This window comes from Lissotriton helveticus, chromosome 4_2, assembly GCF_964261635.1.
Source record: "Lissotriton helveticus chromosome 4_2, aLisHel1.1, whole genome shotgun sequence".
In the NCBI taxonomy this organism is placed as follows: domain Eukaryota; kingdom Metazoa; phylum Chordata; class Amphibia; order Caudata; family Salamandridae; genus Lissotriton; species Lissotriton helveticus.
Window position 1 is genome coordinate 119135077 of NC_136064.1, and position 72089 is coordinate 119207165.

At 46.5% G+C, this 72089-nt stretch overlaps 1 protein-coding gene across 1 annotated transcript; it reads left to right on the forward strand.

The window, feature by feature from the left end:
- The first annotated feature begins 4501 nt into the window (after positions 1-4501).
- On the forward strand, positions 4502-52838 carry LOC144752077 (indolethylamine N-methyltransferase-like). Its single transcript, XM_078640028.1, has 3 exons — positions 4502-4654; positions 32197-32404; positions 52074-52838. Exons 1-3 carry the CDS (start codon positions 4507-4509, stop codon positions 52303-52305), a joined length of 588 nt encoding a protein of 195 aa, XP_078496154.1. The 5' UTR covers positions 4502-4506; the 3' UTR covers positions 52306-52838.
- The last annotated feature ends 19251 nt before the right edge of the window (positions 52839-72089 follow it).

Genomic DNA, 72089 nt, shown 5'->3' on the forward strand with positions numbered 1-72089 from the left:
GTCTAGGTCATGTGATTGGATGATGTTGGTGAGTGGTGTCATGTAGATGTTAAAAAAGGTCGGCCTGAGGGTTAATCCTTGGGGTACGCCACAGGTGATCTTGGTGGCTTCGGATCAGAATGGAGGGAGGTGGACTCTTTGGGTTCTGTTGGTGAGGAAGGAGTTCATCCAGTACAGGGTTTTGTTGCAGATTCCTGTGTTGTGGAGATGTGAGCGTAGGGTGTGGTGGGAAAATATTTTGAAGGCGGCCGAGAGGTCTAGGAGGATGAGGGCCGTGGTTTTGCCATTATCCAACAGGTCCTGATGTCGTCGTTGGCAGCGATGAGGGCGATTTAGTTCCTGTGGTTGCTGAGGTTGATCTCTTCGAGGAAACAGGTAAGTTGTCTATTGGTGATCTTCTCGATGACTTTCCCCGGGAACGGGAGCAGGGAGATGGACCGGAAATTCTTGAGGTCCTTTGGGTCTGCCTTGGGTTTCTTGAGTAGGGCATTGATCTTGGCGTGTTTCCAGCTTTCTGGGAAGGTGGCGGTCTCGAAGGAGCTGTTGAATATCTTCAAGAGTTAGGGTACGATGATGGAGCATGCTTTGTTGAAGATGTAGTGAGTGCAGGGGTCTGAGGGTGAGCGGGAGTGGATGGTGTTCATGGTTTTGATGGTGTCTTTGTCATTGATGTGGTTCCACGAGAGAAGGAGGCCGGTGTGGTGGGGGTAGTGGGTCTGAGGTGCCAGCAGCTGTTGGGGGGTTCTGTGTTGAAGCTCTCATGGATGTCTATAATCTTGCGGTGGAAGAAAGTGGCTATAGAGCCTCACAGGTCTTGTGACGTGCAGGATGTTGTTAGAGATGGAGCTGGGGTTGATGAGTTCCTTCATGATGTTGAAGAACTCTTTGCTGTTGTGTGCATTGTTGTCGATGCGTTCCTTGAAGGAGGTACTTTTGGCGGTTCGAATGAGTCGGTGGTACCTGCGGCTGACGTACTTGAGGGCTGCATGGTTGTCAGGTGTCTGTTTGTGATGCCACTTCTTTTTGAGTCTTCTGCAGGTCTGCTTATATACCTGGAGGTTGGTGGTATACCAGATGGCCCTTTTGTCTGTGCATCTGTTTGAGGGTTTCTTGCAGAGTGTGTGGGTGTCGTGACAAGCTACTTATATACGAGGTTGGCGAGCAGGGTGGTGGAGCTGCTGTTGTTGGCGTTCTCGAGGTGGAAGGTCAGGTCTCCATGGAGGAGGTAGTCTGTGGACGCCAAGGCGTGCAAGGTGACGATGTCGGTGATGGAGTCGCTGAACTGTGGCTGGCATCCGGGGGGCTGTAGTTGAGGCTTCCTCTGAGGGTGGTGTTGGGATTGATATGGATATGGAATTGCCGGTGTTTGTTGGAGCTGAGCGTGTCTTCGGTGCTGGTCGATATTCTGAGGGGGTTCTTGCAGACGATGGCGATTCTTCCTTCCAGTCCGTTGGTGTGGTCCCTGCGGGTGATGTTGTAGCCATCCGAGATGGTAAAGCAACGTCGGGTGTCGATGAGGTGTTCATCTAGGTCTCCGTCAGGAAGGCGACGTCCGGGGAGGATGAGTCGAGCAGGTCCCAGATTTCAATGGCATGCCTCTGGATGAAGCGGGTGTTGAGTAGTATGTATCTGAGATGCGTGTGGCCTGCCCTGTTGGGAGGGGCGGGTTGAGCTGGTGTACGCTGGCTAGTAAAGCTGCAGTTTTGGCAGGTAAAGGGTCTGTGGGTGCACTTCAGGGTGGTCTGGAAGCAATTAGTTGAAAGGCTGGTGTTGAGTGAGTGGAGGAGGTTGGCGTTGTAGTGGTAGCGTTTGTTGTGGCGCTGAAGGGGGCCAGGGGGGCTGGCGCTGGGCGCGGTCCTGGTATGGACGGGAACAGATGTGCTTGACTTAGCAGCCACCATTAAGAAGGGGACGCCTGGGGAGTGACTGCCTGAGCACATGGTCAAGGGTCGCTCTCCTCACCACACAGCAACTACCATTAAGAAGGGGAGGTGGGATGGAGGAGCAGCTGGGAGGTGGGTGGGAGGGCAAAATGGGTGAGCGGGGTTGTGGGGCCACAGGGGACGCATCGGCAGGAAAAAAACTGAGTGCAGCGGTGGAAGTAAACCAGGGGGGCTTCAGGGAAGCACAAAATAAAATACCAACTGAAAAGGCAACACAAAATACAATACCAACAAAAGGCAATACAGTAGCACAGAGGTGCAGGCAGAATTACAGAGAAAAATGTAGTGAAAAATGAGAGCGGCCACTAGAGGCTCGAACTTGTGGCAGCAGTGAGTGGAGGGCGCAGGCATAGACAGGTTGAACTAGCTGTGTGGCATGGGAAGCAACCTAACTGAGCACAGGGTCAAGGGTCGCTATTTTGATTGGTTCTCCCTGATTGACATAGTTGTTTAACAAGTAGGTCCCTAGTAAAGTGCATTGAGTGTGCCATGGCTGGTAAATCAAATGCTACTAGTGAGCCTGTAGCACTGATTGCGCCACCCACATTAGTAGCCCTGAAAAGAGGTCTCAGCCCAGGCCTGCCACCACAGTGCCTGTGCACAGTTTGTCGACTTCTATGTTGACCTGGAAAGTGCACCTACCTTCCAGGGTCTACCCTTCCCTTTCCTTGCACATTGGACACCCCTATGATAGGCCCAAGGTACCCGCGGGCAGGGTGCAGTGTATGGAAAACGTAGGACATGTACTTGTGTTTGTAACATGTTCTGATAGTGAAATACTGCCAATTTCATTTTTCACAATTGAAAGGCTATCTTGCCCATAGGACAGAATGGAAAAGCTTTGTGACATTTTACAAGCATATAGTCCCATAGGAGTGGGATAGAAAATTGGAGTCTGGTATCCTTGAACTCAGAATGTTAGTAAAGGTGGTTTTTAAATTATGTGGATGAAAATAGCACTTTCAGAGTAGCTATTTTCTTGTTGACTTTTCTGTGTTCCTCTGCCTGTTAGATGATTGACTGTCTGGTTTCAGTGTGACAAAGACAGAGGATGTGCATTCCCTATCGACAGCGTCTGGGGGGGGGATGAGGTGTGCCTGGCCCTTCCTGGATGACCCAGCCCTGAGCTGAATATAACCTGGCTGCATATAGACTGGTAGGAGGAGATTTGCCCTGCACAGGAATTGGGCCTGCCTCCCTTGCACAATGCTGTCTCCACCTACTGTGGTTGCATTGCACCAGGGAAGGCAGAACTGGTTTAAACTGGGCTCTGACCCCCTGCACAAAAGGAACAAAGACATTTTGGGGTATAAGTATTAGACCTAAAACCCCTGAAATGTAGATCATTCCTGGAATTCGAGAGGAACCTTTACCAAGGATAAGAGCTGGAGAAACTGAGGGGAAGTACTGCCCTTGCTGTCTGCCAAGGAAAGAAGAAGGACTTTGCTGTGTGCTGTGCCCCCTGCTTGAAGGAGATCTTCAAGGTGCCTGATGTGAGGTGGCCTCTTGTTTAGAATTCTCAGGGACACAAAGACTTCACCCCCAGCTCCCATAAACTCTGCTGTTGTGAGTTCTTACCTGCCTTGAGGTGCCGGTTCCAGTTTTGGGCCACTGGAGGTTGCTGCTGCTGTTGAGAAGTATAATAAACCCAAGAGAAGCTAGAAAACCTGTTTCTGACGCTGTCAACGCCGCCGCTGTGATGCCGCAACCTGCACCGAGGCCCGAGGAGCTGCTCGTGAAGTGAACAATGCATTGCTCGGCCTGCTCCGCAGCTCCGACCCCCTATGACACTGACAGTGATCAGCCGTGCCCCATGCCAACATTCACATGAACTCCGTCATTGCCAGCACCAACATCCTGTTATCGTGGCACCGATGACTGCCGAGGGCAACTCTACGAGCTTGTCAATATTGCATCGTCAACAGAGCTGACATCAGCCATCTTGGACACTGTGAATCGTCACGGACTTCGTTTCCAAGGTACTGTTTGTTCGGGGGTCTGTATAACTATGTGCCCGATGCCCCAATCCTTGTCCCTATTTTGACAAAGGAACTTACTTTTGCTATCTAGAGACCCCCAGATCTAACAGTACATATGTTGTTTTGTAAAAATCTGATTTCGTTCACAACGTTGGTGCTCAATATGCAACCACTTTCTATGAATGGTAGATTACTGCATCAGCCAATTTTTCCTTATTACAACATGCTAAAATACAGGTAAAGCTATCTAAAATAGCAAAAAGAGATTGCAAACAAAAAGTACTGACCTGAAATTGAGCGAATGCAAAACAAATAACAGTCACATTTTGCAACTAAAACCATATTCACTATACTGTTTGAACTGTGAAAGCAAAGCATCAACATTATCAAAAACAAGACTACCAATGAACTACTTAATTCAGCGAGAAACTGTTAATGTATGCAGGTTGGCATACATTAAAAGGGATTACTTACCTGCATATTGACTTCTCTTTGTTTGCCCATAATTTACAATTTAGGACATATTGATATAAAACAGGTTTGCATGTAGAAGACATAAAGTTTGATGAAACGGATCACTGAAAATGGCGTCCTCTTCTGAGCTGAAAGAGTTCCACAAACGATATTTGGAGCCGTCATTGTTAATGGAGAGGTACTTTGGGGAGGAATCTCCCTTCCTTGATGATACGAGTAATAGAATATTTCCTCTGCTGTGCGAAACCTTCTCTTCAGGTATGGAGCATTTGTACCCCACTTGATTTATATTTTTATAAGATATCTGAATCCTGCTGGCAGTTCATACTTGGATCAGAAAAGGGGGTGGTGATGAACAGAGTGTCTGAATTAAGCAGACCACTCTTACCCAGTCCAAAGATCAGGGCCTGACCCATCACCGTTATTTAGCTCACTGCCCCATCCCAGCTCAGAACCTGGCTATATGCAAATTAGTCTGTCCCTGGCCCAGTGCATCATGGGAACAGGGCAGACCAAACTACCAAGCCAATTCTTCACCAGAAAGTAGACAAGCTTCCGGGGACCGGTTTCTGCCATTCCAGGCGTCGTCGGCCCGGCTTGCTTGAATCCTGATGGAGCAGTGAGCAAGGGACTCATGTCTGAGTATACCCTTCCACGCTTATGGTGGACAAAATGATTCAGAAAAGGGGGTGGTGATGAACAGAGTGTCTGAATTAAGCAGACCACTCTTACAAAACGGTGATGGATCAAGCCCTGATCTTTGGACTGGGTAAGAGTGGTCTGCTTAATTCAGGCACTCTGTTCATCACCACCCCCTTTTCTGAATCAGTTCATACTTGGAGTCTGGGGATGTAAAGATGCAGTCATCCTACTCAGAGGTGGGAATTATGTATTACTGGGTTCAAACATATGTTCTTTGGTTATGCATTGAGCCCTGTAAAACATATGCTGGGCTTCTTTCATTTGGGTTTGTTTCTTCTTTTATTAAACTTTCTCATTAAAACAGAGGTATAATCATTATAATAATTACATCGATCAAACACTGGAAGCCTGTGTGATCAGAACACTGTGTGTGGATGGAAGAGAAAACTGATGATAGAGACAGATCCGTGCTTCCTTCTCGAAGTTTTTGTTGACAGCACATAAATGATTAAAGGTTAATCCCGAGATGACATCATCTAACAAAACAACATTCTATGAATCCTATTGATGGTGAGTATTACAGATGCAGGAATGGGCAAAGAGAATCATTTTTCCCCTCACACTGCAAGGCTCCTCTATTTCATCATCTCCAATGTCGAATCTCTCCAAACCAGGTCCTGATGTCCCTCCTCAATGTCCCTTAAATATTTTTCCAACATTCAACCAGTGTCCAGCCCTCTCCTCTTACAGCATTACCACACACTTTTTCCAAAGTTAAAGGTTCACCAAATGTAGTATCCTTTTTTATTGCAAAATTCGGTTTTCTCACTCACACCAGATTCCCCACCTGAATCTTTTGGCCTCTGGAACTTGTTCTGAAAGCATATATTTCTTTTTCTTTCCTATAACTATCCTACTCTATGAATCATGGCCTTGTGATCATCTCCTTTTTCAACCTTGTCACTAATGGATCTAGATACCCAGCCCAGATAAAGCACCGTGTTGGTTGTTGTCCCCTAAGTCAGCTGAGTTACACAATGTGGAGTGGTGCAGCAAAACCACAGCATGTATTGTATGCCCTCTTCAAAGTTTTAGTCATTATTCTTTATCCCTTTGATGCAATCAGTTACCACCATGCTCATTCTCTCTACCAACTTTCCTTCGGCCACCCATTTACTATAAACTCCTTTACATGTCCCACCTCATCCTCTTCACACACTTGTCCATTCTTCTTCTGAATAAGCCTCCTTTTCTGACCCATACACCAAGGCAGCAAAGGTAATTCTCATTGTATTTATTTTCTAGGGGGAAAGAAAGAAGATGTGTCAACCTGTATTAAAAAAAATTATGGGGTACAGTCAAGAGAAATGGGTCTAAATCTTTTATGTGGTTTGAGAAGCCAGGATGTAGCTATTACATACAGGCTATATTTGTGTAAAAAATTATCATCATATGACTGGATTGCATACTCATAGCTGTCCTACACTGGTATCGGTATTTGGTTTTGGGTTTAGGGGTGTTCCTTGAACCATTAGGCAGATGTAGATCAACTCTGGAAAATGCCCTGGTTATGACATTGGCCTCAACCTGGGTAACTGGGTCTGTAAACAAGTCCACGCCGACTGACTGAGATCTTGTGGCTTTTTCTAATCATGGCCCTTCATAAAGAACGTTATTTTAAATTCTAATAACTGAGATTTGATATCTATGCTCCAACAGGGCTAATTATCCTATGAAGCCCTAACAAATGAGATTTTAATATGGATTGACTAGTTTCCATTTATATGCTATTATAGTCTACAGAATAATTTTCGGTTTGGCCAAATGGATGAAATATGTATTTCATATTGTTAGTTATACTGATGCAACATGAAATATTTTGACTCAAATGGGAGAAGTAGACTTCAGACTACCCAATGAGTTTAAGTAGACAATAGTTCACTTGATATACTATGTTAAGCCCATTTTACGGTGATGCTATGTGTAGGAAGGTAGATCCCTGACTATGGTTGCCCCCAACTTTTTGCCTGGTGTTTTGCTGGTTTTCTGACTTAGTTGACCTGGGGCCCTGCTAATCAGGACCCCAGGCCTACTGCTCTCTCTGTAAAATGGATTCCATGTACCTTAGGTACATATCTAATTGGATACTGAGTCACCTTATCAGTCCCTGTACAGTGTACCTTAGGTACCCAGGGCATAGGTGTACCCAGGGCCTACCAGGGGCTGCAGCATGTATTATGCCACCCCTGGCTGGCCATCCAAATCTGACACAACTGGCTGCACGACAGCTGGGGCAAGGTTGTGTAATCACCCCTTGCTTTAGATATAGTATACCTATATCTAACCCTAAAATGGACACACAGATCTCCTATCAGTCACTCCTATGGCAGGCCTTGACAATCCTGAAGGCAGAGTGCTTGGAATCGTGTGAGATAGTGTTCTGGCATGAGCTGAGCCTGTCTGCGGCTTTCGGGATCCATCCCTTAGCCGTTTCCATGATATTGCATAGCATATACTCTTAAGTGCATTATAATCCTCGCGGTTATATGCCAACTCTGGTATCGCTTTATCAAAACATGTCGAGTAAGGTGTCCTACGAATTGGAATACTAACCCCTCGCCAATTCTGGCGACGGGGTTAGCATTCCACCCTTCTAGAGGGACACGACATGTATGTAACCTGTAACCCCGGTTAAAGTCAAACAGAGCCTTAGCTCCACAAAATGGATGCTGCCACCGAGACACAAGTCTGCCCTCCTGCTGCTGGGAGTCCTCCCAGCCCAGGAGGCAAGGACAAAGGGTTTCCTGCCAGGGGCGGTGCCAGCACCGTCCCAGACAGGATTTTGTGTATTCTAGGTAGGCAGGGCTTTAGAGGAAGGTGACTGCAAGTGGCACCCCGGTGCTCACTGTGCATAGGCCGGCTGAAACCAGTTCCAGGGGCACTCCAGCCCCTGGCCTGGGGAAAGCCCGCCAAAGGAGAGGGGTGTAACCACCCCCCTCCTAGTCCCACCCATAGGGCAGGACTTAGTCGCGTGCCAGCCCCTTTTTGCAGGATAAAGGTAGGAACTGGCCCCCTTCCAAAGGAGATCATCTTTGAATCCTGAAACTACTTTCCACGAAAGGAACTCAAGACTTCTTCCTAAGATTTCTCCCTTGTGACTAAGGAGTAGTCACCCTGCATCCGCAGGCACCATCTAAAGAACACTGCGGTCTGCTGCAAGTCCTTCCTCCGGAATCCGACTGCCCAGCTCGACGAGAACTGGCTTCCCTGGCACCTCTGACCTCTACCCACCTCTACAGCCCAGCTGAGAACCGTGGGTGCGACGAGACCTCGAGGGACCGGCCATCTGCAAGACTGCACGACTTCTGCACAGCAAGCCCGCCGAGTAATTTCCTGGTGAGTGCTTTGGGGTCCGAGAAGCCCCGACCCTGAGCAGCTCCAGCACCGAAGTGCAGCCTCCCAGCATCTCCACGATCTGCGTGGGGCCCTTCTGCTTTTTGCTGCTCACCGCGTTGTTTGGCTACTAGCCCGCTGGCTTGTGGCCTTTTTAACGACGCCCGACGACATCACTGCTGCTGGTCTGGTTGCTCCAGACTGGCCCTTGCTCCCTTCCCGAAGAGGAGCACCCCGGACCCTCCTGGTCCACTCAAGACGCCATTTTAGGTCCACCGCGTGGGCCTTGCATTTGCCAAGACTTGTTGCCCAATCCTGGGTCCAGCGACGTCGAGAGCATCATCCATCGTGGGACAGCTCGCACCTCCATCCTGGTCGCCGACAACGCCTCCTGGTCCGAGAGACTGCAGAGCCCAGCAGCGCCCACTCACCTGACTGCGGTGACTTCGCCCGGTGCCATCCTGGTGCCCACTTAATCACTGGCTAGTGATTCAGAACTTGGTCCCCTCTGCTTTCAGGTCTTCCTCTTCCCTGATCCAGGCTTGGATCACTCCGAACTTTCTTCACTGGCCGCCTGCCAGCAACTCTTTCTTCAGGTTCCTGGTTCATCAACGAAGAAACCCGACGACACTTGAACCCTATGCAGCCGCAGCCCCTGGGCTAGGTAAACCGAGTACTCCGGTGCTCCAGCGTAGGCCCACTCTCTAAGTGTCTAGGTCCACTTTCGTTTTTGTCCTACCTAGTCGGGTTCGCCCGAAAACACTAACTTTGCATTTACTAGAATCCATAGACTTTGTTCCGCATTACGCGTGAGAGTTCCCACTCTGCACACGACGTCCCTAGGCCTCCTGCTAGTAATCTAAAGGTTCAGTAGTCCAGTCCTAGCGATCCCAAAGCCTATGAGAGTAGTACTTACCTGCTAGTAATTTCGCATTCCACTTTTGTAGTATATGGTTTTTCGTGCCCCTCGGGCATTTGTGTAAATTGTGCGACTTAAAGTATTTTCTTAAGAGTTTTGTTGTGTGCTTAGCTCCCTGTCTCATAAAGAGCCAGGGTAGTCTTGTTATAAATAAATACACTGTTTATTTTCATAACAACTTGTGTGGTGTCCTTTCACTGGGTGTTCAAAGGGGAATGTGATGGTAAAACAGCTGGCTTAACACGCCCTCTAGAGTCTTAGCCTTAGACTGCTCGTATCCATGCTACTAGGATAGCTGGTCTATAAGGTTGACTTACAACCAATCATCAATAAGGGTTGTTTGGACTGATATATAGTGATCACTAGAATAGTGAACACTGCACATCAGGCCAACTTCTCACATTGGTGAGCAGCGGTTGGGATTTGAGCTTGCTGTTGTTTTACCACACATGCCCTAAGAATATCTTGTGAAAGATCACATAAGTACTAAAGGTACATATAACTTAGCTTAGAATACTCTGAGTTCTACTGAACCAGCTGTTGTAGCTCCTAGGGCCTAGCACACCCTAAACTACAACTCTAGCAAGGGATCAGTAGGCAAACATATAGTGTAGGTAAGTGCACCACTTACACCTCACTAGAAAAGCATGTCTACCCAGGGAGAATCTACTGAGACTCCCCTGGTCAGTGTTGACCCTCCACAGGTCACTTCCAGATATGCAGCTCTCAGTTTTCAGGAGATGAGACAAGTCTGTACCTCCAGGAAACTGAAGCAGGGGTCTAACCCCACCATTCCCTTTCTGATAGGTCTCTTAGAGACATATGATGCCAGAAAGATTTCTCAGTTACATGAGAATATGCCAGCCTTAGAGGGAACCTCTGGGGATCCAGACCTCCCCAACACTGCAAATGCAGTTGAGGAGGAGGATCAAGAGGAACTCTCTGGGGATGAGGTAGACAAAGGTCTTGAGGTAGTCAGAAGGCTAACTAGGGCCAACTTAGACCTACTTGGGGAAGGATCTGGGGGACCCCCAGTACTGACCCTAATAAGGCCTAACCTTGGAGTTAGGAGAGATAGATCTCCTTCTAGGGACTCCATTAGATCTCTGCACTCTAATGCCTCTTCTCAGGGGAGAAGGAACTCTCCCCAGAGGAGATTGACTTCCCCTCAGAGAAGAGAGCATGAAGCAAGGATGAGACAAGCTAGACTGAGGATTGAAAGGGAAGAACTTGCCCTGGCCAAAGAAAAGCTTGCATTTGCTAGAGAGCAGAAGATGAGTGGGTTAGCTCCCACTGGTGGCAGCAATCTCCCAAGAGAAAAAGAGAAGGGTTTAGATACTAAACACCTGACTAAAATAGTGCCCCCCTTTAAGCAAGGGGATGACATCCAGAAATGGATGGCTGTTCTGGAGAGGGCCTGCACTGTGCAGTGCATTCCCCAGAGTCAGTGGGCAGCTATACTGTGGCTCTCCTTTGATGGTAAAGGTAGAGATAAGCTCCTCACTACAAGAGTGGAGGATGCTAATGATTACCAGGTCCTGAAAAATGCACTGGTTGATGGGTTTGGCTTAACCACTGAGCAGTACAGGTTGCTGTTCAGGGATACCCAGAAAACTCAGTCTCAGGACTGGTCTGACTTTGTTGATTGTGCCACTAAGGCTTTGGAAGGCTGGCTACTGGGTAGCAAGGTTACTGACTTCACAGGATTATATAATCTTATTATGAGAGAGCAAGTCTTAAATAATTGTCAGAACCAGTTATTACACCAGCACCTGGTAGACTCTGATCTGACCTCTCCACAAGAATTGGGTAAGAGGGCAGACAAATGGGTCAGAACCAGGATTAGGCCCAAGAACCAAGGTGGTGACCAGAAAAAGGAATCAACCAAGCCTCAAGAGAAGGGTGGGAATAAATCTCCAGATCAAACCACATCAGGGCCCCAAAAATCCTCTGAGGGGGGTGGGTCCCAGAATCCTTCCAACAACCAGAAGAAACCTTATTGTTATCCCTGTAAACAGGTGGGTCATTTAAAAACTGACAGCAGTTGCCCCAAGAATAACAATAAGGAAAACATACCCCCAAGTAACATTCCCAAACCTCCTGTTACTACTAGTAGTAATCCCCCAGGTGGTGGGAGTGCCCCCAAGAATTTGGGTGCATTTACTTTGGGAGTTCCTGGGGACTCTGGCCTAACCAGGTCCCCAAACTTAGATACTCTTGTCTGTGAGACTGGCATGGGGTTTGCCAACTTCACAACTTGTCCCAACACTTTGGGCAAGTACAGACAGGAGCCCCTCATCAATGGTATAAAAGTTGAGGCCTATAGAGATACAGGGGCTAGCATCACTATGGTGACTGAGAGTCTAGTCCCCTCAAGGCAACTTTTACCTGGTGCCACATACCAGGTGACCAATATTGATGGAGTACAGAGAGATCATCCCATGGCAGTGGTCAATCTCAGCTGGGGAGGTGTCACTGGCCACAAGAGAGTGGCAGTGTCACCAAACTTGCCTGTAGATTGCCTACTGGGGAATGATTTAGAGCTCTCAGCCTGGGCTGAAGTTGAGCAAGAAACCCATTCTAAAATGGTAAACATCCATGGTAAGGTTAGTGGGGCAGTGATAGCCACAGCCCCAGTCCAAGATGTCCTCCCTGAACAGGTCAGGAGGGTTGTGCCAGTCACAACCCAATCTCAGACAACTTCCTTCCCAGAACAGGTTGTCAAGGCTGTCATGGTAACAGCCCACACCCAAACTGAGCCCCCTCCTGAAAAGGTTGGGAGAGTTGTGATGGCCACAGCTCAAACTCAGACAGATGATAGTGTTGTGAAGCCTGAAACTATGGATCACTCCACTCAGACAGAGAGTATTGAAGAGGAAGAGAAATCTCCCTCCCACCAGACTTTAGGAAAGGGTCAGCCTCCTCAGGGAACTGATCTGACCCCTTGTGAAGAAACTGCCACAGAGGTAGTCAGGCCTAGCCTGGCAGAACCCCTGATGTCAGTGGACCCTTCCAAGGTGGGACCCAGTCTGGAGCAGGTAACCTGCCCCTCTCTACCCTGCCCCAGTCAGCCCAGGGCTGTAGAGGTCAGGGAGGCCAGTGTTGGACCCCAAAGGGCCCCCTGTCCAAAAGAACTTCCCAATCAACAGATTAAGGGCACTGAAGCTAGTAATCCTAGCCAAGTGAAAATAAAACAGACTCCTGAGGGATCCCCCTTAAATTTAGTTAGGGACCTCCCACAGATGGACACTGTTGGGCACAGCCAAACCTGGGACCTGAGGGCCCCAAACCTGACCTGTCCCTCCAGTAAGCCAAACAGAGGGACCCAACCTCCAGCTGTAGGTAGCCAGAGGTTGACCCTGAGAGCCCAAAACAACTCAGTCTTGGAAAGAAAGGCCTCTATGGTAGAAAATGATTGGAGGAAGCTGAGCCCAAAATTAGTGGAGCCTCACTTCAGCCAAAACACACCACAGGTAGAGATTCCCTATGGTGGAGACCCTCAGACACCCTTAGAGTGAGGGATTGCTTAGTGGACCATGAGATAGGGGGTAACCATGCCAGTGCTGGTACTTCCTTATATGGCCACTCAGGCAATATAGGCTTACCTGGCAAGGATAGCCTTATCTCCTTTCGTTTGGGGGGGGGTTATGTAGGAAGGTAGATCCCTGACTATGGTTGCCCCCAACTTTTTGCCTGGTGTTTTGCTGGTTTTCTGACTTAGTTGACCTGGGGCCCTGCTAATCATGACCCCAGGCCTACTGCTCTCTCTGTAAAATGGATTCCATGTACCTTAGGTACATATCTAATTGGATACTGAGTCACCTTATCAGTCCCTGTACAGTGTACCTTAGGTACCCAGGGCATAGGTGTACCCAGGGCCTACCAGGGGCTGCAGCATGTATTATGCCACCCCTGGCTGGCCATCCAAATCTGACACAACTGGCTGCACGACAGCTGGGGCAAGGTGGTGTAATCACCCCTTGCTTTAGATATAGTATACCTATATCTAACCCTAAAATGGACACACAGATCTCCTATCAGTCACTCCTATGGCAGGCCTTGACAATCCTGAAGGCAGAGTGCTTGGAATCGTGTGAGATAGTGTTCTGGCATGAGCTGAGCCTGTCTGCGGCTTTCGGGATCCATCCCTTAGCCGTTTCCATGATATTGCATAGCATATACTCTTAAGTGCATTATAATCCTCGCGGTTATATGCCAACTCTGGTATCGCTTTATCAAAACATGTCGAGTAAGGTGTCCTACGAATTGGAATACTAACCCCTCGCCAATTCTGGCGACGGGGTTAGCATTCCACCCTTCTAGAGGGACACGACATGTATGTAACCTGTAACCCCGGTTAAAGTCAAACAGAGCCTTAGCTCCACAAAATGGATGCTGCCACCGAGACACAAGTCTGCCCTCCTGCTGCTGGGAGTCCTCCCAGCCCAGGAGGCAAGGACAAAGGGTTTCCTGCCAGGGGCGGTGCCAGCACCGTCCCAGACAGGATTTTGTGTATTCTAGGTAGGCAGGGCTTTAGAGGAAGGTGACTGCAAGTGGCACCCCGGTGCTCACTGTGCATAGGCCGGCTGAAACCAGTTCCAGGGGCACTCCAGCCCCTGGCCTGGGGAAAGCCCGCCAAAGGAGAGGGGTGTAACCACCCCCCTCCTAGTCCCACCCATAGGGCAGGACTTAGTTGCGTGCCAGCCCCTTTTTGCAGGATAAAGGTAGGAACTGGCCCCCTTCCAAAGGAGATCATCTTTGAATCCTGAAACTACTTTCCACGAAAGGAACTCAAGACTTCTTCCTAAGATTTCTCCCTTGTGACTAAGGAGTAGTCACCCTGCATCCGCAGGCACCATCTAAAGAACACTGCGGTCTGCTGCAAGTCCTTCCTCCGGAATCCGACTGCCCAGCTCGACGAGAACCAGCTTCCCTGGCACCTCTGACCTCTACCCACCTCTACAGCCCAGCTGAGAACCGTGGGTGCGACGAGACCTCGAGGGACCGGCCATCTGCAAGACTGCACGACTTCTGCACAGCAAGCCCGCCGAGTAATTTCCTGGTGAGTGCTTTGGGGTCCGAGAAGCCCCGACCCTGAGCAGCTCCAGCACCGAAGTGCAGCCTCCCATCATCTCCACGATCTGCATGGGGCCCTTCTGCTTTTTGCTGCTCACCGCGTTGTTTGGCTACTAGCCCGCTGGCTTGTGGCCTTTTTAACGATGCCCGACGACATCACTGCTGCTGGTCTGGTTGCTCCAGACTGGCCCTTGCTCCCTTCCCGAAGAGGAGCACCCCGGACCCTCCTGGTCCACTCAAGACGCCATTTTAGGTCCACCGCGTGGTCCTTGCATTTGCCAAGACTTGTTGCCCAATCCTGGGTCCAGCGACGTCGAGAGCATCATCCATCGTGGGACAGCTCGCACCTCCATCCTGGTCGCCGACAACGCCTCCTGGTCCGAGAGACTGCAGAGCCCAGCAGCACCCACTCACCTGACTGCGGTGACTTCGCCCGGTGCCATCCTGGTGCCCACTTAATCACTGGCTAGTGATTCAGAACTTGGTCCCCTCTGCTTTCAGGTCTTCCTCTTCCCTGATCCAGGCTTGGATCACTCCGAACTTTCTTCACTGGCCGCCTGCCAGCAACTCTTTCTTCAGGTTCCTGGTTCATCAACGAAGAAACCCGACGACACTTGAACCCTATGCAGCCGCAGCCCCTGGGCTAGGTAAACCGAGTACTCCGGTGCTCCAGCGTAGGCCCACTCTCTAAGTGTCTAGGTCCACTTTCGTTTTTGTCCTACCTAGTCGGGTTCGCCCGAAAACACTAACTTTGCATTTACTAGAATCCATATACTTTGTTCCGCATTACGCGTGAGAGTTCCCACTCTGCACACGACGTCCCTAGGCCTCCTGCTAGTAATCTAAAGGTTCAGTAGTCCAGTCCTAGCGATCCCAAAGCCTATGAGAGTAGTACTTACCTGCTAGTAATTTTGCATTCCACTTTTGTAGTAAATGGTTTTTCGTGCCCCTCGGGCATTTGTGTAAATTGTGCGACTTAAAGTATTTTCTTAAGAGTTTTGTTGTGTGCTTAGCTCCCTGTCTCATAAAGAGCCAGGGTAGTCTTGTTATAAATATATACACTGTTTATTTTCATAACAACTTGTGTGGTGTCCTTTCACTGGGTGTTCAAGGGGTAATGTGATGGTAAAACAGCTGGCTTAACACGCCCTCTAGAGTCTTAGCCTTAGACTGCTCGTATCCATGCTACTAGGATAGCTGGTCTATAAGGTTGACTTACAACCAATCATCAATAAGGGTTGTTTGGACTGATATATAGTGATCACTAGAATAGTGAACACTGCACATCAGGCCAACTTCTCACACTATGTATTGACCATGTTGATTTAAGTGCTATTTATTCGTGATGTTATGAAATGTTTAACTGTTATAGTGAACTGGGTAATGTGTAATATTAAAATAATTTGACTCACTCACTCACTCTGCACAAGGGAACTCTGCATCATACAAACTCAAATCTCTAGCACTAGTTATCTCTGACTTTACCACTTCGAAAGTCTCTTGACAATTTGTATCCCACACAAGTGGCAATTTATTTTAGCACATATCACAACCACAACTTTCTCAGCAACAGTCTGGAGAAACACCCTTAGGATCTCGTATTGTTCCTCTAACTCTTTTGCATTGATCAGTACATCATCCTAAAGAACAAGAACCCAGTGAGTGGTTCAAAACAATTGATGCATGATGCACTGACAAACTGAGGCAGCAGATGCCAATTAAAAAGGCATGCATCAGAACTGGTATGTGCCAAAAGGTTAATTGAATGCAATATAATGTCTGGAGGATTCTCCAAACACCACCTGATGATAGGGAGAGGTCAAATCAATTTTGTAGAAGCATTCACCCCAGCCCAGTTCTTCTAACACATCATTTAGTTTGAGTAATGGGAGAGAATAAACCGGTATTTCCTTATTAAGACTCCTTACTTACTTAAAATAACACAAAGGTGGATATTCCCATTACAATGGCCGGCCACCACCAATGGAGATAACCACAAACTTAACCTAACAGATTTGATCATGCCTCTGTCTTGCAAGATGGCAATCTCTTTATTCTAGATCATTTGTTAGACTGAACGGTACTGATCTGAATTTGTGTTTGATTTGGATAGCACATGTTTCACTTTTATCCTATGCTTGAATTCTACTATTTTTCCTAAATCTGATAAAAAGAGAGAGGGAAACTCTTCTTCAGATAGTGTTAGCTATTTAACAACAAGCACTTGCTCACTAGTGCCAGGTTTAAACACTAATCCAAACTTTCCCTGATGGTAATACATTATGCAGCAACATACACTTACTTGGAATCTACACCCCTTTTACGCCAAAATGTTTGCAATAAGACCTTCAAATACAATATTCTGACCTTCATAGGACACAGAAGACCTAATTGAGGGAAATAATTTCCTGTCACCTCATGCTTTATGGAACAAATTGGATATAATCATCCTAATCCTTGCACCTGAGACTACTAAGAGGTGTAAGCATCTGTCACCTACCAAGATATCCATATAAGGATCAACACAATTATTGGAATCTCCACTAACCATATTATCTTCTGTTGTAATGAATATTATATCCTGAATTCCTTTATGATATGCTTATTTCTCTACACTTAGAACTCCACCTCCAAAAAATTGCTTACTTGGTCAATTTGGGCACATGCTTTGGCACACATTAGCAAAGTGCCCAACTTTGAGCATTTTTGGCTAACAACATTTCTAGCCAGACATCCACTTCTTTCTCAGCTGTGTGGGCTACTGTTACATCTCCCACTCAATGCTTTTGTGCACTCAGTTCCTTGTAAGGTATTTGCGTAAATTCTACACTTTTGGCAATCTTCATAAACTCTTCCAACTATGGTTTACCCATAGTGAGTAATTTTTGTTGAATGAGTTTGTCTGAGCAAATGACAATGAAATGATCTCTAATCAACTGGTCTGTGTAGTCCCCAAATTGACGTACAGAGCACAACTTGTTCAACACACTTTATCTATTTATCTATCTCCTCCGCCTTAACTACTGCCAACTTAGTTAGAAGGATAACTACTTCTCTTCCTTCAAAACCCAAATAATGAATTAGTAGGAGCTTTTTTCCTTTTTGCCCTATAGCATGATGCACTAATCATCTGAGAGGCATTTTGAATGCATCGAACTGTGGAAAAGTAAATTTTGCCATGTTCTGTGTCCCTACGTGTCCTCCATCTTATGTTATGTGTGCATGATTAATATGCATATGTATTCCCCATGTTCGATTAAAGACGCAATTACAGTTGTGTCCATCCCTAGTATGCCAGTTCCCAGTTCTCGTGAAAGCTACGAGTATTAGGCCTATGTAAAGTTACGTTGCCACGTTTCCCAGTGTGCACGTTATTTCATTGAAAAGTCCCCGTTTCTAGGCCTCAAAAGGGCCTGGACACCAGATTCAGCTCCTGTCTCCTGAATCCTCGCTGAGGAGCGATACAGCCCCCACCTGTATCCTCGACCCTTCACTTACTTCCTGCCTCACAGTGCCCGGCTCAGCCTGGCTCTGCCTACGAGTCTGCCAAGAGTATGTTATGATTCTAGTTATCAGTCCAGCCCTCCTTTTCTGCATTCCTAAGCTACTGAATCGCATCAATAGTTTCCGTCATAGTCTAGCCTTCTCGTCTCCATGTAAGAGAAAATACTGAATTAATGGTCATTTAATATTCTTCAACGCACTACATGTAGAATAATGCATGCACCAGTCTTAGAGTCTGTTAGCCTTTACCCCGATAACTTTTGGTTTCTATCAACATGGTCTCTAAACATCAGATACTAAATATTGTTTAGGCACATGTCACCCTGACTCTCCAGACTTCAGTCTCTGCTCCTAGCACAGAGTTCGTAGCCCCCAGGTTCTCCTAGTAACACGTCATTGTCAGTTTGCGCGCACCATTAGGTTAGAGGTCCCGGCTCCTTAGGTAGCCCCCTCCATGTTTCCGCCCCATTTATGACATATTCTGTTACGTTTACATCACATGTCTATGTACACGCCTCTTGTTACACCCATTTTCACTCTTATCTTTCGCGACTGCTATTGACCACACCCACTGCTCCGCCTACTGTATTCATTGTATTGCAAATGTTTTACTATATATGCTCGTGTATTGTTATTAAATGTCAGCGCGCTCATCCCAGATCCTGCCCGACAGCTGTCGGGGCCCCCCTGTCAGGCTCTGCCATCCTATTCCTGTGCAGGTTGTCCTGTTCCTGTCCTTTATGCTGTATTAAACCTGCAAACTCCTACTACCTCGAATCTTGACTCTTATTTATTGAGCTATCTGTTATTGCTATGTCCAGTAAAACCTAGATCCGGTATTATTTATTTATATACCACATAATGGCGCCCGAATAGGGACTTGCCCTTTCCCCACGCGCCGGTGAAGCCACGCCGGCCCCCTGACCCTCTGCAGCCGTGACGGAACCATACCGGCCACGTGCAGATATTTCTGCTTCAAGTATCCCTCAGGCCCACGGAGGAGACGGAGGTGGCGGTCCAGCATCCAGACGAGGCGGTGGAGGAACGCGGCGAGTCCCGACCAGAGCCCAAGCCGAGAGTCCAAGGTCCGAGGTATCCGGAGGCCCACCCGTAACAGAAGTCCGAAGTTCGTCCGTCCGGCGTCGAAGCAGTCCAGTCCAGTCCGAGGCCTTCCGTTCTTGCTGCCCGGTGAGTACCGTTACTGGGGTAGTATGTAGACAGGGTCAATCTAATTGTCTCTGGTCCGTGGGGTGTGGTGGTACACATATCCCAAAACGAAGTGTCCACTCCGGTGGATGCGGGTCCTGACGTGTCTCTTTATGAGACCGGTAAGTTTCGTACTGTTTCAGCAGTGCATCTAGTCTCTATTCTAGTCAGTTCTGTTCTCGAGAAAATTCATGTATTCTGTTTCCCGTATTCCAGGTAGTATTCTGTTCGAACTGTTATTTTAAATGTTCTTCATGTATTTTAATGTCGTGGTATGAATGTGGAGTAATTATCGTGTTCATTGTGTATTGTATTGTGTCTAGATTACAGTCCAGTCATGCCGTGGTTTTCCAAACTACGTCAGTTAAGAACTAGAAAAGGTCTGTTAGAAGAAGCAGTTCCTGTCCCGCCTAGGGACAGTCCAGGTCATTTTATGTATCAGAAGCATGGCATAAGTGCCATATTGTATCTAGATTTATGGGTAGAGTATACCAAACAGTTAGAAGAAAAGTATAGATGGCCCGTATCGGGTACATGGGATGCCGAGTGCATCATGCGAGTAGAAGAGGCATTATGGAAAAAGAAAGCCAGACAGTCACAGAAAGATGCCATCGAGTTATGGCACAAAGAATCTCATAAAAGAACCGAAAAAGAAATCAGAAAGTCAGAATTAAGTAGAGAATCCTTAGAACGAGCCCAAGAAAGGGAATTAATCGAGATAGGTGAACGAGTCAAAACCGAACAGTCAGACAGACAGAGGCATGCCCTCATTAAGGGTATGTATCCTCTTCTTGCCGAGGGCTTGCCAAAAGCAACCCCGGAGGCATCCAGTAATTTTCCGCCACCATTAGTTCCGACCAAGCTACGTCACAAACCGACTGCAGCTGATATTTTCATCTCGTCCTACTTGGACGACACAGTCCCAGAATATGCAAATCCTGTTCCGCCAGTCCCTGTAAATCATGCAATTCCTGCTCCTCCAGACACCGGAGTACCTGCTACGGTACCCCCGGTCCAGCCTACATTACAATTTCCCGCCGCGCCAGTACGAAGAGTATCAGTCGACGATTCCAGTTTAGGGGCCGCAGGAGGAGGTCCTCCTGGTACCCCGCCACCACACCGACGAGTAACGTTAGCCGAGTTACATGAATGTGCGTTACAGCGTACGCCCAAATATAAGTCCGTTGCAGATATCCGACGAGCTCTTACTGAATGCCGCTATGATCCAGTCGCAGGTGATGATAGTACAGTTATATATTCCATCCGTGTAAGACGGGTGACCGGGTTTTTGGACACCCTACCAGATATGAAAGAAGATCTAGACAGAATATATCGTTTCATCCGTACAGGACAAGATCCAGAAAGTATCGGCGAAGCCATGTCTCAAAGAAAAGCTGAGATCCAGCTCATGTTATTAAAGTTCCTGATTAATTGTTTAGTAAGAGAACAAGATTACCCGTCCAAAGATCCGACAGAAATGAGAATCCTGACAAGGTGGAGTGATAATATAGCCGAGGGTAAACACAGAACTATCAGTAGTATAGAGAGTATGTACAAGAAAATTCGTAAGGAAATAATAAAGTTACACGACCAACGTAAAGCAGCACAAGTAAGCGAGAAAGAAAATGACTCTTCTACTGAAGAGGTAGAGGACGAGAATCCCGCCAGAATAGCGTATGTAGGAAAATCTAGATTTCCAGACCGCCATTTACGCCTAGAACACAAGTCAGTTTTTCATCATCCAGCACCAGAACAAGGTTCTTTAGAACAAGTATTTCAAGCTACCGATCATATTCTGAAATCACGAATCGGTTATAGTGAGTTAAGTACTATGCATGAACAAGAACTAGCCCGATCAGCAGTCCGATGGATTACTGATTCTACCACTTTTCCAGACGAAATAGTGGCACAAATGTTTCTGAAATTGCCCCCAGCCGAGCAACGACTGGTGGGTATGTATATGGTTCAGTACCTCATTACACTGTATGAGGGTCAACATTCTGATCCAGGTCCGTTACATGATGTCCTGAACGAGTTACTCCAGTATAGATGGAAAGGTTTAGGTATCGATGTAATTAGTGTCATTCTAGAACAGCGTCATAAATATAGTATGTTTTTGAACCCGCATTTTGTTCATGTCTCACCTCCAGAAAGTAAACCGTTTTACATAGATAGACAGAACCCGTTACGAGAAGTACACCCAGTCAGGACAGCAGATGGTGAAATGCAAAGAGTATTTGTTTACACCCCGATTACAAAGATGGAACTCTTAGAGATGAAGAAATTAATTCCTTGTCATGACAAAGATCCAGCAGGGTTCCACCGAGAATTAAAAGACATGCTCCGTATGGGAGAGTACACGTATCCAGATATTATTAAAATGCTAAAAGTCCTATTGCCCGCAGGGGTATATGAGAAGCTCAAGGAAAAAGATTGGGAGGTGGGAGAGAAAAAGATCGATTGGGCAGTTCTAGAAGCTGAAGATAAGATACGAGTACCAGGTACCGGTCTTGGAGAGAAATGTAAAGAATTACCAGAACTGTTAATACAAGTTTTGCCCAGATTATTAGCCACTAAAAGGGAAGACTGGGATGCAATCTCAGCCTGTAAACAGAAACAAGACGAAGATACTAGTGATTTTTATTCTAGATTTGAAAAATGTTTTATTATAAACAGTGGCCTCAAGACAAGTAGTGAGTCATACCCTCATCTTTTTGTTACTAAATTAGTCGAGAATTCAAGTCCACAAGTTAAGAATCGAGTTTTGAAAGTCGAAAGTACATGGCAAGCTAGTACCCCGTCCCAGATGTTACAGATGCTCCAGTACCACCAGAATAGAATCAGAGAAGAGCAAGAACACGAGAGAAAACGTATGAAAGACACGAAAATGAAAGTACTAGTTGCACAATCTGTTCCACAAGACAGTCAGAAGAGGGGTCCGAATCAAGCCAGTCATCCTGCAGCTCCCGTTAAAGGGACATGCAATTATTGTAAACAGCCAGGTCATTTTATAAACGAGTGTGCAGTTCTGAAACACAATATAGCTACTGGTAAAACTAAAGAAAGACCACGTCCGCCTAGACAAGAACAAGTTTCACAGACTTCCCAGCCACAGAATGCACAACAGACAGTTACAGTACCGCAGCCTATTGCTGCAACACAGCATGTTACACAGCAGATGTACCAGTATGCGCAGTCTGAGTATCCAGAGTATCAACCGTACTCATGAAACAGCCTAGAGAGGGAGGTAGGCTTGCCTCTCATCGAGATTCCTGTAGATCAAGAAGGTCCCTATGTTCATAGTCAAGTACTAGGGAAAGACAGAAAGTTTCTGATTGATACAGGGGCAAGTAGGACCACCATCAGTCACGCCGAAGTTCCAGGGGCTCCGCTCTCAGGCTCAAGAAATGTTTCCCTTGGATTTTCAGGAAAGCCTATTGTAAACGAGATATCTAAGCCAGTTACTCTAGAAGTAGGTCCATTGTCCCGCACTACTGATCTATTACTTACAAAGTCATGTCCAGAAAATCTGTTAGGCATTAAGACACTGAAAGAATTAGGTGCAGTTATTTGCTGCTCCCCAGAGGGAATACGTTTGTTTTTACGTGACTTCAAGGGTCACTATGTATTACGAGATTTTGATCCGAGATTGTCTAAGGTCCCGCAGCATCTATGGGCACAAGGTCCAACTGATGTAGGTTATATGCAAATCACACCCCATCGTGTGACTCTCAAACCAGGTGTAGTCCTGCCACGAATCAGACAGTACAGATTGCCACCTGAGGCTGTAACAGCCTTATCCAAAATTATTGACGAGCTCATGGCTCAAGGGGTAGTTGTAGAGACTGACTCCAATGTATGTAATTCTCCGATCATTCCAGTCATGAAACGTACTGATCCAAATGCACTTCCAGTATATCGATTAGTGATTGATCTACGAGAACTCAATAAATGTATTATTCCCCAGTACCCAGTTGTTCCAGATATTTCTTCCCTATTGACAGCCATTGATTCCGAAGCCTCATTTTTCACAGTCATAGACCTCAAGAACGCGTTTTTCAGTGTACCCATTCATCCAGACAGCCAGTTTCTTTTCGGATTTTGTTTAAATGGAAGGAGCTATAAATTCACACGAGCTCCTCAAGGTTTCACAGAAAGTCCTAGTATTTACAGTCAAGCACTTAAAAGACAACTACACAATATTCACATGCCAACTGACACTGCCCTGCTCCAGTATGTCGATGATCTACTGATCACAGCCCGTTCTGAACGTGCTTGCGAGCGAGCATCACTTACAGTCTTGTATTTCCTAGCCGAGATGGGGCACAAGGTGTCCCCTTCGAAGCTTCAATTCTGTGTCCAGCAAGTGATCTACTTAGGCCACTTACTGTCCAAGTGGGGTAGGCAGTTGACACCAGACCGTATCCAGTTAATAGCGAGTCTTCCTCAGCCCAAAACCCAGAAGGAGGTACGTGCTTTTATCGGCCTTACTTCTTATTGTAGACAATGGATTCCTCAGTATGCATTTCTAGCTAAACCACTGATACAGTTAACGACACAGGAGGCAGCCGTATCGACTGTCCTCCCTTGGACATCTGAACATACACTTAGTTTCAATGAGTTAAAGAAAGCTTTATGCCAAGCACCAGTTCTAGCTACACCGAACTACAGTAAGCCTTTTACACTTTTCGTCACAGAACGTGAAGGTACAGCATTATCTGTTCTCACACAAGATCAAGCAGGACAATACAAGCCTTGTGCTTATTTTTCGAGCACATTAGATCCTGTAGCCCAGGCTCTGCCTGCGTGCCTCAAGTCAGTTGCAGCCACAGCTCTAGCTATCAGACAAAGTGATTCCATAGTATTAGGACACTCCTTGACAGTACAAGTTCCACACTCCGTGGAAGTTCTTTTAAACCGAACACAAACTCAGCACTTGACAATTGCACGTTTAACAGGTTATGAATTGACACTGTTCCAGCCACACATAGAAATCAGACGCTGCAACGTTCTAAATCCTGCTACACTGTTACCGTCAGTTAATTCGAATCCTGCCACACACGACTGTGTGGAAGTAGTTAACACTATGACTAAGCCAAGACAAGATCTGACAGATATTCCATTACCAGATCCCGACCTGACACTTTATGTGGATGGTTCATGTATGAGAACAAGTACAGGAGAACTAGTAGCCGCGTATGCAGTGACTACTGACACTGAAGTTATAGAAACACACCGTATTGACACCCTGTCTGCTCAAGCAGCAGAGCTAGTTGCTCTGACCCAAGCCTGCATACACGCCAAGAACCTGAAAGTTAATGTTTATACAGATTCACGTTACGCATTTGGAGTTGTACACGACTTTGGAGTGCTCTGGCAGGAGAGAGGTTTCATGACTTCTCATAGAACCAAGATTCAGCATGGTCTCCTTATTCAAGCTCTGTTAGATGCCATACATTTACCGACATCTATTGCTATCATGAAGTGCAAAGCACATACTAAAGTTACTGACATTATTTCTCAAGGTAACGATCTAGCAGATTGCACAGCCAAGCTTACAGCACAGACTCCAGAAATGCCAATTAATCCAACACAGACACATACTTCAGATCCGACTACATGTATGACAGTTAAGGACCCTACTCAAGATATCATAGATATCCAGTTACATGCTACCCCCGATGAAATCAAGAAATGGTCCGAACAAGGAGGGGTCCAGACAGATCAGGGATGGGTAACGAAGGGTAAAGCCACATGGTTTCTCCCCGACTCCATGGTTCAAGTCATTATCAATACCGCACATAGTCCAGCACACTTAGGAGAAAAAGCTATGTTAGACAGTATCCAGAACATTTGGTTCAACAAGCATTTACGAGCTGCAGCTAAGCAGAAAGTCCGTACCTGTATGATATGTTGCCAGTTCAATCCAGGTAAAAGTGTCCCGGTGGAACAAGGTGGATTCCAGCCCCCTGACCACCCTTTTGAAGTCCTCCAGATGGATTATATTCAGATGGAGCGATGTCGAGGTTTCAAGTATGTCCTTGTAGTTGTATGCGCCTTGTCTAGATGGACAGAAGCATATCCAGTCCCAGATTACACAGCCACGACCACTGCCAAGCAGCTGGTTCGTGAATTCTTCCCCCGTTATGGACTCCCTAGAGTCGTATATTCTGATAACGGCCAGCCATTCTCATCTGAATTGATGAAGCACGTTTCCCTGTTGTTAGGGTACCAGTAGAAGTTCCATTGTGTACGCCATCCTGAAGCAGCCGGTCTCGTAGAGAGACATAACCAGACCCTGAAAATCCGCATTTCCAAAGTCTGTAAAGAGAAAGGTGTAGACTGGCTAGTAGCTCTGCCAGTCGCTTTATTTTATATGCGCATGGTCGCACATTCCAGATCAGGTCTGTCCCCGTACGAGGTCGTATTCGGCCGCCCCCTAACATGTGGGGTACACCTAGACCCCGAAGTATTACCGATGTTTCAAGTAATATGCTGACAGATTACCTAGCTTCCTTGATGTCTGCCCTACACTCTTGTCGTTCACAGGTTGCCGCCGCATTTCCAGACAATACCGAGGTGGCACCGCATGAAATCGTTCCCGGATGTTTGGTCCTCGTCAGAAACTTTGATCGGTCAAGTCCGCTGGAGCCTCGCTGGAAGGAGCCCCGACAGGTCCTCCTGGCCACCCGTACTGCCGTCAAGCTGGAAGGCAGGAAGGGGTGGGTCCATTTGTCGCACATCAAGAAGTTTTATGGATTGAAGCCTGTTTCTAAGAACATTTCCGAGGATTTAAAGGACTGCCAAAATACTATTCTTAAGGACTGTCCCGCAAAGAACAATGATACTGAATCCTCCCTGTTAGAGAAAACTCCGCAACAGGAGTATAAGCTAAAATTAAGGTCTAGTAAAATAAGTCAGCCAGTTTGATTGTCTAAGTCCTCCCCTAGGTGAAACGGTTAGACCGGTTTCTGACATGTATAAAATAGACCCCCATAGTGAGAGAGTTAGTCAAAACTCAATCCGATGTATCGTTTTTCTAAGTTTCATATTGTTTTTCAGCCTTATGACTACCTGCACATGTTATGCTTTTTATTTGTATTTGTCAGTTCCTCATGTAAATAAGTCTTCTAATGTTATGGTAGAGCACACGTTTAGTGATCTGCCTCCTCATGAACTCTCATACCGTCTTGCTATGCGTAATAATTCCTTTATCCGCATGTTACATTATTCACACCAGACCAGCAATGCCACTAATTGTTGGGTGTGTGGTCGACTCCCCCCTTTCCAGACACCTAAGGGAGTTCTGCCACTCTTTCCTTATCCATTTTCACATAATGGTTCGTGTGGAGCATGGTCCACGTTAACGTCATCCTCAACAGATATGTCTTTTCTTAACAGTACATGTTTTCCAGACAAGCAAGGTCTTCCCCACAGAACAGGGTTAGATCTAGAAAATGAAGTTTATAATTTAGGTAATTATTCTTCGAATTTCATGGTCCTGAATGTTCAGTCTGATACTACTCCAGACTTACCTGCTATTTCAGTATTACCAGTCAAAGGCGAATTATGTGTCCGAAAGAATGGTTCCGTACATGTAGGACATAGTGATTGTACTACTATTGTCAAGTATAGTGACAGTAGGAAATCTATTTTCAAAGCTTCACGTCATTCTTATTTTGTTTGTGGTCAGACCGCATATGTTCGTCTGCCCCTCGATTGGGAGGGAACCTGTTACATTGCCTTCCTACTGCCACCAGTTTTTCTAGCCCCACCTGACTATCATAGGAATTCCCACCTAGTACATACTAGACACAAGAGAGACCTCCCGATTGTCGATTATACTGAAACTGCTCTAGAACAATACATAGATATCAATAAAGGTGTCTTCCCCTACTTAGGTACTGTTGTAAATAGTAAACTGATACGTAGATTAACCAGAACCCTCGAAGCAGTAGTGATTGAGACTACTTCTGCTCTAGGTAACTTAACCGAAGAGCAATCCTTTATGAGAATTGTCGTGCTCCAGAATCGTCTCGTCCTTGACGTCATACTGGCCGATAGGGGCGGGGCTTGTAGAGTCATCGGATCTAGTTGCTGCATTTTCATTCCTAATAACACGCCGTCTGTTTATTCAGCTATAACCAGACTCCATAAAATTTCCCATATGTTACACCAAGATCCAGGCACCTGGACATGGTCCGGTTGGTTCTGGAGTATAGTTTCCGCCTGGGGATGGAAAGTATTATCCTTTCTAGGTATTGCAGTAACGATCATATTCAGTTGCTGCCTATGTATACAATGTGGCCCTGCGATTTGTGGCATTTGTGCTACCTCTTGTATTCCTAGTTCCAAGTCCCGTTCTAAATCCCGTTCCAAGAAAATTCGAGACGAGCAAATGATACTGTATGAAATGATAGATGGTATCATGAATATTGATGTTTCCTGATGGAAACGTAGTGACAAGGAGGGAATGTGGAAAAGTAAATTTTGCCATGTTCTGTGTCCCTACGTGTCCTCCATCTTATGTTATGTGTGCATGATTAATATGCATATGTATTCCCCATGTTCGATTAAAGACGCAATTACAGTTGTGTCCATCCCTAGTATGCCAGTTCCCAGTTCTCGTGAAAGCTACGAGTATTAGGCCTATGTAAAGTTACGTTGCCACGTTTCCCAGTGTGCACGTTATTTCATTGAAAAGTCCCCGTTTCTAGGCCTCAAAAGGGCCTGGACACCAGATTCAGCTCCTGTCTCCTGAATCCTCGCTGAGGAGCGATACAGCCCCCACCTGTATCCTCGACCCTTCACTTACTTCCTGCCTCACAGTGCCCGGCTCAGCCTGGCTCTGCCTACGAGTCTGCCAAGAGTATGTTATGATTCTAGTTATCAGTCCAGCCCTCCTTTTCTGCATTCCTAAGCTACTGAATCGCATCAATAGTTTCCGTCATAGTCTAGCCTTCTCGTCTCCATGTAAGAGAAAATACTGAATTAATGGTCATTTAATATTCTTCAACGCACTACATGTAGAATAATGCATGCACCAGTCTTAGAGTCTGTTAGCCTTTACCCCGATAACTTTTGGTTTCTATCAACATGTTCTCTAAACATCAGATACTAGATATTGTTTAGGCACATGTTGCCCTGACTCTCCAGACTTCAGTCTCTGCTCCTAGCACAGAGTTCGTAGCCCCCAGCTTCTCCTAGTAACACGTCATTGTCAGTTTGCGCGCACCATTAGGTTAGAGGTCCCGGCTCCTTAGGTAGCCCCCTCCATGTTTCCGCCCCATTTATGACATATTCTGTTACGTTTACATCACATGTCTATGTACACGCCTCTTGTTACACCCATTTTCACTCTTATCTTTCGCGACTGCTATTGACCACACCCACTGCTCCGCCTACTGTATTCATTGTATTGCAAATGTTTTACTATATATGCTCGTGTATTGTTATTAAATGTCAGCGCGCTCATCCCAGATCCTGCCCGACAGCTGTCGGGGCCCCCCTGTCAGGCTCTGCCATCCTATTCCTGTGCAGGTTGTCCTGTTCCTGTCCTTTATGCTGTATTAAACCTGCAAACTCCTACTACCTCGAATCTTGACTCTTATTTATTGAGCTATCTGTTATTGCTATGTCCAGTAAAACCTAGATCCGGTATTATTTATTTATATACCACAGAACCACTGTTCCCATGGTATCCCTGGTTTGTCAGAGATTTCAGAAACGGTGGTAGAGGGTTTACTGACGGCATTTCTAACGTAACCCTTGGTGCAAAATTCCGCTGTGCCCATGTAGAACAGAGTTGCTGACAAATTCTGTAATCCACAACAGAGCGGAGTTTTTTTGTGTTGGAGCACCAGAGATGCATGTTTGCGTGTATGGGAGCAAATTACCAGGTGCCCACGTTTGGAGATGAGATTTCCAAGCTGCTCGCGAGCTATACGAGATTTGCAAGTCAGCCGCCAACACTCATTCATGCCCGCCAGCTGATTTCCGGATTGGGGTTTTGTGACAAACGCAATCCTGAAAACGCAGGTTCTACTGAGACTGCAATCTGGAGAAGGTTCTCACCTTCTCGAAATGATGATTTGGAGTGAAAAAACTCCTCAAACTAACATTTGGGTGTAGTTATTTTGTGCAAGGTGTCCTATTTCCGTTTTCCCTTTTTTTGAGAGTAAGGAAGTGCCCCAAAGTCTCCAACTTCCTTTTCCTTTCCAGCAGGCACTTCCCAGTGCCTGCGGCTATCTGCTGGTCACTTTTCATTTGGATTTGGAGCTTGGAAGGATTACTCTGTGTGTCTGATGCATAATATAGCATTGGACTTGAGGACTTTGGATATGAGATTTCACAAGTAAGTTGGAAAACTGGTGTTGTTAATTTGATTGGGACATGCACCTGGGGATTTTCAGGAGGGAAGACATGGCAGTCGACTCAGAAGACTCAGCAGCACCAGCATTTATCACCTGAATTATTGGGAGAGCAGAAAAAATAAAAACATTCAAAGCTGGTATTTCTTAGGATTTCTTCCAAGCACATGATGCTTAGGGTAATCCAGCCCAATCACACCGTTGCCAGTGATTTCATCATTTGTATCATTACCCAATCCAGACCTAATCTGTTCTTCGATTCCCACATGAGTCTTTTCACAAATGGGGGTGGTACTAATCTGTGCTTTATGTCTACAAGGTTGGGCTTATCAGAGCTCTTTTAGAAGATCATCTTGTATGACGTCAAGATCCCCCCCTCAAAGCCTCCTTCCTTGATGTCAGTGTATTCTACAAGAAAACTTCAAGAATATTAAAAAAAGGGAAATATATCAGCCAACTAAGCAGCACACCTTTTAGTAATTTGCATATATGGCCATGCAATCTTAGTAGAATTTTGGGGAAATTGATGGTTGGGACACTCTTAGCTATTGTGCTCTCATTCTCATGAGCCATTCGATGAACGGGAAAATGCGACAACAGTTATTTTGTTATATGTCCTCATTGCAAAACCTTTCAGAAAAATACTGTCTTATGCAATAATTATTTTTAGAGGCACCTCATTTCTTATTTGCTTTCACCAACTCTCTCTTGTGTAATGCACATGCATTCATAGTAGTTATTTGATCTATTATATCGATATTGTCCATTTTTTTAATCCAGCTGCTCACTGCAGCTTGAACTGACAAAAATGTTGCCCTAGGAAACATACCCATCTGTAATGTCTGCAGTGTAATGACAAATACTAAGGTGTTCCAAGCAAGGCTCCAGTTTCCATTGGTCATCGAAATAGTCTCCCAGAACTTCATCCAGCAGCAGGTCTCTTGGCTGCGCAAGCAATGACCCAGTTGAGAATACTGCCACATGCATGAGATTTCTAGTGTAAAGTCAGAATTTGATGATCCTTATAATTATATCTCCCTTCGTTGAGGAAGAGGCTAATATTAGTGACACATTTAGCAATGGCCAAAGTAAGTACACCCTTAGTTGCCCATTTCACCCAGTACATTGACGCACCACTAATCCTCCTGCCAACATTATGCCAGAAGGGATTGCTATGTTGAAGATGAGGGTCTATACTCAGCCATCTTAGTCATGCCACTATGTCCTCAATGCAATGAATTAGATTGACTGACAACAGAAAAGGTAAGGATGACAGTGGGAGACCCTGTAGGGTTCACATGCCAACTAGAAATGTGTAGGATAAGACATGTGACATGGCTGACATGTGCTGTTGAGATATGATGGAGCCATTTGCCTTTAGTGATACAGTCATGAGCTAGGCACACCTTTCTATAGTTCTAAAAAGAAAGCCCCACTCGACTCAATTTAAAGCCTTCTCTGTAATCAGAGATCCTGGCAGTGCATCGTTCGAGAGGAGGTGGGCCAGCATTTGAAGTTGGTTCAAGAGGATTGGACTGCAACAAACCTCACCATGAATCATGGGCTAACAATGGTACCGGGTGGACAACATTTTGTCCAGGATCTTGACGGCATTGTTAATCAATGATTTGCCGTGATAGCTACTACATTCTAGATGATTGTGCTCCTATTTTCAAATGTGTGAAATTGTAGAGTTTCCAAACAGGTGATATAGGGAAAGATATAGAGTATTCCTCATTAGCAGCATCAAGCGCTTCTAACCAATCCTGTGGCCTGGGAAGCCATCCTCCCCCATAGATTTACATGAGAAAAGTGCATCTTCTAGTAGTGGTCAATGCTTGTGGGAGAGAGAGGGGAGGTCCAGCTGCTTTAAAAGAGCTTTGTCCTTCTGTTTTACACCTCAGAGCTGTAGAGACTTCAAATACAAGCCTCGACCATCTCAAGCTGGTGTGCTGCCAGCCTTTCTATGATAATCCCTGTGGCTACTCTTCCAGACTATAATTTTACCAGGCGTAACAGAAAAGTAAGCAGCTGTCCAGCAATCTACCCACGGTCAAAATGGCACTGCTGTTACTTGCTCAACACATGATCTGCCTGCATGATGTGGACTGAGTTAAGTGCACACTTCTCCGATATCCACTGACCCTGTAGTTCAGGTATCAGATGATCACAGTATTGCCTGGTGAGATCTGCAAACCCTGTTTCATGTCTTTCTTTTGCCCAAACATGCTTCCAGTTCAGGTCAATCCTCCATCATGAGGCCATTTTGAGAATCATCACTGACTGCCCACGGTGACTGAGCTAATGGGACTAACACCTTGTTCTCTTCTCAATATGCTGTAATATGTGCCTGAAGTGTCTTTTTATATTGGGAATGTCTCTATATTGTGAACTGCATGCGTCATGGGTGGGGGGACATGCAAAACCTACATCAAGCCTGATTTGTACCATTAAGTGGTCCCTTTCCATGATACAACAATGTGTCACATGGGGGGCACTGCAAAGCCTGCGGAGAGGTAGTCAATGAGCGTTGATGTGGGTATACGATATTTCTATGCTCATTCTTTTCCCATCCCTTTTCTTCAGAAAATCTGCAGATGTTGCATGAACAAGGACCAACATACCATATAAATTAGAGTTTCTTTTGAAAGAACTTCAGTAATTGAAGTAATTAACATTTTTCTTACCAGGGGTCGTGAAGGGAGAGACATTGATTGCAATGTCCATTGTTCCTTTTTTTCAATGGGCTCTGCCAGCCTGTGAGTATTTCACAGACATCATTTTATCCTGCGAAACTGATAAGTGCATCTCAGAGGTAGAGAAATGGAGGACACATGCACCCGAGGCTTTGGACTGGAGTTATTCAGCAAAACTGATTTGTGAAATTGAGGGCAAAGGGTATGTATTCTGCACTAATCTGTGTATTACAACTGATTATCTATACTCTGTTTTTCAATAATCTTAGCCCATAGTGTAGCAGGTTTACCATCTTATGACAATTCTCATGGTTAACTTCTTATCCCTTACTCATAATATTGTTCAACTAAACCGATTCCAACTTCGTTCTTTTCTTTTGTTTGCTTTTTATCTTCAGATGTAATGTAATGTATGTATACTTGTAAAGAGCACTGTTACCTCGTTACGTGGCGTCCTGGCGCTGTATACCGCTGGGGAACCCGTCCTGGCTTTCCCTGTGAGAGGACACCCCAAGGTGAAGCCAGGCATCCCCGCCGTTGCTGGGGATTAAGCAAGCTATTGCCCAGAGTTGCAGAGTGGGACCCATGGTTAGAGTAGGCACCAAGGCGAGAATTATTGAGTCCGCAGACATTGAGCCCAAGACCCGCCGCGTCGGGAATTGTACCCTGGTCCCGGGCCGACCTCTGCTTCAGGGTCTGCCGCTCCTAACCAGTGAGCCACACTTCTCCAAGTGAACTGAATTGCCCGGCAAAGTCATAGCCCATAATCAGATGCATCTCAGAGAGGAAAGACTTCAGAGGCATAAAATGTGCCTGTAATATATACCTTTTATATTTAAAGTAAATGTTTAAATAATAGTAATTTTATGCATGTGTCTTTATGTTGACATAAATTAGCATATACAACACACCAAGATGTATCACGTTATAGTTTAGTGTTTCTTTAAACTTAAATTGTATGCAATAAGAGGGCATGTTTGGTCCAATGAGACTAGTGTGGGATGATAGGGAGTGCAAGGAAGCCTGGGAGTGGATTGGATGTCAAGTCATAGAGTTGGGTCTTGGGATTTATGAAAAATCTGTTTAACAAAACCCCCACTGAGTTGGTGAAGGTCACCTAGGATGCCAGCTCAGCAGGCAATGTCAGATCTAGGTATGCCTAGGTTGTGGCCACAAAGCTGGACGACGGAGGAAAATATCATAGGTGAAGGGGCACCTCCAAGACTCTCCTGTTGGTGCAAATTCTCCATCTCTGTGAGGTGCAACATACTATTGTTGACTTTAATTGTGGATTGCTGTATTGTGACAGTAGTACAAACTCATGAAGTTAGCGGAGAATAAATATCATGAACAATTAGTCACAAATTAAATTAAGTATTTGTATTTTAAACTAGTTTAGGCATTTTAATTTAATTTCACCTTATTTCCTATGGGGTTTTATTTTAATCCCCTTCATTTTAAGGGTCTTGCCATAGCTGTGTTTGAACACTTTGGTGCTGGACTCACGCCAGCTCTCAGAGTAAATGTATTGTTGTATTGGGTAGTTTTTGACAGTAGCAAGCATTGTTTGTGAATGGAAATGGGCTTATTCTTTTGCGGATCGGAAACATATCCATAAACTCCTCTTTACTACTTCCTAAATGCCTCCTATTTTAAAGTAAGTATTCCATGTCTGTCAGTCACTCCCCTATTTATCCGCCACAGTTACTACTACAATATATGTCTATATCTTAGGAAACTCTGCAGTCGGGGCAGAGATCTCTACAAAGATAAAGATACGAGAGGAGAGATCTACGCACATATAAATATATGAGAGGTGGAGGTAGAAACTCTGCACATAGGTTTGTCAGTAGCATTTTGTAGTAAATTAGTGGTATTTTTTTGTACTACAAATGTACTTCCAAATGTAGTTTGTGAATAGCCCTGAGAGGGAGTGGAAAATCCAAGACAAAGACCAGCGTAAATCATCATAATATAAAGAAGGAGTCATAAGCTAAGGTGAGCGTAATGAACATTTAAGTCCTAGTAGGAGGTTGGCTTTGGTAGAATCATCAGGTAGAATAATCCTCCTCAGACATAGATTGTAGGGAAAAAACACAGTACCTATCCTGTAGTGGCTTTAAAAGCGCTGTTTGTGAATTGGAATGGGCTTAGTCTTTGGTGGATTGGAACACATTCTTCCCTTAACCCCTCTTTACTCCTCCCCTTTTTCATCCCATATTGTAGTAAGCATTCTATGTTTTTTAACTACTACCCTATTTATCTAACCCATTTGCTACTAAAATCTATATCTATGTCTTAGAGGCGAAGGCAGAATTTCTGCACAGAGGTTTATTAATAGCATTGTGTTGTATATTAGTAGTATTATTGTAGTGCTACTAACATACCACACAATGTAGTTTGTAAATAGGCCCCAGAGTGAGAGGAGAAGACAAGACAAAGACCAGAATAAATCAACACTGTACAAAGGAGGTGTTATATACTATGGTAAGTGTAATACGATCAGAGAAGGATGTTGGCTTTGGTAGAGTAAGCAGGTAGAACAATTCTCCTGGGACATAGATTGTAGAAAAAAATGTACACTATCTTTCATGGGTTAAGATTGTTAGCAATTGTTTTCTGTACTTTGATGCAATTTCTGGCCTAGATAAGAGGGGTGGTATGGGCAAGTTAGCACATTTTTGTAACATACTCGTTCACAGTTTATTGTTGATTACACCACTTGGACTATATATCTCACAATTTGGGGAAGGAGGGTATGCACAGGTAGAGACACAAGAAACCACCACTGGGTCAGGGCTCCCACCAGTAAGGCTTTGCCACAAGCAATAATTAACAAAAGAAGTGCCAATACTGTAAAAGAATTTGGACTAAAGTTCCTAAGTACATCCGAACCAAACAAGATGTCTCGATATCACTAATGTGAATAGAATTAATCCTTTATTTTTATAGCAATTGGTTTAGCAAAAGATTTGGTTATGATTTCACCATGTTCACAAGTTCATAAGACCTTATATACATAAATTTTACATCAATACAAACATCATAGTCAGCAAAAGGTTCAATACATTTACAATCAAAAAAATTCATTCATACCTCAATCAACCTAAATCTACAGCAACCACAGACACACAAGCAAATTTACACTGGAATATTAATATTCACAGAAAGCCATATATATATTTTTTCAAATCTTTTCAAATTCTGCACCACAGTTTCCTATGCTTTCTGGCTGTAACAGTCTACGCGTTTCGAACTCTTATTTGATGGAAAGAGTTCTCATCAGGACCAGATTCTCTGAGCTTCAGAGTTGATGTGACTGATTTAGAAAACAGTCCACGATGCTCAATTTCACTTTTTGTTTGGAAATTAGGTGGAGTGGAGTGCAGTCTCCAAGGCAGCCGCTATAGAGAAAATCTTTCCTCTGGCATTTGAGCCTAATTTCTATGTTGGTGAGGGCGCCTGAATGGCGAGGCGGCAGAGCCTCCTCCACCCAGCCGCTCCCGACAGCCCTAACGCCCCATTCCTCACAACTCTCACCCCCCGTCCGGCACACCCAACCTCCCCCCACTGAGCCCCCCTCGCCACCCCAGCGTCCTTCCACTACACCACCTAGTCCCTCCTCCACCCAGCCGCTCCCGACAGCCCTAACCCACCATACCTCACAAGTCTCGCCCCCCGTCCGTCACACCCATCCTATGATCCTAGACCATTCCCTAGCTCCAGAAGCACCTCCCGCTCTCTGCCTCCCCCCTCAATGATCCCAGACCCCTCAACTACACCATCGCTCAATCCACCCCCACCAATACCCACTCCCCTTGTTCACTCTGTTCCCTCTAACGAAGTAAACACGCACCCCCATTTGGACAGTAATCCACCTCACCCTCTAACCCTCCCACAATTGATAGATAGACCTGACAACCCCATTACTCAACCTCCTAATCCGCCATTCCTCTCTCCGCTAGCTCTCACCTCCCCCTCCTCTGAAGCTATCTCCCTCCCCCGTAGGGCCCACAACACCCTTCCCTTAACAACCCTCCCACAACAAAACCCCAATCCAGATCCCGCCACCTCCCATCCTTTTATCCCTCCCACTGGAAACTCACCCATTAGCTCCTCACACCCAGTACCTCCCAGTTCCACTGACCCCCCCCCCTCACTCGAGATAGCGCAGCGCCTCGACATTGTTGAAGCTCAGATCTCGACCCTGATCCTAGGACTGAAGGAAACCCTCTCTGCCTTCGGGAATCTCCAGCTACCCCCCTCCCCCTCTGCCTCACACTACATCCCCCCGCCTCCCCCTAGGAATGATTTTCCCCGTACCGTCCAGGCTCATACCCTCCCTGGTCCCCTGCCCCCTCTCACGAAAGTCCCGACGAAGTCACGAGCAATCACTCCCAGCAGAAACTCTACCTCTTTCTCCCCTCTAGAAGTGAGCGCACTCGTCGCTTCACACGAACTCCCCCCGAACCAGCCTGCCCTGGCCCCTCACGTGATTCCGACCCTCTCCTCCTCGATCCAAGTCATCACCGGAATAGGTAGGGACCTGCCCACCCATAGAACAATCAGACCCCCTCTTTATCTGTCCCCCATTCCCAGAGCCATCCCTGACAATTTGAAAACAAAAGAAGACCCCCCCACTTGAACTGCATGCTTATCAACAGCCGGTCCACAGTCAAACATGCAACGGAAATAGCTGAATCCATCCTCTCTCATGACCTGGATGTGGCCTTCATTACTGAAACGTGGCTTAACTCCCTATCCCATCCCATTCTGGATATGCTGGTGCCTCCCGGCTTCTCAATTATCCGTAAAGACAGGCCCATTCACAAAGGTGGCGGCATAGCGATCATCTACAAAAGCAACCTCGCAGTCTCTGAAGCTCCCTCCTACCTGCACAGCTCCTTCGAATGCCTGTCGGTCAACATCAAATGTCACGGTCATAGCTCTCGTCAGTGCCATCTCCTCTACCATCCCCCAGGCAATGCCAACGAATTTAAAGCCCAGTTATCGGATCTGATCACCCAATCCGCACTTAATGGCGACAACAATCTAATTATGGGCGACCTCAACTTAAGACGGAACGACCACAAAAACCCGCTGATTCAATCTCTCAACACCCTGCTACAAGACAACGATTTGGTCCAACATTGCTCAGAAGAAACACACTACAGAGGAGCGACCCTGGATGCCATCATCGCGAACAAAAATGCACTCTCGATTGACCACATCATCCCGGTGGACTGGTAAGACCAACACATCATCTTATTTCACATCCTGCAACCGGCCGTGTCACTCCCACCCACCCAAGCCCCCCCCAAATGGGTCAGGAACACCACCAGAGTTCCCCGAGACAAGCTTGAGGAAGGACTCAGCACGCTCCTCCCGAACACGGCGGAGCCCCTCTCTACCTCGGAACTCACCTCGCTCTACCATTCCAATCTAGAGCTTGTCCTAGATCAGCTGGCTCCTTTGAAACTAAAAAAACCCAGAAGCATCCCCTCCAGATCTTGGTTCCCTACTGACATTAATGAGGAAAGAAGACACCTTAGATCCTTGGAAAGAACTTGGAGAAACAACCCATCTGCCTTGCATCGGGACCAACTGAAGGCAGCCCGCAAAATATACTATACTCACATCAAAAGTAAGAAGACTTCCTTCTTCAGTTCTACATTAGACAATGCCAGAAACCGCCCCAAGGAACTCTTCGACATCATTAGAAACCAAACCTCCATTCCCAAGGTGGCCAACTTAGCTGCCTCCAAAACCCAATGTGACAACTTCGCAAGCTTCTTCAATGAAAAAATCGCCAAAATCGACCGCTCCTTCATCCAGAGCCCTGCATTCATCCACAACACCCCAGTAACATCATCTCTCCGCTGGTCTTCTTTCCAGCCGGTCGAGGTTGAAATGATAAGCAATCTTATCGACGCAGCGAAACCCTCCTCTCACTCTCTCGATCTACTTCCCTCGAGACTGGCCAAGGACTTGAAGCTCACCCTAGCCCCAATCTGGGGCAAGATCATCAATAGCTCCTTAAGCGAGGGCCTCATCCCTGACTGCCTTAAACTAGGACAAGTCACCCCTCTGCTCAAAAAACCCGGCCTTGATCTCACAGACATGAACAACTTCAGACCAGTATTGAATCTTCCGTTCCTAGCCAAAATTCTGGAAAGATGTGTGCTGTCACAATTAACCCAACACTTAGAGAATTCGAACCTACTGGATCCTCTCCAATCAGGGTTCAGAAAGGGCTGCAGTACGGAAACCGCTATCCTAAATGTCCTTGACGACTTGCGCATGTCACTCGACTCCAACCAATGTAGCCTCCTCATTCTCCTTGACCTCTCGGCTGCATTTGATACGGTCGATCACTCCCTCCTTCTTAATGTCCTCCGAGAAAGAGCAGGCATCGAAAACACAGTCCTAAAATGGTTCGCCTCCTTTCTTAACAACCGCTCTCAAAGAATAAAGATCAACAGTTTCGAGTCAGACCCCCTCCCCATCAACAGAGGTGTTCCACGAGGATCAGTACTCTCCCCGCAACTTTTCAACATCTACATGGAACCCCTCACCTCTCTCCTAAGGAACTCTAACATCCCCTTCCACCTGTACGCGGATGACACTCAACTCTACTTGGAAACCACTTCGATCGCTGACATTCACAGACTTAATGCCACACTCATGGAGGTTCAACACTGGCTCTCAGCCAACCACCTCAAACTGAACGAAGATAAAACGGAAGTTCTCTTAATCTCGAACAAAGATGAAAACCCACAAATAGTGGAATGGCTCAAAGCCTTAAATGCCCTCAATGTCTCTCTTACTCCAACGGACTCAGCAAAATCACTAGGAATCACTCTCGACCCCAAACTGGACATGAAGAAGCATATCTCTAAAACCGCCAAAAGCGCGTTCATGAACTTGAAACTTCTCTACAAAATTAAACCCTTCCTCCCCCCCAAAGATCTGAAACATGCCACCCAGGCACTCGTGCTCTCAAGAATTGACTATGGCATTGCTGTACTGACTGGAACAGCCAAGTCACACCTGGGACCCCTCAACTCCACCCTCAACGCTGCCGCAAGAATGATCACAGGAACAAAGAAATTTGACCACATCTCCCCGTTGCTCAAAGAACTCAAATGGCTTCCGATTGACCAACGAGCTAACTTCCGCACAGCCTGCCTCACACATAAAGCCTTGCATACAGGCAAACCTGAATACCTGGCCTCTAAACTCAAAAGGGCTGGACAATCCTGGAACCTCAGAAGGTCCAACACACTCCTGCTCATCCCGCTGAAATCACAGAAACGCAAGACCTCTAATAAATCCTTTGCGGGGAACGCTCCCAGGATTTGGAACTCCATCCCCCCACATATCAGAACGACCGCCTCCTTCCCACAATTCAAAACGCTACTCAAAGCCCTCTTCCTTGAACGCTCCGGTGCTTAAAGAGAAGCCCATCTCCCAACAGCAGAAATCCGATTCCTCTACGGTACTCAAATCTAACCGATCCACCCCCGAACTCCGTCTCTTATTACGTTATTATTGCTGTTGTTTTGTTGGTGTGCAGGCTTTATTCCCCTCCTATCGTCTCCGATTCTTGTATTAATTGCTTATTGCCTTGATTGCATTTCTCTATTTGCTGTGAAGCGCTCTGATACCCCCGGGTCCAGCTAGCGCTATACAAAACTTCAATAAATAAATAAATAAATAAAGCTGAATCAGTTTAGTTCGTCTCTTCCTGGTTCGTCGCGTGTAAACGACTGACGACGTGCTTCCGGGTCCCAAACATTGACATACCAGTTGAACACGAAAATACAAATAAGTACAGTCTTGATCTATTTTAGGTAAACTGCAATAATTGAGGAGACCCACAAGATACTGGTGTGCAAACTACCAGAATGATAATAAAATAACAATCCTATTATTCATCCTGAAACAAATGATCACCCAAGCATGAAATATTCTAAGCTGATCTCATTTTTCAGATGAATCATCATGTGACATTCACTGATGTAAGTTACCTGTTCCAATTGCTGTATCAACCCACTTTTCTATGTGTTTCTTTTCTCCAAGGGAAGCAACACACATAATGTGAGAAATTGGGCTGCTGGTTGACAGGGGTGTGTGCGCTTCAGAATAGTAGTTCAGCAGAATGACAGTTTCTTCAGAATCACAGCCGTCCTTCTTTGCGGCACAGTATCCACAGGTTCCAAAGTACACTCAATCAATCAATGCATTTATATAGCGCACTACTCACCCGGAGGGTCTCAAGGTGCTTGGGGAGGGGGGGTCCGCTACTGCTCAAACAGCCAGGTCTTGAGCTGCTTCCTGAAGGCGAGGTGGTCTTGGGTCAGGCGGAGGTGGGTCGGGAGGGAGTTCCAGGTCTTGGCGGCCAGGTAGGAGAAGGACCTTCCTCCTGTGGTGGCTCTTCGGATGCGGGGGACGGCGGCGAGGGCATGGCTGGTCGATCGAAGCTGGCGTGCGGGAATGTAGAAGTTGAGGCGGCTGTTGAGATATCTTGGGCCTTGGTTGTGTAGGGCTTTGTGTGCGTGGGTGAGGAGACGGAAGGTGATTCTCTTGTTGACCGGGAGCCAGTGCAGGTCTCTCAGGTGTCCGGAAATGTGGCTGTGTCGGGGGATGTCGAGGATGAGTCTTGCTGAGGCGTTCTGGATCCGCTGGAGTCTCTTCTGGAGTTTGGCAGTGGTTCCGGCGTAGAGGGAGTTGCCGTAGTCCAGCCGGCTGGAGACGAGGGCCTGGGTGACCGTCTTCCTGGTCTCGGTGGGGATCCACCGGAAGATCTTACGTAGCATGCGCAGGATGTTGAAGCACGACGAGGAGACGGCGTTGACTTCTCTGGTCATGGAGAGGGAGGAGTCCAGGATGAAGCCCAGGTTGCGTGCGTGGTCTGCGGGTTTGGGTGCGCTGCCCAGGGCGGTGGGCCACCAGGAGTCGTCCCATGCGGAGGGAGAAGAGCCCAGGATGAGGACTTCCGTCTTGTCTGAGTTCAGTTTCAGGCGGCTGTTCATCATCCACTCGGCTACGTCTTTCATCCCTTCGTGTAGGTTGGTTCTGGCGGTGGCGGGGTCGTTGGTGAGGGAGAGGATCAGCTGGGTGTCGTCGGCGTAGGAGATGATGTTGAGGTTGTGTTGGCGTGCGATGGCCGCAAGGGGGCTCATGTAGACGTTGAAGAGGGTGGGGCTGAGAGATGATCCTTGTGGTACGCCACAGATGACTTCGGTGGCCTTGGATCTGAACGGGGGGAGGCGGACTCTCTGTGTCCTTCCGGCGAGGAAGAAGATGATCATTTCTAGTGCCTTTTCTTGGATTCCGACATTGCTGAGGCGCTGCACTAGGGTGCGGTGGCAGACAGTGTCGAATGCCGCGGAGAGGTCCAGGAGGATGAGGGCCACAGTTTCCCCGTTGTCGAGCAGGGCTCGGATGTCATCGGTGGCTGCGATGAGGGCGGTCTCGGTGCTGTGGTTGGCCCGGAAGCCAGACTGCGAGAGGTCGAGGGATCCGTTCGTCTCGAGGAAGGCGGCCAGCTGCTTGTTGACGGTCTTCTCGATGATTTTGTCCGGAAACGGGAGGAGCGAGATGGGGCGGTAGTTTTTGAGTTTGGTGGGGTCCGCTGATGGTTTCTTCAGTAGAGCGCTGAGTTCGGCGTGCTTCCAGCTCTCCGGGAAAGTAGCGGTGTTGAAGGAGGTGTTGATGATATCCCGCAGGTGGGGTGCAATGACAGCGTCGGCCTTGTTGAAGACGTGGTGAGGGCAGGGGTCGGTTGGGGATCCGGAGTGGATGGAGTTCATCGTGCGTCGGGTTTCTTCGGTGTTGATCGGGGTCCAGGCGCGGAGGGTGGTGGTGGGGGGTGCCGGTGCGGTCGTGGGGTGCGTTGGCTGTGTGATGAAGCTGTTGTGTATGTCTGTGGAAGTAGGAGGCGAGGGAGTTGCAGAGGTCTTGTGATGGGGTGATGTCGTTGTTTCCGGCGTTGGGGAGCTCTTTGACGATGTTGAAGAGTTCCTTGCTGTTGTGTGCGTTGTTGTCCAGTCGTTCCTTGAATGCGGTTTTCTTGGTGGTGTGGATCAGTTGGTGGTGTTTTCGAGTGGCGAGCTTGAGGGTGGTCATGTTGTCTGATGTTGGGTCTCTGCGCCAGGCTCTCTCGAGGGCTCGGCAGTTCTTCTTGGAGCTTTTGAGTTCGTCGGTGAACCAAGGTGCTTTCTTACTGCCGGGTCTGCTGGGCGGGGTCCTCAGTGGGGCGAGGTCGTCTGCGCAGTTGCTGATCCACTTCTTGAGGTTGTTGGCGGCCTGGCTGGGGTTCGCTGAGCTGGCGGGGGGTCTTGGCTCAGGGATGCGGCGAGCTGGTCGGCTGTGATCTTGTTCCAGCTTCTGCATGCGACCTGTTGCTGGTGGTGGTGGATCGTGTTCTTTCTGAAGCTGAAGTGGACGCAGCTGTGGTCCATCCAGTGGAGTCCGGTGGCGTGGCTGAAGGCGATGTCCTTGCTGGATGAGAAGACGGGGTCGAGTGTGTGTCCGGCGTTGTGGGTGGGGGAGGTTACCAGCTGCTTGAGACCGAGGTTGGCGAGGTTGTCCAGCAGGGTGGTGGTGTTGCAGTCGTTGTTGTTCTCCAGGTGAAAGTTGAGGTCCCCGAGGAGGATGTAGTCAGCGGAGGAGAGGGCGTGTGGGCTGATGAAGTCGGCGATGTCTTCGCTGAATTGTGTGTGTGGTCCCGGGGGTGTGTAGATGAGGGTGCCTCTGAGGGTGGTCTTGGGGTCGGTGTGGATCTGGAAGTGCAGGTGTTCGGCGGTTGTGAGGGTGTCGTCGGTGTTGGTCGTGAGGCGGATGGTGTTCCTGTGGATGATGGCGATGCCTCCTCCGGTCTGATTGCCGCAGTCCCGCCGGGAGATCTTGTATCCGTCCGGGATGGCGATGGCAATGTCGGGTGCTGAGGAGGCGTTCATCCATGTTTCCGTGAGGAAGGCGACGTCAGGTGATGTTGTGTCGAGCAGGTTCCAGAGCTCTACGGCGTGTCTGTGGACGGAGCCGGTGTTGAGCAGGATGCACTTCAGGTGGTTGCTGCTGGTGCTCGGCTTGGTGGGTGCTGGTGCAGAGCACGTCCGGATGCAGGTGAACTTGCAGGAGTGGCAGCTGAAGGGACCGTGGTTGCGTCTCGGGGTGGCTCAGGAGCAGCCAGGGCTCCGGCCGGCGTTGAGTGCGTTGAGTTCGATGGCGTCGAAAGTCCGGCGGGTGGGCTGGTGTCTGTGGGGGCCAGGGGTTCTGGCGCTGGGCGTGGGCCAGGCGCGGACGGGCGCAGACGGGCTTACCTTTGGCGCGCCTTCGGCGCGCTAAGGGAGCGCCCGCTGCGCGCCAACGCTCCGCCACTCTGACATATGAGGAGAGTGGGGGGGCGGAGCGAGGGAGGAGCAGCTGGGAGGTGGGAGCGGGGCAGCGAATGGGAAGGGAGTGAGAGGGAAGGGGGCGGGGCCGCAGGGGATGCAGCGGCGGGGAGCGGGCGGGAAACGTGACCGGGGCTGGGCACACCAGAGGGGGAACAAAAACGAAAATCAGAGGGCAGGGGCACAACAAGCGGACAGCAGAGAAAAATACAATACAATGATACTTAGAACAGGGAACAACGCAGTGACAAAATGATAGAAATTACAGCGGGGAGCGGCGCAGAGACAAAGCAATATAAATTACAACAGGGAACAACGCAGAGACAAAGCGATATAAATTACAACAGGAGCACAGCTGCGGGCAGAGGCGGCACTCGGCGGGATCGGGGGCAGCCTGGGCTCACTCGCAGAGAGTGTGTGCGGTCCGTGGGGTGACTGGCCCAGAGGGCTGAAGATTTGGGGCTGAAGGACATATCTCTATACCCTTGTGCCCTTCACCTGTCACGGTAGGAGAAGCCTCTGAAAGGGTTCCTTGAAGTGCATGGAATTTCCTGACTCCCCTGCCTTGGCTCCAAGCTGGCTGCAGGGACTGTACAGGGTTGTTAGTCCTATTGTGTGAAGGCAGAGCATAGGCTATTCAGGTGTAAGTTAAGTTGTGTCTGCTCAGCCTCCCCCATCCCGACAGCAGATGGCCCATTCAGAGACTCCTATTAAGTCTAATGTGTGACAGTCTAGGGGAAATTCACAATGACTAATCATCAGCTACAGCCAGTCTTGTGTTCCAGCACAGGCTGGATGCACAAAGGGATACTGACAGGGAAATGCCAACTTTCTAAAAGTGGCATTTTCAAAATTGTGATATGAAATCCTACTCTACCATTAAATTATAATTAGATTTTCATAGGTACCAAATGTGACCTGTCCCCTGCTCCCAATTGTAAATAATAGCTTATGAAATCTAGTAAGGAATACACAATGTTATCCCGAGGGAGTGGTAGGCCTCACAGTGGTGACAAATTAATTTGGGCGTTTTTCAGTACCAGGGCATGTAAAACTTAAAAGTATATATTGAATCATTTAATTGCATAGCACCCAGCACTATGGGCAATCAAGGGCCTATCCTAGCGGTTTCAAAGGCAAGTCAACATGAAAAATCAAAACTGCATGCAGGCTGCGGGGGCAGTCCTGGGCAGTTAAGGTACTCCTTAAGTGGGTGGTTCAATAAGTGCTGCAGGCCCACAGATTTCATTTAATTTACAGGCCCACAGTATATGGTATGCCAATCTACAAAAGACGTATAAGTAAATTAGTTACATTAATATGGACGTTAGTTCTATGCCAATCAGATCATGTTTAGAGGAGTGAGTGTAAGGAAATTAGCACTGGTTAGTGGTGGCCAGGTGCACATAGTCCTACGGTGAACAATAATTGGGAGGTCTGGGGCAAAACAATAGCCAACTGAAACTTTGTGGCGAGAAGGACTACAATTCCCACAATGCATTAGACCATTTGTTTCTGGGTGATCCCTCAGAGTGCCTGATGGCCAGCAGCAATTCTTTGGTTCTATAACACTGTGTTTATGAGTGGCTGCAGGGGACTAGTGCCACTATGGCACAGTGGCAGATCCCTTTCGTAGCTGTATGTACCAGTTAGTCCACCCTAAAGGTGTGGCTTGCCTTTTGTATGTATACACCACTTGACCACATATTTTTCCAGCCTGTCCGGGTGCCAATGTGCCTAGCGGCAGGGAGAAGGTTGTACCTTACTTTGGGAGGGACCTGGATGCATATTAGAGGGGTTGAAAGCATTGAAGCTCAGTGCCTTGATTTGCCACTTCACTAGCCATCCCGTCAGGGAGGGAGGTCTGACTTTCTTTCCATTGAGGTCTTTGTTTCTGACTATTGGGAGGGGGTCAGGGTCCTGTCTTGGAGGCAACAAGCTTGAAATGGCAAGCAGAGCATAAAAATGCTAAGGCAAACAGATGCCGACCTTTAAGAAAACCACCTGGGTGCATGCCACATTGCCTCTGGTACAAGAATCATGTTGGGGGAGGCTGCAAGTTATTTCATACCAAACTTAACTTATTTCAGATGTACCATAATGGAACTAGCGGCCACATTGTTTCCTGGGTGGCAGGCTATGTTATCCTTTGAACCACTGAATACGTATAGTATTTTATAATGCGGAAGGCCACTTCAGGGAGAAATAAGTTTGCAATTCTATGTTATGTCTCACCCTTAATATAATGCACCCTGCCTGCTCGGCTGAGAAGGCATTCCTTAGGGTGACTGATGTAAATTAAACTTACTGCTTTGACCTGAGAACATAGTTAAACTTGGGAATTTTATACCGCTACTGCAGTCTGTAATAACAGACCTACTGTCAGAAGTTTATTTGGGTCACTCATTAGGCCCTTGAGACCTAATTAACACCCATTCCATTGGTACCACTGGTACCAAGCACATGGAACTTAAAAGGGGGTTAATGTCCTTGCCAATTGAAGTTGCCAATTCGCACATATCTGTTTAAGGGAGAGAGCACTGGCACTGGTGAACAAATTGGGGGGCTGTGACCATGCAAAAAGGACACTTTCCAACATGGCCCCTCCAGATGAAAGGCGATGAGAAACTAACTAAACCCCTGGTAGCTATCATCATCTAAGTGGAAAAACCTGGAAAAGCCATCTGCGGGGTCAGTCCCTGGTCTGGGATCCACTCTAAGGTGCACAACCTGTAAGGAAATAGGACACCTCAACAGGTGGGGGCTTTGTTTCTCCTCTACATCAGCCATCTGAAAAGTCTCTCATTAGTTTGAACCTTAAAGTGAGGCCCAAATAAGTATGATCTCAGCTTCTTCAGAAGCCAAACCACAGTAAAGTCTTCCCTGTCAATGGCACTCCAACGCTGCTCTCTAGGGAGCAGTTGTTTGATGAAATAGGTGACTGGTTGATCCTGGCCACTATGACTTGTTGTGACAACACGGCTTCAATTTCATGTTCAGAAGTATCTGTTTGGACAAAGACATCCTTTCCATAGTCTGGTGTCTTTAGGAGCTCATAGCATCCTTCAAGTCGTCAAAGGTCTTCTAGCATCCTGTGGTCTGAGATTTAGGACCCTCCCACTCCAGAATGTTCTGGATCTTGGGTAGTGGAGGTTGAAATTGGCCTCCACCCCCAAAGGTAGCTCAAGCACATGACATAACTCTTCCCTATCTGACACTTACTGTGCTTGATAGTTAGGTCTGCCTCCTGCGTCAGCGGTGTAAATCCTCCCCCAGGTAGACCAGGGGATCATCCCAATTCCCCAGGCGGAAATAAGAGAGCTATAGTGTCAAGGTGTGCTGTACTACAGTTGTCCTGGCCTGAAAGAACCCAATTCACCAACCTTTCTTAATTGGCAGGTTAATTTTTTAGACCAAAAGGCATCACCTTATATTGAAAGTAGCCCCTTGGAGTTGAAAATGCTGACCCCTCTTTGACTTCCTATGTGAGCCCAATCTGCAAGTACCCTGATATTAAATGAAAAGTACTCAGGAATGTGGCTGCACCCAGCTTGTCAATTAGCTAATACGACATTACAAAGGGGTGTGCATCAGTTTTAGTGACTACATTTAAACCCCCATAATCCACACAACACATCATATCTGGTTTCCTCCTTTTGAGTGAGAATTTAAGACCAATACCCCTGGGCTAGCCCAGAGACTGTCAAAAGGTAAAATCTCTAGCATCTTGCTTACTTAATTTTGATGCAGGTTTTGTCTTGGACAGAAAATCTATAGATTTTGTTTTTTACAGGGAGGCTGTCACCAGTGTCAAAGAAAAGATGCCAGAAAACGGACCTAGGTCTTGCCTGTAGTCAGCTTGCTGTTGTTTATACAGAGTCAAATAAGACAATACCCACTACTGAACCATCTTGTGGGCTGTTTGACAGTTGGTCATGGAGAGACTCACGTTCCTCCTCCTGGCTTACATCAGTGAGCATGAGCATGGTCATGTCAGCTCTGTCCTGGTGGGGCGTTATGCGAATACATGGAGATATATATGAGGAATTCTAGGGCTTCCTCAGTATACCTAGAAGGCAACTTCCCCTTTCTTCTCCAAAATTGGATAGGGCTCAGTCCGCTCTTCCTGTAGGGCCCTGGGATCCAAGGGCTCCCACACCCACACAAACCAACATGTGAAACCAGTGCAGCCGTCATGAAGGTCCAACTCATTGCCATCCACAAAGTCCAACCATGTCTGGAGTTGACCTTTATGGGTGTCCCTAAACTTTAATCTGTATTCCTTTGTGGTGAGTCCAAATCCTTCTTTTAAGGTCTCCTTAATATGCTGATAAGGATCAGAAGTCTCTGTTTGCCCTTCATTGAATCACTCCCACAGTACACAGCCCCAGGGTTGGCACCTATCCTCCTCATTTTGCAGGCCTTCTCAAAGGATGAAAACCATTTGTCAATATCATCACCATCACTAAACTTGGGGAAAATCGATTTGGGGATTTTGGAGTCAATGTATTCTTTACAGGGAGAAGAAAGCTTTCCTTCCCTGATATCTCTTCAGGACTTGGGCCCTACTGTGATGACCCACCAGTCTGTATTCAACGTCAGTTAATGAAAATCATTGTTGCCTTTGATCTTACTGGTGGACTCTTGACCTCTCTTGCACTTTCTGATCAGAACTCCGGCCACTTCTGTATCCTAGACTGGGCTCTACTGCATCCCTAGTTTACAGCCTCTAGTTTGCGCAAACTGTACCATGGGAGACTAAGGGAGCCCAATAAATGTTCCTACTATTGACACTTCCCACCCTTCACAAGGGCTGCCAGACTAATTATTGCTAACATATGGGTGCGCCCTTTCCATAAATATATATGTGTGTATTTGTGCAAATGTATGTGTTGCATTAGTAGACACTTATAAGTTTGTATGCGAGAAACAAGGGCTTTTTCTAGAGTGCTCCAACTTTTTTCCCTACTTTTGACTACTAGATACTGTTTTTATGACTCTGATGGTGTCCTGGGCTCTGCTAACCTGACTCAGGGTCTGAACTCTGATTAAAGTACATAATAATTAGGCATTACGATTGGTGTGAAAACCTACATCCAATCCATAGCATATGGTAGGGCGTGTAGGATTACAGGCCCAGCAGATTGAATGCACTTAAGTCTGCCTTGTTGTGTTGCCTGCCGTAATTTTAAAGGCAGCCTTGCTTTGCCGGTTGATTTTAAAAGTAAAGTATATGCAAATTGACTTTGAAATTAAAGGTACTTCCAAAGTCTTCAACTACCTTATTGTTACAAATAAATAACGCCAAAGCTTCCCGTAGGTGCCCCAGGGGCAGGGTGCCTTATAGTTATAAGCAGGGACAAGATAAATATATGCCCGAGTGAAGGAAACACATTCAATTTCATTGTTCCCCATTGTAGCTCATAGGCTAACATGGGAATACTTTACCAAAGTATACCTATTGGTAGGATTGAGCCAAAATATACTACAATGTGTTAGAACTATAGTTAGAATAAATCCAACAACTTGTCAAGGTTAGATTTAGTATAACTATCACTGAAAGTAAGTAATAGAACTAGTTTACATTATGTGCTAAAACACACCCTTCCAGCAGCCTCTCCTGTATAGCCAGTCTTTGATAGGTAGAAGCAAACTGTTCTGACGAGGTGTGAGGTGGGATAAAGAAAAAGGACATCTGATGGGAGGAGATCTGCAGCTGCAACGTAAAAGGCACGATGGGGGTGAAGTAGCCAAATAGGTTTTCCAAAGAGGAGAAGTTGTTTATGCTAGCAATAGATTTTCCTTAAAGTGCACGGGCACGAATGATCTAAAGACATTGAAGCGCCCTGAGTTGCATAGGAGCTGAACCAGCAACAATGTCATAATAGGACAATTGTTTGAGCAACCGTATAGAACTGTTTGGGAGTCCCAGTTTTTTCAAGGAACCTGATGGAGTGCCCATGGGGATGCAGTTAATGGTACATTAGTAGCACTTATTCATAGTTATAAGCAAGACGTCTAGGACGGAAGGCGCCACCCGTGGAGCACCTGAAATATTACAACACATATTTTTTCTTTAAACCATATTGAAGTATACCAAGGCTGTGCACCTGCACCAAATGAGTTTGCATCCTGAATGCCAGTTAGGACAGAACCGTGCTCACCCTTACATCCTGCACCACCCAGCCAGGCTGAAGCCCTAAGAATTTTATTAGTAGAGGTGCTGGTTGGAGAGTGTTAGTAAACATTAGTCACTCCAGTGGGTTGGCATAGCCAGATATTAACCTCCCGGAGAGAGTTTCTACATTTTGGTACAAGAATATGCCACACTTTGGAGGAAGCTGTCATGCCTAAGGGTGGTAGCCTGTACCCCATTGGGCAGGGGTGCCTCCCTGCATGTCACTGGAAACATTTAGGAGAGCTGCCTAGCAAATCACAACTACAAGAAGGTGAACTGCTGCACTCCTTGGTCTTCAACCAAAATGGAATCTGCCTTGCTTTGAAAGTTGAAGGAGTGGACTCCCTGAAAGCATCAGGTTAAAAGGGCTCAACCATGAGGAAGAAACTAGCTGACCACCCTCAGTTGGACTTAAAAATGTGGAATGTGCATTGTGGGAGATGTGGTCCCAGCTTCTCAAGGAGCAACTCAGATCTTCTGGAACCTTGTATTAGTGTTGTGGACACTTTGGATCCCTAAAAGTACATTCTTGAAGAATATCCAAAAGTTTGAAGACGTTTGAAGAATTTGGGGTAAAAAGTAACCCTGGGCGTAGTTCGCGTAGTAGCGCTACGCGAAGCTACGCGAAGTGCACTTCGCACTAAGCGAACTTCACGTAGCACTACGCGAGCTGCGTAGTAGCATGTTCGCACTGTGCAAGATGCGTTTTCAATGATTGCACAGTGCGGACAAGCATCCGGCACTGTGCAAGCATTGAAAACGGCATCTTGCACAGTGCGAGCTGTAGTTTTCTGCTGCGCGAGTAGATTATTACTCGAGCGGCAGCTTTCTCAACGCGAACAGGTAGTTTCTCATTGAGAGCGGTCACGAGCATGCGCAACCACTCACAATGAGAAACCTGATCTCCTCGCGTTGAGAATCTCGCCGGGATGTCATTTTGCTTGCTCGCGGTCGTGAACATGACGTTCAGGACCGCGAACAAGCAAAAAATGACCGCTGCACTACGCTACGCTGCACTACGCATGTTCGCACTGTGCTACGTGCAGCTCGCGTAGTGCGAAGTTGCGAAAACTTTGCAAACTCAGCGAGCGTAGCGTAGTGCTTCGCCCAGGGTTAGTAAAAAGCTTCTCAGGGTAACTGACCCGTTTATGAGAGTCCAGCCAGTGATGTGAAACTGGGAACAAGGCCTGCGATTAAGGTTTGCCACGCCAAAGCCCCAGAGCGTTTCATCATTGAGGTGACTTTCAGGAGTTGACCGAGGCATCATATTAACAAAACCATCCTCTTCGGACCCAAAGCCGGCCTGACAAGGAGCCTTGCTTGATGTCCAGAGACAAATCTCCCAAAAAGTGACCAAGTCAGAAGGTAAAAACTTGACCGGGCACTACCGCTAAGTGTATACGAACGGAGCTCCATCGCTGTCACCTGGAATTATGACTTTGTCCCAGTCAAGTGCGCCCAGATGCCTTTTAAGCACTAGAAAGAGTTGATTCTTTAAAAATTCATATATTTGGTTACATACAATGGATATTGATGTTTGTAAATGCTTTACCCACCTGTATGCGAAGTTAGGCCTGCCTGCTTGCAGCCAGCTACCTAGGTTTATGTAAGGGAACAATTATTTGAGACCTTTACTGGACCTTATATTGTGACTGTGGCCTTATTCCTAGTGGTATGTACCTACCTAAACCTACTAATAATACACATTCCAGCAGTGTGTTATTCTGCCTGCCTATGCGGAGTACCTACCATGAATACCATACTTGGCATCAAGATGTTTGCAAGGTCAAACTTTAAAAACTCCATCCTGGTGAGGACCAAGTGTTTTACAGGGATGACACCTAATACTGTCTTTTGAGTTATAAAGTACTTTACATGGTGTTTTTGTTATTGCTTTCATAAATAAACATTTACTTTAGTGCTCAGTACAACACAATTCAGTGGAGTTAAATAAGAACAGTAATTGTTCTCTTTGAGTTAGTAGAGTGGGACCCTATAAATAGTACGCTTACATATACACTTCCTGAATCACTAAGGTAAAAATACATGTTTGTTTAAGTGTATACTTTTTCAATATTCACAGTTGGGGTGGGAGAACTCCACGCATTAAAATATATGTATGTTCCCTGTTTATGTGTGGCATTCTCTGTCACAACAAACACAAACATGTAAGTTTACCTTTGTAAAACAGGTGCAACTATTTTTATTAATACAAGCTCTCCACTGAATGAAAGAACATGTTTCATCCAATAATGTAAAACAATATTAATTGTGTTTTGTTTCTTTCTTTTCAGGGAAGAATGGCCTGAGAAGCAAAACAAGTTTATAAATAAAATCAAAGATGTTCTCAAATATGATCTCAGAAAAAGTAACCCGCTGTCTCCCACTGTCCTGCCCCAGGCTGACTGCCTGCTGTTACCTCATTGTCTGGAGATCCATGCAACAAATAAAGAGGAGTTCTGCAGTGCCTTAAAAAATGCCTCAACATTGTTGAAAAATGGAGGGCATTTAATATTTATATGTTGAGCCAACCAGACATTTTTCACGATTGGAACCCTTAGGTTTCACCATTTATGTGTCGATGAAACTTACGTCAGGGAAGCAATGAGGGATGCTAACTATTGCATTGAGAAGTTGCAGGTGCTTCGTAGGACAGTTCATCGAGTGCATGACACATCAGATTATGACAGCTTTCTTTTTGTTCATGCTCGAAAAGAAACACCTGTTTTATCTACTTGTATATCATAATTGATAGATATATCATCTACAAAGAGTAAAAGAATATGTTGTCTCTGTCCTGAATAACATTTCATCTGTATCTTGCTTTGTTAAGTCCATTGCTGTGTACACCTTTGGTGCTCTGCTATTTGCATCTCCTCTCTTTGCTAGTCATCTGGACATTGTATTTACTGATAACACTCTGCCTTAGCTGTGCTAGGTTATGTTTGAGTCAATAACCTTTTCTACAAGGTCAAATGGATTGTAGCTCAGTCAATAAAGTGGTGGGTTGGGCAATAAATGTAGCTAGAATTTTATTCCATTTTGCAGCTGAAAAATGATGATGCATTCTTAAAATAAAATGATTGTCAATTTTCTCAATGAATATAAATCTTGTGTGTATTGTTCTGTAATGCTCTAGCCCTGCACTTGGGCCTTCAATTGTCCATCATGAATGGTGCACTTGTCATGTTCCATTGGAGGATAGGCTGTGGAAATCACAAGTTAACCTTGTAATAAACAGTTCTCAGTAATCGTAAGGAAGTATTCTGTTGCTACACTTGAAAGCACAGATGTGTGGTGTTTGGCAGTACAGAAGGTGCCACAGTGAATCAATCCCTCATTTAGCACATGCATTGCAGTCCTCTCAAGGTTCACCCATACAAACACACAGATTCACACAACAATGTTTGTTAATTTCTTTGTAAAAATGATTAACCCCCTTCCATGCTCATGATGAGCTGGGCTCATCATGAGTCACATTGGAGTTGTGCTCATGATGGGCTGGGCTCGTCATGAGTCACATTGACTTGTGCTCATGATGGGCTGGGCTCGTCATGAGTCACATTGGAGTTGTGTTCATGATGAGCTGGGCTCGTCATGAGTCACATTGGAGTTGTGCTCATGATGGGCTGGGCTCGTCATGAGTCACATTTGACTTGTGCTCATGATGGGCTGGGCTCGTCATGAGTCACATTGGAGTTGTGCTCATGATGGGCTGGGCTCGTCATGAGTCACATTGAAGTTGTGCTCATGATGGGCTGGGCTCGTCATGAGTCACATTGGAGTTGTGCTCATGATGAGCTGGGCTCGTCATGAGTCACAAAATGGAGTTGTGCTCATGATGGGCTGGGCTCGTTATGAGTCACATTGGAGTTGTGCTCATGATGGGCTGGGCTCGTCATGAGTCACATTGAAGTTGTGCTCATGATGGGCTGGGCTCGTCATGAGTCACATTGGAGTTGTGCTCATGATGGGCTGGGCTCGTCATGAGTCACATTGGAGTTGTGCTCATGATGGGCTGGGCTCGTCATGAGTCACATTGGAGTTGTGCTCATGATGGGCTGGGCTCGTCATGAGTCACAGTGGAGTTGTGCTCATGATGGGCTGGGCTCGTCATGAGTCACATTGGAGTTGTGCTCATGATGGGCTGGGCTCGTCATGAGTCACAGTGGAGTTGTGCGCATGATGGGCTGGGCTCATCATGAGTCACATTGGAGTTGTGCTCATGATGGAATGGGCTCGTCATGAGTCACATTGGTGTTGTGCTCATGATGGGCTGGGCTCGTCATGAGTCACAGTGGAGTTGTGCGCATGATGGGCTGGGCTCGTCATAACGCTGGCGGCCCGCCCACGCGCGATTGATTCCCCGCCTGTGCACACTGCAACATGCCCCATCCTGGGCATCCTCGTTCTTTTCTGGAGGGCAGTGGGGTACTTTCTACAGTTCAGGGTTCCCCTCTGGTTCTTCGTCCTCATTTTCACTCACATCCAGGCCCCACTCAGGATCATCCGCCACTGTTTCTGCATGCAGCCGGTTGCCCACCTCATAGGGCGAGACAGCTATTTATAGAGCTACCTCAAAAGCTTTCCTAGCCACAAACAGCAGCCCTCTGGCAGAGACCTTTCAGTTCAGGTCTAGTGAGGTTGTCAACATTAATCAGCTCCAAGTCTAAGGTAGTAGACGGGGGTAGTGTTACTTAAATTTAAAAAATGAAAAACAGACAATAGAGACTAAGGAAAATGCAAAAAGACTTGATTTGGTATCTAACATTTACCTGGGTTTTTGTGTTAAATAAATCATTGTATGATATTGTCCTGATCCACACCACTGAATACCAATGTTAGAAATGTGGTTATTGGTTGACTTGGTGTGAGACCTGGGCACGCAGCAGCCACAATCCCTTGCAGTTTGAATCAGAAAAAGGCATTAAATGAACCCTGATTAAACAGGGATAGCCTGGCACAAAAAGCCGTTAGGTTTAATTTAGAGCCAATGTGTAAAGTATTCACACATGACACAAACAGTAATAAAGTGAAAATAAAACACAACGGGGGTCAGCAGCGGAGTGCGAGCCAAGTCCCAGTCCCAGCATGAACTCACATTGGGCCAATAGCTTGAACATGTTGCAGGAACCAAAGGGGAGGCTTCCTACACAGTAAATTAAACTAATCAGGCAAGCTATCAGACAACTCAACCTGAAGAGCCCCTCATCCTAACTCAGGAGGAGAGCACACCCAATGCTGACTCGAAAGATCCAGACACCTGTTCAACTGTCCTAAAAACGCTCATGGTCATCACCCATTAGAGTCAAGCCAAAGTTCACCTCTTTCTCTTTGGAGCACCAGGAGCATCCGAAGTGCCAAGGGGATCAAGAGCACCAAGGGGAAGAGCAGGGGTCCTCTAATATCTGGGCACCGAGAATGGTCAGAAATGCTGGCTTCCTATTTGCTGCACTCACCCCTTGTACCCTCTCCTACCACAAGCATTCATGGTTATTGTGCAGGGCCTGACCTTGACCCTCGAAGCAGGGTCAAACCTGTCAGGGGGGTATGCCACAGATGGAGAGTACATGGATATCCCTGCTAAACACTATGCAACGGTCTGTGGAGGTCCTTCCATTTTAATCCGACAAGACAGACATACAGCTGACTCTTCTCAATACCTTGTCCCTCTGTGTTGCTGGTATCGATGATAAGTTGGGATTCTCAGCTCACTTTTAAAACGTGCATAGTCTGAAGCAAAACTAAGCTGCAGCTGTGGCCCAATTGTGGATGAACTGTCAACTCACCTCTGCATGCTCAGCAATGCATTTAATGATCTTAAGAAAAAGCCCATCCCCTGAGGGGGGTGCACTTGAACTGGAATAGCCCGTCAGAACCGATCCAAAAACAAAGCCATTCTCTCTCACTAATAATCAGACACCAAATTCCAACAGCTCACTTATGGAGGATGCCCCTCTTTTCACTGTGGTTCAACAAGGAATCCTTGCTTAAGCACCTGTGCTGCCTGAGGCTGCCCCAGTTTACAAACTAAATGACAGGCAGAGACAGCCTCAAAGGAGGAAAATAAGTAACAAAACATCAGACAGAAACCAATCAGCCTTGTATCCCCATTTCAGACCACAACAAACTCCCCTAGAGGACATATCCCCTGAACAGGACCCTCAACCATCGGATACGACAGAACTCACCAAATAATCTGCCACAGCAGAATGTCCCCCATGCCTGAAGCACCAGCAGATATTCATGTGCTTCTCAATTCCAGCAGTAAAGGGGTCGGAATACAGCCTCTCATCAGGCTGACTAGCCAGCTATGTGTTGACCACTTTCACAATTGCAGCAGAAAAAGTGGACTTTGCATCAACAACCACCATCCCAGTCAATACACTGCTGTTCTTTGAAGATATAAAGAAGGAGGTAATAATGCCTATATCAGCCCAAATTGGAAGAAACAAGACTCAGAACACTTAGTGGAGCAGCTTCTGATGAATATATGAGCATACTAGAAACCTCCAAACTTATTCTTTCAGGGGACCTGAACAATAATCTCCTAGGGTCTTCAGCGGATGATGTTGTGACGGGACAGTCCTCATACTGAAGCATACCAACACAAAGCAGCAACCCTCACAGCAAAATGAGTAGAACTACCATTCCCCTACTGGATAATCTAGAGCATATCGACTTCAGGCACTCAATGGAAGATTCCCTGAGGACACTCTGCCAGTGGCCTCCTTTTACACAGCTTCTACCTTCTCAACACTACATTACACACTGGTCTCCCTTCCACTGTTCTGTTGTGTTTCTACATTTCTGTTAGGGGACAAGTGTGACAGAGACCATCAGCCACAGGAGATACTCCTTTAACCTCTTGCGTGCTCATGACGAGCTCAGCTGAGCTCATCGTGACCGTTGCGGAATGCACACACGGGGATAATTCCGCTGCTGTGCTGGGCATTTCATTGAAATGGACGTGGTCATGACGAGCTTAGTTCATCATGAGAACAGCGGCACTATGCTGTGTGATGAGCCAAGCTCGTCACGAGCACCGCGGTGCCACATGCGGCCCCCTCCCCCTAGCACCGCGGGGGAATTAGCCCCACGGCAAAGGGGTTATGCAACTGCAACTTTATTAACCCGCTCAGCAGAGGTACCTGAATCCAGCTTTATGATTAATTTTAAACGAGTCAGAACTGCACTAGCTTTCACAGATGAGGTGCTGCAGTCAGCAACGGATCTGCTACAAGCACAGACCAATATAGGAAGATGCATTATTGACAAATGGGAAGGTTTCACTGCTAATCTGGCAGCTCTTTATGCCATGATATCTAAAATAAAGCTTCACCAATCTGGTAACGAAGCAGGAGGGATCACAGCAACACAACGGAAACAACCAAAGCAACTGACAAGGGCTCTAAACAGAATGTTGAGATAATTGAGACATAAACCTGCAGACACAGCTCTCCGACTTCTACTCTGCCAACAAACAAGTTTGCCAAAAAACTAAAGTAGGAGATCAACAGAACACAATAAGACGAGGACTGGGCAAAAAACAGTGCACACTTCTGAGGATGGTTAACAAGATAATGAGCCCATTGCATGGGAGAATTGCATCCTACATCTCTGAGGAGACCTGGTCAGACTATCTGAGGGCTCATTTCAATCATGAAGGCATGAGAGCTACCGTGAACCAATCCAATAGCACGGTGTCAGAAGGCATCACAAATAAAGACCATTCAAGCAGTGCACCCATGTATCTTTATTATCTCAATCAACTGACTGTTCTCCACTTCACCTCAAGCTTTCCCATACAAACTTAATCAAGTGTTAAATTGCTCAAGGTAGGAGAGAAGGGGCCCGAGCCCCGATGGTCTTCCACTGGGACTCTTTAAACAGAATTTAGAATAGGTGCACAGACATAATATCGACTCCAAAATATCGTTTGGACAGAATATCGAGTTTTAAATATCGTTTGGAGAAAATATCGACAGCCAAAATATCGTTTTTAAGGTAAGTGAAGTAATATCGACTGTAAATAATATAGAAAGTGAAAATATCCAAGTATATAATCTAGATAGTAAAAAATATCGTTTTTTAAAAATTATGTAATTATTTATAGTGTTTTTATGTTATAATATGTGTGAAAAGTGTCATTTTATGGTATAATTATTTTTAATTAATGATTTTATTTTTAATTATTGTGTAATTTTATTCTGTAGCAGGTTGTGGGTTTATAGGGGAATAGGGTGGGAAGTAATTTAAATATTATTTATTAAATATGTAAATGTATTAATTGGTAGTAATATTTAATTAATTGGTAATTAAATAATATGTGTTAATTAAATAAAATGTAATTGGTAATTCATTTAATTTAATTGATTAATTGCTAATTATGTTAAATTAAAGGGGTATTTTTAGGGTTCAGGGTCAGTTTTTAGTTTTTGGGTAAAGGGGTATTTTTAGGGTTCAGGGTCAGTTTTTAGTTTTTGGGTAAAGGGGTATTTTTAGGGTTCAGGATCAGTTTTTAGTTTTTGGGTAAAGGGGTATTTTTAGAGTTCAGGTTCAGTTTTTAGTTTTTGGGTAAAGGGGTATTTTTAGGGTTCAGGGTCAGTTTTTAGTTTTTGGGTAAAGGGGTATTTTTAGGGTTCAGGTTCAGTTTTTAGTTTTTGGGTAAAGGGGTATTTTTAGGGTTCAGGGTCAGTTTTTAGTTTTTGGGTAAAGGGGTATTTTTAGGGTTCAGGGTCAGTTTTGGGTTTTTGGGTAAAGGGGTATTTTTAGGGTTCAGGGTCAGTTTTTAGTTTTTGGGTAAAGGGGTATTTTTAGGGTTCAGGGTCAGTTTTGGGTTTTTGGGTAAAGGGGTATTTTTAGGGTTCAGGGTCAGTTTTTAGTTTTTGGGTAAAGGGGTATTTTTAGGGTTCAGGGTCAGTTTTTAGTTTTTGGGGTACAGGGGTACAGTGTAAAAATAAAGTAAAATTAAATTTACATTAATTTAATTTAATGAAATGAAATTAAATTAAATTATATTTAAATAATTTTAAATAATTTAAATTAAAACAATTATTATATACTTACCAATACTTACGTTGTAATGGTAGTGCGTTGTAAAAGTTGCGTTGTAACCTTCATATATCCACTGTTGCACTCTTTGCAGTGGGAATAGTAATTTTTACTCTTTTGTATTTGTACGTTAATAATATTGGCTATTATTTAATTACATTTTGTTACTATATATATATATGTTTTAAGAAATATGATTAAAAAAATATTATTTTTTTTACTTTCATTAATTATTTAATTATTAAAAGTTATTTTAAGTATTGTTAATTATATTTTAGTAATTAATTTTTTATATTAATGTAATTAAACATTGTTTTTATTAAAGTCGATATTTTTTACAACTATATTTTTGTAAACGATATTTTGTACTCGATATTTTTGTACTTACCTGTTTGTACATACAAACTCGATATTTTGGTTGTAGATATTTTTTCCTCGATATTTTGGGTAGTCGATATTTTGGCAGTCGATATTATTTCAGTGATCCTTTAGAATATTTGGCAGCAGAACTAGACCCTTTCGTGCTCAAAATTAGAACTCTGGGATACCTGCATGCTTCCTGGAAAGGCTAATTAACCTCCGACCCTGCTCGCAGGCAGGTCGCTCCCCACGCTGCTTCATGGCTCTGCCTGCAGTGTTTTTGCCCAATCTTGTATTTTTCCCCTGTACCTAACTTGCTTTCTTGCCGAGACTTATTTTATTCCTCTCTGCCTGTAGTTGCTTTCTTGCCCAGACTTGTCCCAGACTTGTTTTTATTCCTCTGTGCCTGTAGTTGCTTTCTTGCCCAGACTTGTCCCAGACTTGTTTTTATTCCTCTGTGCCTGTAGTTGCTTTCTTGCCCAGACTTGTCCCAGACTTGTTTTTATTCCTCTGTGCCTGTACTAAACTTGCTTTTCCTTCCTGTGCCCAGTTCTCCCGTGACCCCCGCCTGTTTTTCCCGCCGCAGTGTTCCTGTGGCCCGCCCCCTGCAATCCCATTTGCCGCCCTGCTCCCGCCTCCCAGCTGCTCCTCCTTCCCATATACCCTCATATGGAGGCCATCTGCACCCGTCCGTGCCTGGACCGCGCCCAGCGCCAGGACCCCTAGACCCCACGAACGCCATGATGCCCAACACCGCTACGATGCCAGAACCCTCCGTGCACTCAACAGCGGATCATCACACACCTGCTTCCTGGCCCCCTGAAGCGCACTCACAGAGCTTTCACCTGATGGAACTGCAGCTTCACAAGTATCCACCCTACCATGCTGCCGACCTGGAAAGAACTCAAACACTTCAGATTCATATTTCTCAATACCTGCTCCACCCGCAAACACGCCGTTGAACTCTGGGACCTACTTGACTCAACCGCCTCATACATCGCCTTCCTGACAGAGACTTGGCTGAACCCGGCCTCAGCCCCCGACATAGCCATAGCCGTCCCTGAAGGCTACAAGATCACCCACAGGGACTGCACCAATGGAGTAGGAGGAGGAATCGCCATCGTCCACAGGAACACTCTCAAAGTCTCGACCAACACCGATGACACCCTCAGCACCACCGAACACCTGCACTTCCAGATGCACACCGACCCCAACACCACCCTCAGAGGAACCCTCATCAATAGTACAGACCGCCGGAACACCACCACAGTTCAGCGACTCCATCGCCAAAACACATGGCCTCGCCTCCATGGACTGCATCCTCCTCGGGGACCTGAACTTCCACCTTGAGAACAACAACAACACCAACTCCACCACCCTGATCGACAACCTAGCAACCTCAGACTCAGACAACTCGTCACAATACCCGCCGGTCACCTGCTTGACCCCATCTTCTCCGTAAGCCCCCACATCTCTGTCAACCACACCACCAAACTCCAATGGACCAACCATCGCTGCATTCACGTCACCTTCAACAAACCCACCACGCACCACCACATCCAACAGATGCCTCGCTGCTGCTGGAGCAAAGTCACTGAAGACCAGCTAGCCACCAACCTCGCCCAGAGCCCCCCGCGGACCCCACCAACCCTGACAATGCCGCCTGCAACTTCAGACAGTGGATCAATGACTGTGCCAACACCCTCGCCCCGATCAAGAAACCCTCCAACAGTAATAATAATAATAATAAAACCACTTATAGAGCGCATGGTTACACTAAATACAGTGTGTCCCCGCGCTAAGAAATGCTATAGCTCCCTGAAGAGGCCGAGGACCGGGGATAGTCTGCACCCCGGGCTACAGGCTCAGTTATTCCCTTGGAAAAAGGTAGGTTTAATGTTTAGATCTGAATAATGTTTCTGAGGGCTCCATGTGCAGGTTAAGGGGGAGATTATTCCCGTGCTTACTCGCAAGAAAGCGGAAGGAGCTGCCTCCCATCCTGCTCCTGCGCACACGAGGGATTTGAAACAGCATTGCTCCAGCAGATCTAAGGTCCCGGGAGGGGCGATATATGGTCAAAAGGTTGCGCAGGTACCTTGGCCCTTTACCCTGAGCAATGCGGTGGGCAAAGCAGAGAGCTTTAAACTTAATGCGCTCCTCAATGGGGAGCCAGTGAAGTTTTTGAAGTGCTGTTTTGCCGGATGCCCTGCGCGGGAGATTAAGTACCATACGGGCGGCAGCATTTTGGACACACTGAAGTTGGTGTAAGCCTTTCCTGCTCAATCCTAAAAAGAGGGCATTGCCGTAGTCCAGATGTGGAGTCACTAGGGCATGAACAAGAGTCTTCCTGGCCCTGATAGGAAGCAGATCAAGAACTTTACGGAGTGTTTTTAGTATTCCAAAACATTTGCCCGTAATTTTGCTGATCTGTTGTTTGAAGGAAAGTACTGCATCCATCCATATTCCTAGGTTCTTGATAGAGAGTGCTGGGCGGGGAACTACTCCTAGATCTGCAGGCCACCAGGCCTGCGACCAGGCAGAGGAGGGCCTACCATCAATAGCTCAGTTTTGTCTTTATTGAGGCGAAGGCAATCATTATTCATCCAATCTGCTACTGATCGCATACAATTGGAAAAATTGGTGGCGTCCTCAGCCTGATTGTTGGAGAGGTTAATTATCAGTTGGGTATCGTCAGCGTATGTGACGATATCCACACCAAAGGTTTCCACCAGTTGGGCTAGGGGTTCCATATATAGATTAAATAGCGTAGGGCTCAGACTTGAGCCCTGTGGAACCCCATGTCTCAGTTTGCGAAGAGACGATTTGTGAGGAGGACAGTGCACTTGAAAACTCCTGTTTTCAAGAAAGGATCCTATCCACTCCAGGGCTGGTCCTACCACTCCCAGATCAGAGAGGCGAGACAGCAGCGTTGAGTGCAGCACGGTGTCAAATGCTGCACTAAGGTCTAACAGAACCAACGCTGCTGTCTGCCCCCATCTGCAAGTTGTTTCAAACGTTCTGTGGTGAAGACAACCGCGGACTCAGTGGAGTGGCCTGCTCTGAACCCTGACCGAGTGGAGTGGAGAAGAGATTTTGTAGCTGGGAAAACGGTATATTCGCTTTTTTTTTCAGGGGTATTACTTGTGCCGTCTTCCAAGCGTCAGGCACATGACATTCCTGAAAGGACAGGGTGATCAGGTGTTCAATCTGCTCGATCAAACAGTCAATGACTTCCTTACAGCGATTGGGGGCAATCACATCCAGAGGGGAGCCAGACTGAATGCTATTAATGATAGTGAGCAGGTCAGCTCTCTCAGGGACGAAAAATTTAGTCAACTGGGTCTTGGTGGCGGAGGCGCTTCTCACTACCACCTCATTAATAGGTGTATTATCTGTAAAGGTGGCATGTATTAAATCAACTTTTTTTTATGAAAAAATCAGCGATGTTATCGCATAATTTGTTGGTGTAGGTGTCGTGGGCCTCAAGTCTGGATGGGGTCGTAAGCTCTTTGTAGATCACAAAGAGTTCTTTAATAGGATTTTTAGCAGATTCGATACGTCCTTTGAAGTGAGCGCCTTTGGCTGATCTAACAAGTTTATGATAGATATTTAATTCTTTCTTGTAGTTCAGCATCTCCACTGAGTTATAATTTTTCCGCCAACTTCGCTCGGCCTTTTTACATTTGGCTTTGGCTACTTTGAGTTCGTTGGAGAACCAAGGGGCAGTTTTCACTTTCCTAACGGGGTCTTTTAGAGTCCATGGTGCTACTGTGTCTAGCGCTCTCGACACCCATTCCTCCTAGTTATCCCATGCTTTAAGCAGGTTGTCAGTGGGAGGGGGTGGGTCATTAAGAAGGGCAGTTTTGAAGTTTTCCTGTGTGAACTTCTTCCAGTTTCTAAATTTCGTAGGTCTGGTTTTGTTCCCATTATCGTCCTGTGGGCCAATTCCCACCTTAAAAGGGATGATAAAGTGATCTGACCAGATCATTTGCAATGGTATGGCAGTTTTTATTCCTTCCCAGTTGGCAAAGACGGGGTCGAGAAGATGACCACGTTGATGTGACGGGGCAGTCGATTGGAGTTTAGGTGACCGAGACTCCAGAGCCTCCACCACCTCCTGTGCTTCCTTACAGTTAGGATTGTCAAAGTGCAGATTGAAATCCCCCAAAACAAGGAATTTTTTGTAGCGGATAGTGTATTGGGTAATCAGCTCTGTCAGTTGATTGCAGAACTGAGAGGTTTTGCCTGGAGGCCGGTATAAAAGGATACCATTGATAATGTTTTTAGGGTTGACTTTTAGCATGAAGAAGCCACTTTCGCAATTGGGCAGCGAAATCTTTTCTAGGGTGCAGTGAAGATTGCTTCTATAAATTATTGCCAATCCCCCGCCCGTATGCCCTTCTCTGTCAATTCTAAGTAGGCTGTAACCAGCAGGTACTGCTTCCAGAGTTTCGGGAGTAGAGGCGTCATCTAACCAGGTCTCTGTGAGTAGGAGCACATCGAGATCTCCCTCAAGGACCAAATCATGTATCTCTAGTTTATGTTTTTTAAGGGAACGACAGTTAAGCAATGTCAGCTTCAATTTTGTTGATGTTGCCTGATCCTTCCTCCCTCCCCTCGTGGAATAATTGGAGGCCGTACAATATGGCAGTGGGGGATCCATAGCCATAGTATGTCGACAGCCATCCTCAACATAGGGGCGAAGAGCAAACAAATCCTCTCTAGAATACCTGAGTAGTTCCTTGTATCCAACATTAGAGGACAAATGAGCAGGGGTACTGGCCCCATGCCCCGGTCTGCCGCGGACGGGCGCAGACGGGCTTGCCTTTGGAACGCCTTTGGCGTGCCGCCGGCGCGCCCGCTGCGCGTACGGGAAGGTGTCCTCATTTTATCCCGTGTGAGGCGGGTGGGAAGCGTCCAACTACTGGACCGCAACCCAAATTGTTCCCCCAATATGGCGCCCGTTCTAGCCTGCCGGCGTCAGCCCCAACCTCGGCTGCACTGGTCAGGAAGTGGGACGAGGGGCCTCAGAGCAACTTTAATCTTGCACCGAGGGATCCTAGGTACAGGAAAATAAAAAAGGTCTTTCTAAAATATTTTACAGTTTTTAAAAGGTGTAATGCCAGTAAATGCAAATTTCACACAACAAGAGAAAAGAGGGAGAGAACCCCCGGCTTCCGCCTCAGGGGTGAGCACAAGCAAATCTGCGCCTCACCTGAGACTTCGTGGCTAAATAGCGTTCGGGCAGGAGGGAAGCATCCAACTACTGGACCGCGACCCAAATTGTTCCCCCAATATGGTGCCCGTTCTAGCCTGCCGGCGTCAGCCCCAACCTCGGCTGCACCGGTCAGGAGGTGGGACGAGGGGCCTCGGAGCAACTTTAATCTTGCACCGAGGGATCCTAGGTACAGGCAAATAAAAAAGGTCTTTCTAAAATATTTTACAGTTTTTAAAAGGTGTAATGCCAGTAAATGCAAATTTCACACAACAAGAGAAAAGAGGGAGAGAACCCCCGGCTTCCGCCTCAGGGATGAGCACAAGCAAATCTGCGCCTCACCTGAGACTTCGTGGCTAAATAGCGTTCGGGCGGGCGGGAAGCGTCCAACTACTGGACCGCAACCCAAATTGTTCCCCCAATATGGCGCCCGTTCTAGCCTGCCGGCGTCAGCCCCAACCTCGGCTGCACCGGTCAGGAAGTGGGACGAGGGGCCTCGGAGCAACTTTAATCTTGCACCGAGGGATCCTAGGTACAGGCAAATAAAAAATGTCTTTCTAAAATATTTTACAGTTTTTAAAAGGTGTAATGCCAGTAAATGCAAATTTCACACAACAAGAGAAAAGAGGGAGAGAACCCCCGGCTTCCGTCTCAGGGGTGAGCACAACAAGAAAGCCAACCGGTTCACTGAAGTCCTCTGGGCCTCCAAGCAAACCTGCCGAAAGCTAGAGAAGATCTGGCTCTGTGAACGAACACCGTACAGCCATGCAGCCAACAGGAAGGCCACCCGCAGACACCATCACCTCATCAGATCTGCCAAAAAGGCCTTGTTCAAAGACCACCTAGACAACAACGCTCACAACAGCAACAAGCTCTTCAACATCGTGAAGGAACTCTACAACCCCAGTTCCAACACCAACAACGTCCCACCCTCGCAAGACCTGTGCGACTCGCTGACCACCACCTTCCACCGCAAGTTCCAGACATCCATGACAGCTTCAACACCACAACCTCCACGACAACCACTGAATCCTCCGCCCCCACGACTACCATCTGCACCAAACGCAGGTCTCCTGAACCAATATCAACGGCGATGACACCATCAAGATCATGAACACCATCCACTCCAGATCTCCGTGAGACCCATGCCCACACCCCATCTTCAACAAAGCCAGCACAGCCATAACACCCCATCTCTGGAAAGTCATCAACACCTCCTTTGAGACAGCAACCTTCCTGGAGAGCTGGAAGCCAGCCCAGATCAACGCTTTACTCAAGAATCTCAAGGCGAACCCCAAGGACCTCAAGAACTTCTGGCCCATCTCCCTGTTCCTTTTACGTTAAGTTAAGTTATGTTAAAATCACTTTTACCGCGCACGGTCACCAAACGGTTTCATGGTGCTCATAAACAATAACAGAGGGGCAAACAGCAGGATTACTCATAAGCTAATTGAAAAAGATGAGATTTGAGTAGTTTGCGGAAGCAGGAATAATTGGGTCAGAGTCGAAGTGAGATCGGAAGGGAGTTCCACAGTTACCAGCAACAGTCATTGAGAAGACTGTCAACGAACAACTGTACCCAATACCTTTAGGTGAACAACATCCTGGACCCTTCCCAGTCCAGGTTCGGCAGCAACCACAGCTCTGAGACTGCCCTCATTGCCGCCATCAATGACATCAAGTCCTTGCAGGACAATGGAGAAACAGCAGCCCTCATCTTCCTGGACCTGTCAGCCGCCTTCGACACGGTTTGCTACCACACACTACGAACACGCCTCCACGAAGGCCCTGGACTGGACCACCTTCTTCCTCTCCAGCAAAACACAGGGTGGCCACCTACCCCCCTTCCGCGCTGAAGCCTGCAAGATCATCTGCGGCGTACCCCAGGGCTCATCCCTCAGCCCAACTCTGTTTAACATCTACATGGCACCGCTCACCCACGTCTCCCATCGGCATGACCTCAACATCATCTCCTATGCCGATGACACCCGGCTGACCCCTCCCTCACCAAGGACCCCCACGCTGCCAAAACCAACCTTCACTAAGGAATGAAGGCCGTCGCTGAATGGATGAGGAACAGACAACTGAAGCTGAACTCGGACAAGATGGAGGTCCTCTTCCTCGAATCCACCCCTTTGGCATGGGATGACTCCTGGTGGCCGACCGCACTGGGAATCGCCCCAACTCCGACCGACCATGCATGCAACCTAGGGGTCATCTTCAACTCCACCCTCTTCATGACTAAACAGGTCAACGCCATAACCTCATCCTTCTTCAACACCCTTCACATGCTCCGCAGGATATACAAGTGGATCCCCACTGAAATGAGAAGAACGGTCACCCTGGCCCTCGTCAGCAGCAGACTGGACTACGGAAATGCCCACTAAGCAGGAGCCTCGGCCAAACTCCTGAGACAGCTCCAACGCATCGAGAACGCCTCTGTACACCTGATCCTCGACATCCCTTGCCTCAGCCACATACTACTCCACCTGAGACACCTGCACTGCTCCCGGTCAACAAGAGGATAACCTTCAAGCTCCTCACCCATGCACACAAGTCACTCCACAACACCGAACAAATGTACCTCAACAAACGACTCAGCTTCTATACCCCCACCCGTACACCAACCTCTCCTTCACCACAGTCCCCTACTTCTGAAGAGTGACCTCCGGTGGCAGATCGTTCTGCCACCTCGACGCCAAGACCTGGAACACCCTCCCCATCCACCTACGGCAGTCCCAAGACCAGCTGACCATCAGAAAATTCCTCAAGACCTGACTTTTACAGTAATAGCAGCATTCCCCAGTGCCTTGAGACCCTCACAGGTGAGTAGTGCACTTCACGAATGATTTCATTGATTGATTGAATTTATCTCTCCTGTACACAAACGTTGTCACCCTGCTTGACAACGAGACGAAATACTTTGCAAGAACTCTGCTAGAAGTATATTTTGGGAATCAGCAAACTGAATCACCCTGCATAATCAGACATGATTCTTTAAAGCATTAAGTACTACAACACTCATAATGGCCATGTCCCTACTTCACACCTCCTCTGTTTCATCGATTTCAGGGCAGCCTTTGACCACATAGACAGGGGAAGGCTCTGGAGGAACATTCCAAGGGCACTGTTGCACATGCTGATCTTTCTTCACACGACACATGGGTGAAGGTAAAACTGGGCATGGCCACGCACCTCAATAACTGGCAAAGTTATAAAGTAGTGGTGCATGCTCACTCCTATGGTAGTCAGCCTTTAAATGGCATATCTGACTCAGGCACTGAATACCTGTAACTCACATGCTCCAAGGTCGGGGGTGGCAAAGCACTATCCAGCTATCTCCATGCCTACGATGTGACCTCCGTCAGTCCCACACAGGTGGGATTGCAACACCTTCTTAACACAATGTAGAAATATACAGCAGAAAATGTTTTGCAGGTAAACTTCAAGAAGACACAATGTATATTAACAACAAAAGGAAAAGCCTCCAACCTTTTACCTGGGTAACACAGAAATCCTGACTGCTGTGATTACAAATACTAAGATACAATTATTGAAAAGTAGGGTGAATTAACCTCCCAGAAAGAGGTGATTGAAAGGAAAGGGTTGGCATTATCAGTGCCAATGAAGCATATCAAATCAAAACTGTCAGAACAGACGCTGTTTCCTTTCCTTCAGGTGGCACAGGTGCACAGACATAATATCGACTCCAAAATATCGTCTGGACAGAATATCGAGGAAAAAATATCGTTTGGACAAAATATCGACTGGAAAGAATATCGACAGCCAAAATATCGTTTTTAAGGTAAGTGCAGTAATATCGACTGTAAATAATATCGAAAGTGAAAATATGTAAGTATATACTATAGATAGTAAAAAAAATTGTTTTTATTTTTAGGGTTCAGGGTCAGTTTTGTGTTTTTGGGTAAAGGGGTATTTTTAGGGTTCAGGGTCAGTTTTGGGTTTTTGGGTAAAGGGGTATTTTTAGGGTTCAGGGTCAGTTTTCAGTTTTTGGGTAAAGGGGTATTTTTAGGGTTCAGGGTCAGTTTTCAGTTTTTGGGTAAAGGGGTATTTTTAGGGTTCAGGGTCAGTTTTCAGTTTTTGGGTAAAGGGGTATTTTTAGGGTTCAGAGTCAGTTTTCAGTTTTTGGGTAAAGGGGTATTTTTAGGGTTCAGAGTCAGTTTTCAGTTTTTGGGTAGAGGGGTATTTTTAGGGTTCAGAGTCAGTTTTCAGTGTTTGGGTAAAGGGGTATTTTTAGGGTTCAGGGTCAGTTTTCAGTTTTTGGGTATTATTTTATTATATTTTATTACTATATATATATGTTTAATAAATATGAAATAAAAAATATTTATTTAACTTTCATTAATTATTTAATTATTATAAGTTAATTTAAGTAATTTTAAGTATATTTTAGTAATTAATTATTAATATTAATTTAATTTAACACTGTTTTTAGTAAATACGATATTTTTTACAACTATATTTTTGTAAACGATATTTTGTACTCGATATTTTTGTACTTACCTGTTTGTACATACAAACTCGATATTTTTGCTGTAGATATTTTTTCCTCGATGTTTTGGGTAGTCGATATTTTGGTAGTCGATATTCTTTCAGTGATCCGGTGGCACACGCTACAATACTACCCACACTCACTTTTGGTAGCGAATCCCTAGGAGGCAAAAATGCCTCAATATTGAACAGCACTCTGGGCAAAGCATACAGATTCTTGTTCAATCTTCCAAATTGTTCTGCAGCTGCACAAATTTGCCTGGAGGTCAGCCTTTTGAAACAGTCTCTGGCAGGGCAAGGATTACTTATCAACTGCTGGCATAGAAACAGAAATGCTGCCCCAAACACTTTAAACCATCTCCTTTGGCTAGAACTGCCGAGCCGAAATACATCACCCACCAGGATATATCTTCAGGAATCTCTTGCACTTGCAAACACTGAGCTACCCCAGGCGTGCAGCCTTCAAAGAACTGATTGGGAAGTCAATGAAAAGGCTAATTCAAACAAAGGATAATACAACACAAAAGCAGAATCCATTGTAAGATCCTGACGGCACCACTGGTTTTACACTATGTTGAAATGAATCACACTGAACTCGAAATGTCCTGGCAAGTGGTCGAACAGCCTACCCTACCCATCAGAGGTGGCAGTCTCCAGAGCCTCCTGAATCGCAGGGAATGTAAATGGATCACAATCTGCAACTCTGTGAACCAGGGGTTAAATACACTGGATTAATAGAACATCACCTTACAAGTATAACGCCCTTACTATTCCAGTTCACCTCTGCCAACATCTCTGCCACTAGATGCCCCTTGGGTCCCAGGCTCATCACTATATCTAGGGCCTCCCCTTATCCGAACAGCACCCAAGCACACATGGGCAATCCTGCTCCACCGTCCCTAGTGTTCCAGCCCTGTCATTCCTGTAAATAATTTGTCATTGAGCCCTATTGGTAACAGTCTTCCCTGCCCCCACTAATAGATGGTAAATCACAGCCTTCTCCTCCAGACTCGTCCCTGCCATCACTGCAAACAGTCCATCTCCTTGCCTGACCGGCACGTTACAGGGCGAGTACAACTTACTGCATGTCACTAAGAGAATCCTTATCTGTACCACGGCATTACTGTGAACCTATTGCGTTATTAACTCTGGATCCCACTTATTCCCAAATGCACCGACTCTCGGTGTTCTAAATTCATTTGCTCTGTACATTCCAGAAACAAGATTCACAATATGTTTGTCTTTATAAGCCACACACAAACGTGGTTACTGTCAAACCTCTGTGTTACTATTGACTCTGTAAAAATTACACTTGCTGTGGCAATTGTTTTGAATCATGTATATTAATTATGTACTGTAACACATGCTTATTGTTTACCCACTGGATGCCCCGCCCGCCACACCCCGCGAGGTTAGACAGGCATGCTCTAATCCTTTTGCATTCCGTAGCCTTCCGTGCAGAATTGTACTCCATAGCCTTTCTTTGCTGGCCCCCCTGTGATGCCCCGGGGCCACGATTCCAATCAATCCACCCCACGTCACCGGCAACGCCCACCCCGGAACTGCCTTTGCCAGGCTCCTTCGATTATGCTACACTCTTTTGCCAGGCGAGTAATCCTGTCTACTAATCAGATCCCCAACCGTCTATCGTCCACTGGACTTCGACGGTAGACCATGACCATTCGGTAAGCCCTCTGCTCCAGAGAGGTCTCATATTTAGTCAAACCGTCCCCACTCCCTGCCAACCGGCCTCCCTTTGCCTCTCCCTCTTCCTGGTACCAACGACAGGACACAGACAGCGGATCGAGTGGCTCTTACCCTGCCTCCTAACCTCTCTTTCTCCTCGCAAAAAGACATTTCTTGGGCCAGAACGGGGCTCTATTTCTGCGCCTATGCCCAAGCTACTTCGTAAGTGTTTCTTGCCGTGCTTCCTTTCGCCTCTCTGCCCCCCCCCACTTTCTCATTAGGTTTAATTCAATTCATCTGCTTCCTACAAAATCTTCCCTGGACTCTGTCAAGCCCACACTGATACCTTCTAGATCCCCTCTTGCCACAACGTGGTAACAGAGTCTCTACCTCGCCGCATTACTGGACCATCCTTGAACACGCCGGCCAGTATTTGCCTCTGTAAGTTCCTTTCCTGGCCTGCATATGCCCCCTCCCCTAGCATACTAGTTCTCCACGTGTTCCACCCTCCCACGCTTCTTCTCTTACTCCACACCACCTACCCACCTTCCACCCTCCTTGATCTCCCCAAGGGACCCTGAACCACTTAGCCCTCACCCCAACGTTAGCCAGTAGACCACCTGGACTTCCATTAAAAGTTGCATTTACCAACCCTTGATCCTGCGCGCATACCTTTCCCCCTAACCCGACACTTCCATGAAATAGTTGATAGCCCACCCCTTGCGCCAGTGCACATACCATGCTCCCCCCGTTCCAGACCCACACCGGGTCAAAGGTTACTCGTGCAACCCCTGGACTTCTATTCAACAGTTGCATTTCCCACCCTTTGCGCCACGGCGCATACCTTGCTCCCCCCTAACCAGACCCTTCCATGATACAGTTACATAGCCCACCCCTTGCGCCAGTGCGCGTACCATGCCCCCCTTTCCAGAAACCACGCAGGGCCTATTACCTCCGGTTCAATCCTCACTTCTTCCTTAGCATTCTTTGACCTCGGGAAATGGTACCCTGTCAACCATGGACCGTTTACCATGGACCGTGTTCTCCGACTGACGTGTCAGCCTCCACCTTTCCCCAGGTTGCCCCTCTTTTTCCTTTTTACCCCTACTGGCCCTGTGCCTGCACCGCGTCCCATACCCTCCTTCCCGTTCTCTTATGTGTCCTTTCCTTCCCCTGCAGCACTGACTAAAACTGGCAACCCGGTCCTGATGAAGATCCCAACTAGATAGGATTGAAACGCCGTCAGCCCTCAATACAGCGCGACTCATGGTGCATTATCTACCTTGGTTCTCAATCAAATATTAATGACTCATCTATTGAGGACGAACCATTGCTTTTGTACAAATGTTTTTTTCACCGTGCCACTTTGCGACCTTCGCTGTGTTCACCCACTTGTCACTCGCGTTGCCACTCTTTGCTTCATGATCACCTAGTGCACAAAGCCCCCTTGGGTTGCCACCGTATTCTGTGCCTACAGTGCTGC

Coding starts and splice junctions, on each gene's coding strand:
- LOC144752077 (XM_078640028.1), top strand. CDS start 4,507: ATGGCGTCCTCTTCTGAGCTGAAAGAGTTCCACAAACGATATTTGGAG. Junction 4,655..32,196: donor GTGCGAAACCTTCTCTTCAG/GTATGGAGCATT, acceptor TTTTCTTACCAG/GGGTCGTGAAGGGAGAGACA. Junction 32,405..52,073: donor TGTGAAATTGAGGGCAAAGG/GTATGTATTCTG, acceptor CTTTCTTTTCAG/GGAAGAATGGCCTGAGAAGC.